Consider the following 72,089-nt stretch of genomic DNA (forward strand, 5'->3'; position numbering starts at 1 on the left):
AAACTTAAATCATCTAGAAATCTTGCATAGAAAAAGGGTCATAGCACATGTTTGTATTATCACATCATCAGGAGGTTAAATCTACATGGCCTCTAGATGGATTGCCATGGGTTATTGTGCACCTCTTGTGGATCTCTTGACATGAGATCAATCACATCATATGTCTCAATATCACTCACCTCCGCATGAGTTGGACATGGGTGTTCTCCCAAACGAGCTTTCAAGGAAGATTTAGTACTATAGAAATCACTTGTTGAGAGCCATAAAGGATAGTGTCATTGAGAATTCTGGATATCTATGCATACATGTGTTCCATGCTATGAGGATTGCTTTGGATCTCTCTGGGTAAGAGACTAATGATATTATCTATCTTGATCACACTACCTCCACATGAGTCAAACATTGTTCCAAATGAGATTTCTAGGAAGATTTAGTTTTGTAGAGATCACTTCTTGAGAGACATAAAGGATAGTTTCATTGAGAATTCAAGATATCTATACATGCATGTGTTCCATGCCATGAGGATTGCATTAGTCCTAGCTAAAAGTTTCCTCTTACCACGTTTAGATAGGGACTTGAGAGATAGAGAAAGAATAGAGGACAATCAACAAGAAGCACACAAGTCTAGAAATTATGAATGGAAGGATGGATCAAAGGGGCACTATCTACTCATATGGATCAGAGGGGCACTATCTACTCATATGGATCAGAGGGGCATGACCTACTCAAATGCTAGGCATTCATTATTCAAGATACAACAAAGGTCTCATTTTCTTTAGGGGGTTCTTTTGAGGGAGGGCTTTGGTCCTCTTATGTGGGTGATGCACTACATAGATAAAAAATTTGGGTTTTTATCTATTAGAGTTATGCCATCATTGAGAGACCTTAATAAGGATTTAAAGAGGGTGTCATGATCAATAGGGTGTTTATGTACTAGAGTTATACCATCATCGAGAGAAATTACTAAGGCTTTAAAGAGGGTATCATGATCAATATGATACAACTAAGTCATCCATAACATAATTCTTTATATATCCCCTTTGAAAATTAAAATAAATTTTTGAGCATAGCTAACATAAATAGGATTTAGTGACCATAGATAAAGCATTTACTTTGCCAAACTTGAGATCTACTAGCACCTTGCACACGTGGACTTGCACATGCGGAGTTATTCGAGATCAGGCCATAGATTCTTTAGAGAGCTAGATGTCCTCATCCAAAGTACATTGTATATGTGTGCATAAATAAACAATCTTTCTAAGAAAAGCACTTGGGCACCTTCATGTTTGTCTTTTTAGAAACAAAAAATCCCCATTAGCTACGTGATCTTTAATTTGCATATTATACAATCACTCAAAGTAGATTTTATATGCATATTTAAATGGTCATGATCTTTCTAGGAAGATTTAGTTCTACAGAGATCACTCAATATCTAGGTCATCATTTTCCATGAATGGATGTTGGTTGATAATGTTTTACCCATCCTTTGTTTTGATTTGTTAATCCTAGCTATGGCCTATTCTTGTGCGAGCCTTTTCACCTTGTATCTTGTTCCTTCTTTTCCTCCCTCTTGTTGTTGAAATTTGTGAGGCCGTTAAGGGCAAGGTATGAGTAGAGGACCAGGATCAGGAGAATGCAGCCACATCACACTTGGACATTATCCCACATGAACACATTTGTAATAGGGGTACCCTCCTCATATAAAAAGGGGCATTTTGAATGAATACAAGCAACTCTCAAGGCTCTCTATAAGTACAAGTTTCCATCTTGTAACCTAACTGTTCTTGAGTCAATATTGATTAAGTCATTAGGATCATCATTATGTTATAAATTAGGCGCTACACCCACCATAGGATTACTGTGCTTTAATCATAATAATTAAGGTTAAGCACATCATGGCTATACATGCTTGAAGATTCTTGTTCAATCTTTTTTTATGGTATCAGAGACAATCCTCTCCTCGTGAGCTTCTCCACTAGCTTAGCTTTAGTCCTCTCTAATCTTTTTTTGAGTTTCTTAGTGGTGTTAATTAAACTCACTAGGCTAATCAACCCCAATGGAGTCCTCCAAATTCTAGTCATACTAATTATCATGTCTTTTCACTAAACACATCCATTAAGTGGTGATTAGTCAAAATTAGGTTCAACTGAGAGTAAAATTAAAATCTTTACTGTATATTAGCTTTATACAATCATCAATATTCATCATTTTTCATTTGGTTGGGTTTTGGGAAGCCTTTAGAGCAAATTTCACGGGATCATATAACTAATTGCAATATCATTCAAATTGCCACTCTTATAAGCAATTAGACATTGCCAAGAGTCAAACTCTGATAAGACCTTTACGATGGCATCATGCACTATCACGAATGTTAAGAAGTTCTCTGAGGAAGGATTTCACAACAATTAGGCCACACACAAATGAAGTATCTTTTCATGCATAAGAAGCTTTGGAACAGGCACTGTCATTAATTGGATTGCACTTGGGCACTAATCTTATTCATCACATTGATTCCAAAACCACGAAAAAACAAGCATGGGATGAGTTAAATTTAATATTTGGTTCCAAGGCCAAAATTTAGAAAATTCATTTAAAAATATAATTCTATGGCTTAAAGATGGAGCTTCAAGAGTCGTTAGCACAATTCATAAGCAAATTGAAAAGTATCTGACCCATTGGATGACATTGGATGACATTGAAAAGTACCTAACCCATTGGATGACATTGATGCAAAGATAGGTGAAAAGGATGCACTTGCCATACTTATAAAAGGCACGTTAGAGAAATATGGTGCACTAGTGACCATTTTAAATAATTTACCTGAACCAACATTTGAGGGTTGTATTTCATCACTACTTGAAGAAGAGAAGCGGCTAAAGAATGGAACACAAAGTACATCAAGGAAACAATCATTATACATCAACAAGGGCATAAAAGAATGCTACCATTGCGAAAGGAAAGGGCACTTCAAAAACGAATGTAGACTCAAAACACAAGCCCAAATGTGGACACTACAACGAACTTGGGCATAAGGAAGAAGAATGTAGAGACTGAAGAACCAGGAGGCCAACTACATGGAGGTTTCATCAAGAAAAAAAGAAAAGATCCCCAACAAGCATCTCTTCTAAACCAAAGCTACACTGACAAGCCTCACCACCTTAGTCCATGATTGTAAAAGGTCATCGATGAGAGTAGACCTAGTCCTTTGTATTGTGTTTCCTTATCACACATGACCACCTAAGAGTAGCAATTTATACACCCGAGCGGCTGATGACATCTTATATTACTAGCATGTTGCACTAAGGGGAAGTGATGGATCTTTTGTAATTCACATCCAATCACCTTGCAGTAGCTTATACATCATGGCACCAAGGGGGGGTGTTGAAATTTATGGAGCCATTGAGAGCAAGGTATGAGTAGAGGACTAGGATCAAGAGAATGTATCCACATCACACTTAGACATTATCCCACATGAGCACATTTGTAAGAGGTGTACCCTCCTCATATAAAAAGGGGCATTTTCAAGCAATGAATACAAGTAGCTCTCAAGCCTCTTTATGAGTATAATTTTCCATTTTGTAACCTATTTGTGCTTGAGAGCTTGATTAAGTCATTATGATCATCATTGTGTTGTTAACTAGGCTACATCCACCATAAGATTAGTGGTCTTTAATCATAATAATTAGGGTTAAGCACACCATAGCTATACATGGTTGAGGATTCATGTTCAATCTTTTGACACTTATTATATATTTGGCCTCTTCTTGGGCGAGAGCCTTTTCATCTTGTGTCTTGTTCCTTCTTTTCCTCCCTCTTTTTATGTGTTTGGGCAAGTATATCCTAAGTCAAGGGTCCATAATAATTTTTTGATTTGCTCATGTTGATATACCCATGGGTTTCAATACCATCCAGAGTCTCAATTCTGGTTGATCCTTGTAGAGTAACCTTGATGATCCGAAAGGGTCCCAACCCCCTGAGTTTTAACGTTTTTTTTGCTTATTATTCCTTGTTCCAAATAATAGTACTAGGTTGCCCTACTTAAGATCCTTATCCTTGACATTTTGGTCAAACCATTTCTTGCATTGAAGCTCTTCCATTGTTAACCCATGCATGGTTTTAGTTTGGAATCTTCCAACTTTTCTTGATCGATAAGTCTTTTAGCTATTACATTGTTAGTAATCCTCTCTGATTGTGATTCTCAAGATGTATTCCATGGGCATCACTGCATCAACCCCATAGGTTAACCGAAATGGAGTGTAACTTGTTGCTACCTTATATGATATTTTATAACCCATAGAGAAATTGTAATGTTGTGCTCCTAGTTTGTTTTACTTACTTGAAAGTTTTTTTGTTAGAATACTACATAAAATCTTGTTTGTGCCTAGCCATTGGCTTGTGGATAGTAGAGTGAGGATTTTTTGTGCACTATCATAACGCCTTTCATAAGGTGATCAATCAGCTCATTGACAAAGTGTGACCCTTAGTCACTAATGCTCCCCAAAGGGCATCCAAATCCAAAATTGACATACTCGGATTGAAATTTAGTATTAGGCTTAAGTTTGGGTGCCCAAGTGTGAATAAAAGCCAATTATATATAAGCAACTTTCTCATAAAAAATACAATTCCCCTTTGTAAAAATTGAGTCTTGCTTGTCTACTTGCTCTTATTCTGAGAAAGACTGAGAGAGAGAGAGAGAGAGAGAGAGAGAGAGTTGAGAGTAGAGTGCATGAGTACATGTGCCTCTTATTCATTGTGTGAGAGTGAGAGAGGTGAGTCCTTGTGAAGCATCTTCTTGGTGGTGACAACAAGGAGGGGACACGACGGGAGCTTGGAGCTAGCAACCACTAGTAGTGCTTGGAGGCTAAGAATCCCAAGCCGAAAGCAAGGTAAGTACCCCACAATGGTTGTTGTTGCATATTTTATAGATTCTTAGAATGGTAGAGTTCTTGTGAGGCTAAGAATAAGACATAATAGTCAAAGAGCTTGGAGAGCATGGCAAAGATAGAGTCTAGAGGACCTAGCTAGCCATCTACACCAATACATCGAGACCATGCTAGCCAAGAGTGCCAAGAAGCTAGATGTGGAGTGCCAAAAAGAAGAAAAAATGCAAATTGAAAGAGCTAAAGATTTAGATATTACAAATGCTAAGAAGAGGCAAAGAGAAGAGTCAACCAAACTGAAATCTGGAAAATTCTAGAAATCAGTTGGTCTTGGTTCAAGCCTCCCTCTCCTATAAATAGAACCTGAGTCTTTGTAAAAAAATAGGAGAATTATACTATGCCAAAATTATGCTGAAATAATGCTAATTTTTACTATAGTTACACATACTTTTAATTACTTCATATATGATACAAAGTATAATTCAATTTACTATGTAACATGTTTTTGATCAAATAATTATGCTTGATATAGTGTCCAAGAAAATAACAATCAATCATGCTTACTATGTACTTTAAGTAAACAAAAAATTAAGCACATAAAAATTCACATATAGATTCAGAACATTGGAAATGTAAAGTTGCCATTGAAAAATTAGAACATTAGAAATGCAAAGATACCATGAAAAATGTATATAAATTTAGAACATTGGAAATGCAAAGATGCCATGAAAAATTATAATAAAAAATGAATTCATACGAAAACGAAAGCAAAAAACTTGCGCAAAATTTTGATGAGATTGTACATAGATAGCAAAGATGTGAGTGGATATTTTTGGTAGAATGGATTCCCTAAATTTCTAGAATTAGAGATTTTTAATATTTTTTAGGGGATTTTAGGGAATTTAAGGCTGCAGGTCTGACAACCACCCACTATATTCCTTGACAAATTCAGTTATACCAACTTGGTTGAATGTAATTGAATGCTCTTTATGCTCAATTTAATGCAATTATTCTATTTTTAATGCATCTGCCACATTCAGGGCTAAAGATCTTGCCAGATTGGCCAGTGAGAAGGAAACAAGTGTGGCAGATGTGCCACGACCATGGCCTGTAAAGCGAACGACCGTACGCTTCTTAGAACTGCCAACATAATGCAATTTTTGCTTGGTTTTTCCTCAAATTCCTACTAATTTAGGTATCTTCCCACCCATTTTTTTGTGTTTTTTATTCAATAGAGAGCTAGAGCTAGTCTCAAGCTATTTATTGGTGCCTACAATGCTTAGTGAAAACTAACTAATTAAGATTAATTTGTGGATTAAACTAAAGCGAAAACTTGATAAAAAAGAAACAAAAAATCAAAGAGTTGCATGAATGTCAAGGGCAATGTTGAGCACTTACTTTCTTGTCCTGCGCTCGGTGAAGATGTCAATGCTCCAATGCTCGATCAACCTTCAATGCTCCATGGAATCACCATTTTTATTTAACAAAAAAAAAACAAGTACAGAATCAAGCAACCAACTGGTGGATTTGCACTCCAACCATGCCAAACAAGGACACTAGCAAATGAACAAAGTGGAGGACCCTAAGCTAAATGCATTCCCCTAGCAGCCAACAGCGCCAAAGTTGTTAAAGCTAACATACTACCTTGCACACAAGAGGGATAGAGAAAAGAAGAGAGACAACATGCAAAGGTCGAGTCTAGAGAGTTGCACGTAGCCAACTCTAATAAGGGTTAACTCCTCGATGTGAAGCCGCTAGGGGCTCACTCCACCTCTTCTTGTGTCACCCAAGAACAGATTCAATGGCTAGGTAGAGAGCAAGAAGGAAGAAGCTATGGAAATCTCAACCTTCACCTCATGCCACATGCATGCAAGAGGGACTTGGTAGAGAGCAAAGAGAGGGAAGAGAAGGAGAGAGGTTACAGCATCACCATCCCTACAAGCACCGACAATCAAGCATGCAAACAAGCATACATCCACAAGCATACATCCACAAGCTCAAATGAGAGAGAGAGAGAGAGAGAGAGAGAGAGAGAGAGAGAGAGAAGAGGCAAATCTCAAATGAGACTAATGGGATTCATCTAGAGCAACTTCATCTTTTCCAAAAAAAAAATTGAATCTCAAGTAGATGAAAGGGTGTTTTAGCCAGCCAATTATCGAGGATTAACCCAAATTTTTGTTTGTAAACCTTTGCTTACCCAAAGATTGAGTTATTCTATCACATGAATAACTTTAGTTTTTCACGTCTAACTTTTTTAGTTGTCCCTCAAGCTCAAGGTTACCCTTCTGATTAGCATTTTTTCCTTAGTTTGGCTAGTCGCATTATTACACGGTGTGATTTTTGGAACTTTTTTATCGACGTGAAAATCTCTAGTTTTTCACGAGACAGTGAAAACTCAAAAACATGAAGAAATTAAGTGAGATTTTGATTTTGATAACCAAATCATAATTTTTTTTACTCAAAGAGTACAGTTTGAGCATTCAAACTAAGGCTAAGGTAATTATTTTTTTTATTTTTTAATGAATTTCTTGAAAATAAAAAAAACTCATATACTAGTTTTTCACGTAAAAAGGGAGTATGATAAAAAAATTTAAAAAATGAACCAAAGGTGATTGGTATGCCTTCCTCCAACTTTTCTAATTACTCACACACCACTCCTTTCACCAAAAACAACATAAAATATGTACTTTTCCACTCACTCCACCACTCTACAGAAACCCTATCCACACATGACTTTTATCCAAACCTCAAGAAAACTGAAAATAAGGGTTGTTAACACGCAAGAAAGGAGAAGAGAACTCAAAGGAGTTAGAAGAAGTAAGGTTGTCTCTCCCCAACAAAGAGTGGTGCCAAAAATGTTATGGCTTATTCTCAGCCTCACAAGAAATATACCATTCTAGTAATCTGTGAAATAAGCAACAACCATCATGGGGTACTTACCTTGCTTCTGTCTCACTACTAGTGGTTGCTAGCTCCCATGTTCCCTTCTTGTTGTCACCACCAAGAGGATGCTTCACCTCCCTACAAGGACTCACCTCTCTCTCTCATACAATGAATAAGAGACACATGCACCAAGATTCATGCAATGTACTCTCAATTCTCTCTCTCTCTCTCTCTCTCTCTCTCTCTCTCTCTCTCTCTCTCTCTCTCTCTCTCTCTCTCTCTCTCTCTCTCTCTCTCTCTCTCTAGGATAAAAGTAAGTAGACAAGCAAGACTCAATTGACACAAAGGGGATTGTGTTTTTTTCATTATGAGAAAGTTTTTTACTGGTTGTTATTCACACTTGCGAGTGCCCAAACGTAAGCCTAATCTATTAAGATTGGCCATCTGCTACCTTTTCTAATAATATGTATAACTTTTAAAGTGTTGTTTACTCCACTTATTTGACTACTCTTGTTTGTATGAAGAGTGCCTTGTTAAGCTCAAAATGAAGTTAACATTGAAGCTACCACTAGCATCGTATCAGTGCTCTTTGAGCTCTCTGACCTCACCAGCCACCCTATCAATGTCGGTGCTCTCTAAGATCTCCTTCCTCTCTAATGTTTTCCATTGTTGGGGTGCTCTCTGAGATCTCCAACCTCACCATCATCTCACAAGCTCTTCGTCCTCTCTAGTTCCCACATCACCGTGAGTTCCCTTAGACTTATTTGACTGCCAAGATGAAGCAAACATATGCACTCACGATGTGCATGGCCCCCTTAGGCTAGGTTACTCATGGCTTGCACATCCCTCTCCATTTCCTAGGTTTAGCAAAGATCTCTCTTAAGCACTATCCCCCCCTCCCTTTAACAAAGTGAGTGTTGTTTACATAATAGTTATTTGACTACTCCTGTTTTGTAATGAGGATTGCCTTATTAGGCCCAAAATGGGGTTAACACCTATGTCACCGACAACCATCATCATTGGTGCTCTTTGAGCTCTTCGGCCTCACTAGCCACATCGTCAATGTTGGTGCTTTACAAGCTCTATGACCTCTCTGATTTACTGCCACCATTGGTGCTCTTCGAGATTTCTAACCTCACCGGCCGCCGCAAGCTCTCTACCCACCAGTGCCCTTAGACTTCTTTGACCATTAAGCTGATGTAAAAATGTTCACTCATGATGTGCATGGCCAACCTAGGCTAGGCTACTCATGGCTCGGACATCCCCCTCCCTTTCCTAAGGTGAGCGGAGATCTCTCTTGAGCACAATCTCCTCCTCCCTTAACAAGGTGTGAGGGGAGATCTTTGCTGTGCACAATCTCCCTTCCCCAATGGACTCTATATCAAACGATCTTTCTTGTTAGATATCATGACAAATGTGGATATTAAGGTAGTCCCCAATAGCAGTTCCCTAAGGCAATAGTTCTTGGCTACATTTCGGCTAGGGAACTACTATGCTCAATCAATTTTCTATGAAGCACCGTGAGTGAGTGGCCCAACTCATCACTCGAGCAAAGGTTTTGGTAGTTTGGCTACCTCGACTATTGCAACTACATGCTACCAACAATGGTTGCCCAAAGCCCTCCCCACACAAATAGGTACCCTTCTTCATGACTTTCAAGACTAGGCCACTCAACTAGAAAATTCTCGACTCATAGTAGGGTGCAATACCTTGTGGCCTCACGTTATCCCCAGTCTATCCTTAACCTCGGCTCTAGCACCTATGGTCCTACTAGCTCCTAGTAGCTTTTAGATTAGCCTCCTTGGGTGATGAGCTGGCTATGCTCAAGAAGGAGCTTGAAGATTATAAGAGGTCTCAATAAGAGAATGTCATGGTGGCCCCGTTAGGAAGGATATTGAAGAAATCAAGACCAAAGATATCAAAGCTAGCCCATGGTTACACGGTGTGCAACTCTCAAGGCCACCTCTTAGGTGATGAGTGTCCTTCTAAGAAGTATTTCTCGTTCTACTCAAAGGTGGCCATGAGGACAAGGAATGTTATTACCTTTTTGGCTAATACACTAATAACTCCACCAAGGTGCTACCCTTGTAAATCCCTTTATAGAAGACTACATGGTGTCTCCAACCTCTCTCGCTACCACATGACCACACATGCTCAAGACACTTACTCAGTGCTAGCGGCAAACCTTGTAATATCCCACTCATGCTCCCTCTACCACTTATGTAGCCTCGGGTGTAGCCACTTTTATGCCCAACCCCCTTATTATGAACCTCAAGTAGCACTTACATACACCCATGCTCCACAACAATCGAGGGTACCCTAGGGATGCACGATTCCATATAAAGGTTCCTCCTCGTCCATGGTAGAAGGGTGGGAATCAATATTATCATGGTTGAAGGTTGAGATCCCCCTTTCTCAATTATTTCATCTAAGCTCAAAAGCCATCGAGCATCTTCAAGTCTTGGCTCTAAGGTGGATCAATCCGAGAAGCCGATAGGATAAATGCTTTCCTAATACTAATGGGTGACCCCGAGAGCAAATCAGGGAAAAGGTTGTACTTGGATCATAGAAACCAACGCTTTTTTCCTCATTAAGAGGCACAGCCGTTGATTCTTTTCCATAGAACAATTTTTATCCAAGATTTACCTCATCTATTGTACTATACAAAAATTGAGTCTCGTTTTACGGATCCATCAGTCCAGCCTAACCCCATCCAGTCCCATGGGTTAGAGCCAACCGCCCAACCACTATAGTGATGGGATCCAATTAGCAATTTGGTTAGGTTTTGTGCCAGGTACCAGGGAAAAGAGTTCCCAGGCCCCCTAGCCGGATATTCATGCAAACATAAAACTAGTCACACCACTTACACACCCAATATGAACTTGCCTTTTTCACAGATTCAACAATCTTTAAAACAATCATTTAATGAAACCATAGTGTTACTGATCGTAATCCTCTAATTATCCAGTTGAATCCTTATTTCCAAACATTCTTTTATCGGTGTACCTATGGCATCATTGGCAACTAGAACGCTCACCACCTGTTCACTCAGGGGCCTTTTCAATAGTTCCTAGTTCATAGTACCCGACAATATAATCACATAAAAATATCCAGATGGAATCTCCGTTGAAGATCAGCAAGATCAACCACCAGGTCTATATAAAAGAGCCATGGACTCATCCGCGTTGAGGACTAGCAAGGTCAATCAACGAGATCCATGCCCGAATTCAGAAAACAACTCTTACTCCTTGTTCCAATATCTTCCTCGATGTACTATCTTACTATGTCACACGATGGGGCACCTATGCTAATGTCATGTTGCTCTTTGGCCTTTCCAATACCCCATAATCCTTCTAGAAACAGCGAATAGCCACAAAGATCTTCGAGGAGTGCTTAATGACTTCTTACGTATCTTCTTTAAGGAGTACTTAGTAACTTCTTATGTATCTTCTTAGATGACTTCTCCAACTTCCAAGAGGAAGAGGGGTACTCCAAGGGGCATTGCAATGGGAGAACACCTACCTCAGAATAATGACTTCTTACGTATCTTCTTTGACTTAATGACTTCTTACGTATCTTCTTTGACTTAATGACTTCTTGCATATCTTTTTGGATGACTTCTCCAAATTTAGTGGGAAGAGGGTTACTCCAAGGGTCATTGCATTTGGAGAACACCTACCTCAACTTGCACTAGTGTTAGGGAAGTGTAAGTGCTCAAGCCTCAAGCTTAAACCCTTTGTGCCATTTCCTAGTTGGCCACAATGCCTTATTAGGACATGTGGCCTTGGTAGTGATCTTAGTAGAAGGGATCTCTCTAGATCCAAAGAAGATCCTTATGTTTCTTTGAATCACTCTCCATTGACCAATCCCAAGGGGCTGCAAGAACTCTTAGGACATGAGGAGGTTTGTAAGGATGTATGCTCACATATTTTTCCCTCTCAATAGGCTAATGCATGTAGATGTGCCATATCATTGGGCTCTGGACTAGGAGAAGGCCGTTCCTTTCCTTAAGCACATGCTAGTACATACCCCTATATTGGTTACCTTTCCTTAAGCACATGCTGGTACATGCCCCTATATTGGTTACCCCTAACAAGGAGCTGATTTATCATGTGCACACTAATGTGGGGTGGTAGCTAGAGCCACTAGTGTTGGGGCCAAACCATATGTAGCTTTAAAGATGGACCAACCAATACTATATACAAGGAGATAGCTCAATATCAATAAGGTGGAGTGAAATAACTCCTCCAACAACTGAGTGAGAATGAGCAAGAAAGTTTGGCCATTGTCTACTCATTGCAGAAAGCTAGGTAGTACTTATAGGGCCACAAATTTTTGGTGGCTACAGATCCAAGCCTTGAAGTATCTCCTCAACAAGGCCCACGACTACAAACAAGTGTGTTGGTGGCTACTTCTCTTTCAATAATTTAACTTCTTCAAAACCTCTCTCTCTCTCTCTCTCTCTCTCTCTCTCTCTCTCTCTCTCTCTCTCTCTCTCTCTCTCTCTCTCTCTCTCTCTCTCTCTCTCTCTCTCTCTCTCTCTCTCGCTCGCTCTCTCTCGCGCGTGCGCACGCACGCGTCTTGTTCTTTGAAAATTTTTAAAAATTCTTTCAATTTTTCAAGGTATATCGTGTGATGGTGGTTTTCCTTTTTCCAAATACACTAAGATCATCCACAAAACAACCCTCATGAAGGTGGTCAGATCCTCAGTCAAGGTTTCCTGAACCATCGTTAGTACATTCTTCAACCCAAACGTTATCACATTTGAAGCAAATGCTTCCCATTCTGTCACAAAGTATGCTTTTTCCTTGTCCTTTGTGGCCTTCTGAACTTGATTTTACCCTAGTGAATCCATCTATGCATGATAAATCTCATGTCCTACCACCACCACCACTACATCCAAGCAAAGAATTTGTAAAATAAAAGGAATAGAAAGCACGTCAACGGCCGATTGTAGCTACATTGATTTTTTTGTAGTCACAAAACAACATGCAAACTTTGAGCTCCTCATTCTTGTTTGGGACAATGACTATTGGTGATAGCCATTCTTCTTTTGTATGAATCCAACTTTTAGCCATTTCTTCCTTGACATGCTTTGCATATATTGTGGATTCATCCTAAATCTTCTCTACTTGATAGGAATTGATCTTGTGCTGATAAATCTTGGGTCAATTCCTTTCGTGTTTCACTCTAACCATGCATGGTACATGATCTCACCTAGATTGATCTCTGTCTGCACATCTTCCTACACCATGTGTGGCTCATGATCATCACCTAGATTGGTCTCTGTCTACATGTCTTCCTACACTCTAACATTGTGCCTTTTCCACTTTTCTTCCTGTTGTTTAAATGTGAGAGTGTTCTTGTCCTGCTCCTCATGCCATCCTCCCTCCAGTGTCTTTTGTTTCTTCTTTGGTTATTTTTTACTTTCTTGACTATCTTGAGCACGCAACGTTTTTGGTTGTTTTACTATTAAGGCTTTTGGATCATACCTTAGGACGATCCATTCCACATCCACTTCAAATAATGAGAGCAAGTATGGGTTCTCCCTTAGAATATTCTCTTCCTCATCATCATCCCTTCTACTCCTTCTAGGTATGCAGAGGTCGGCTAGCTAGATTTGGCTACCACCCATTGACACTCTAACTTTCCTTTTTCCTTTCATGATGGTAAACCGGTTAGTTTCCCAATTATTCTTGATCTTTCTGCCACTCTTGAGCCACAACCTTCCTAATGGCATGGGGTAGGGTCCCAATATCTCTTTCATCTTCAAGATAATGAATACCACAGGAATATACATCATGCTATCTTAATTTCTTATCTCAATCTTTTCACTCGGTACAATGCCAACTAGCTGGACTCTCCTTTGGTCAGCCATCCTAACTTAGAATGGGGCCAGTTGCATTGGTGTAAGTCCTAACTTCCTTTCTAGGCTTTCCTTGTTAAGCTATTATGTTGATAGTATGTATCTCATAGTAAGTTGATACCAGACCCTCCATATAGGATTATTTAGTACATAGTTGGCCATGTAGTAGTCGTCCCAAGCTATCATACTCAACTTGGATGACGGTATCTTACATGTCTCTGAAGAGCAACATGTGTAGGAAGCAGGGACCAAAGTAAACAAAGGTGCAAGAAGAAGAAGAGCTCTACTTCAAGGTTAGCACACCCCTTTTTGAGCCAAAGATAGAAAGTGCTTCATTGTCCAATTATTTACACATACTTGCTACCTCAATCAACTCAAACAACTAGATCTCATAACGCAAGGAGAATACCCAACCAAGAGGCCAATGCTAGAGTTTGTGCACTAAGACCCAAGATCCATGGAAACATGTCAAAATCAGATTGGTAAGAGTTTGTGCACTAAGAAGACCCAAGATCCATGGAGACATGTCACAGAATCAGATTGGTAAGAGTTTGTGCACTAAGAATACCAAGATCCATGGAAACATGTCACAGAATTTGAGACTTGCCTCGATTGATGTAACATTGTTTGATCTTCTAGAAATCAAGGTCGTCACATTGATGGTATAGCTTCCACACATAGAACATTGTTTGAACTTCTAGAAATCAAGGTTGTCATACGGATGGTATAGCTTCCACACGTGGAAGCAAGAACATCTAGAAGCGACCTGAAAGCACAAACAACTCAACTTTTACGAAGATAAACTCGTGACGGTCTAACTTTTGGGTGAAAAAATAGACTAGAAGACAAAGTATCTTTGGCTAAAGGAGTATTATAATTATTATTTTTATGTGCCACAGTACCCTCTTACTTCCCAATTAGATAAAGTGGAATTGGAAAGAGTTCAAAGCACTTTAAAGAAAAAAAAACAAGATCCTCGTGTCAACTATAAATTCGTTTTCTTTGAGCCAACAACAAAGTTTGACACCACCTGAGCTAAGGTATTAAATAGAGTACATGATAGAGAAAATGATAGAGCAATGGAAGTATTTACCAGATGTAGACATAATAGCACATATAGATCCTTCAAGCTTCACGTGCTTTTTATGAACCACCAACCAAAAGAGAGCAAAGGGATGACTTCATCAACCTCAATTTCAACCTTAACATAGGGCCAAGGGAAGCAAGCATCCATGGCTAGATTCAAAGGATTTGTTACATGATGTCACCTCACTACCTCGTGACATTTTGTCGATACAAACTTTTGGACCCCATACTACTACTTTCTACCCCACGACACTCACATCAAAAAGCAAAAAGATGTTTTTGGAGACTTGTGGGAGGATAAAAAGCTCTAGAAAATCTGCTCCGATTAGTTTAGTTTCCAAGGACAAAACCTACACCACGAAGGGAGGCATGCTAACACATTTTGGAGCCCACTTTTATAATGCTCGCTCTAGTGTATTTTGTATTTTGGAGCTCACTTTTATAATCATCACTCTAGTATATTTTGTATTGGCACAACTTAAAAGGATTTTGTATTAGCACAAGTTAAACAAGTTTTTCGAAGAGTCTGTAGTAATGGTAAGTTTATTGAAACGTTTGTAAAGGTTATGATTATAAGCCAAGTAAAATTTTGGTACTTTTTAAGAAGTGTCCATCCTGCTGTGAACTCACAACCAAGTATATAAGTGATTTGTCATTGTGTGGGACTTTTACACATAATACAAAGAGAACACTTGTATAACTCATGTGGGGGAGAGAGAGAGAGAGAGAGAGAGAGAGAGAGAGAGAGAGAGAGAGAGAGAGAGAGAGAGAGAGAGAGAGAGAGAGTTCATGCATGTGTGTTGTGGCCTCTTCCATGCTTGCATTTACTTGTGAGAGTGATTGAGAGAGTTCCTCTTCTTGTGTGTACAAGCACTGTAGTGAAGAGCACCACAGTGAGTGACATGCTAATGAGTGGCATGTTGACAGAACAAATGAGGGAGTGGAGCAACCAAACGAAAGTTGCATCTTGGAGCATGGCTTGATGTGGGTAATCGGCAAGTTCCCCGAGCCAATTATAATTCTATTCTCGCTTGGGCTGGGGTAGGAAGTAACAAAGATAACCAAACTAGAAGAAGAGAGCTCAAAGAAGCAAAGACAGGAGCTAACAAGATTAAGAACTAACTAGTCAAGGTAGAGGTCAAGAAGAGATCACTAAGAAGAGAAGAGATTTCAACAAAACTCACAAGAAGGAGATATGGAACACGAAGTTTAGAGAGCTGCAAGCAGCCAAGATGAACTAGACAACTAAAAAGAAAAGCCTCATGACAACTCTTGAGAGAAGGCCAAAGCAAAAGAAGCAGAAGTAGTCAAAGTTGCCAACAAGCAGAAGTAGTCAAAGCAGAAGTAGTCATAGTTGCCAACAAGCTTTCAAAAGACTTTGACACCGCCATGAAGGCTACTGAAAGGGAAACAAATGCCCTAATTAAATTCAAACAAGACTATGAGTAGACCCTTTCCTAATTAAGTTCTACTTGCTCCACTCACGCTCCTCCACCCAAGGCCAAAATCCAAACAATCTTAAATCCCATGAGTGATGTGGTATCCGAGCTATCCAACACATTGTACAATGATATCTTGTGACTTTATAAGATTGAATATATCGGTATCTCAAGTAGTCATAGTTGCCAACAAGCTTTCAAAAGACTTTGACACCGCCATGAAGGCTACTGAAAGGGAAACAAATGCCCTAATTAAATTCAAACAAGACTATGAGTAGACCCTTTCCTAATTAAGTTCTACTTGCTCCACTCACGCTCCTCCACCCAAGGCCAAAATCCAAACAATCTTAAATCCCATGAGTGATGTGGTATCCGAGCTATCCTCCTCTGCAACACAATGTACAATGATATCTTGTGACTTTATAAGATTGAATATATCGGTATCTCAAGTAGTCATAGTTGCCAACAAGCTTTCAAAAGACTTTGACACCGCCATGAAGGCTACTGAAAGGGAAACAAATGCCCTAATTAAATTCAAACAAGACTATGAGTAGACCCTTTCCTAATTAAGTTCTACTTGCTCCACTCACGCTCCTCCACCCAAGGCCAAAATCCAAACAATCTTAAATCCCATGAGTGATGTGGTATCCGAGCTATCCTCCTCTGCAACACATTGTACAATGATATCTTGTGACTTTATAAGATTGAATATATCGGTATCTCAAGTAGAGTGGCTATCATCAAAAATCAATTGCATGGCCTATCCGAGGGATGAAGACCTAAAGGGAAACAATGGAGATTAATCTAGAAGAGGAAGCCAAGCCAAAGGGTGATGCAAGAGCTAACAAAACTAATCAATGATGTTTGTGCTTATGCATTATTGTTTGGGGATTGAAGTCTCAAATGGAATCTTCATTTAAGTGGGCTATAGATTGTGGACATATGTTCATTTTCTCTCCACTCAATAGACTTTTACATGATGCCAGTTTTTAAATTCAAACAAGACTATGAGTAGACCCTTTCCTAATTAAGTTCTACTTGCTCCACTCACGCTCCTCCACCCAAGGCCAAAATCCAAACAATCTTAAATCCCATGAGTGATGTGGTATCCGAGCTATCCTCCTCTGCAACACATTGTACAATGATATCTTGTGACTTTATAAGATTGAATATATCGGTATCTCAAGTAGAGTGGCTATCATCAAAAATCAATTGCATGGCCTATCCGAGGGATGAAGACCTAAAGGGAAACAATGGAGATTAATCTAGAAGAGGAAGCCAAGCCAAAGGGTGATGCAAGAGCTAACAAAACTAATCAATGATGTTTGTGCTTATGCATTATTGTTTGGGGATTGAAGTCTCAAATGGAATCTTCATTTAAGTGGGCTATAGATTGTGGACATATGTTCATTTTCTCTCCACTCAATAGACTTTTACATGATGCCAGTTTTTAACTTTGTGAGTTTTTGCAATCTACTTTACCTCATGTCGGTGCTTTATGTTCTTCTGTATGGAAGGTGCTTCTTTGGAATCCCTATCATGGTGCTTGTGAGCATTAGGGTTGTCATTTGAGCTTTGTATATAGGTATTGCAAGGAAGTTTGAGGTTTACTATGAGTGTGAGAAGCTTCCATAGAATTCCCTTGAGACATTTAGGTCTTCCATAGATTTTAATATTCTCTCTCTCTCTCTCTCTCTCTCTCTCTCTCTCTCTCTCTCTCTCTCTCTCTCTCTCTCTCTCTCTCTCTCTCTCATACACACACACACACACACACACACACTCACTCACTCACTCACTCATAAAGTGTGTTATGTGGGCTCAATTTTCCTAGACAATCTTTTTTTTTAATGTTTCTCACGTCCAATTATCCATGGATTACATGTACTTATTTCATTCTTATAGACCCTTTAGTCTTTTATAAATGTTTAATACTCTCTCTCTCTCTCTCTCTCTCTCTCTCACACACACACACACACACACACACACACACACACACATTCACACTCACGAAGTGATGGTTTTATCTAAATACCAAGATACTTGATACATATATTACATGGCTGATGGTTTTCATGGGTCAAATTACGGTGTCATCACACAACTTCGGATTGAAGCTAGGAGAGAGTTAGCACCTCTACGAGGCCATAAGAAGTTACGAATAATCGGAGCATGGAACATGCATGAGATTGAGTTTGAGAACCATGCTATTCTTTGATATCCATTATATTATTCTATTTGTTCATGGAATATGTGGACCAAATTTATGTGGCTCGATTCTTACAAAAATTCATGAGCAAACTCATAAGAGGGGGGAGAAGGTGTGAGAACAATGGCCAACCATTCCTCACAATGTTCCTCTAGAATGTTTGCTAAAGAGCCAGATAATGGGGAGGAGGCACAAGCATCCCCAACTAGATTTTTCCTTGAGAGTCCTCCACCCCAAGTCACACTTACTTGCAATTAAAGGTGTCCACAATCTTGTCTTAAGACATTTACGAGAGACACAACATTCATAAACCAAGGATCCAAGGAAGCGTATTCATCTTACCTTCTCATCCCTCCAAAGATGGTGTTCTCGATCACATTTAACCCTATTGCCTTGACAAAGAGAGAGCTTGTAGCCCTAGTACAAGCACAATTAACCAAAAGAGCCCGCTAGTGCTTCCTTGGGCATACTATTATGTTACGTTGATCTATCTTGTCTGTGGGTATGTTTTGTTCACCTTCTATTTCTATCTTGTTAAATCTCTCGAAGATGCTCTTTTTAGTTTGTTCACCTTTTATTTCTTTCTTGTTAAGCTCTCAAAGATGCTCTACACAAGGCCTATCCTAGACTGTAAAATTCACCTTCTTGACCATTTTAGCCTGTTTTACAGATGGTAATAAATTGTCTATATATCTTTTCCTCCCATTATTAACATCAATATATTTTTTCCTCCCATATTATATGGGTATGTGAGTATCTCTCACTCTATTGCTTTGTGAATGTGCGGGCTCACACGTGTTGTTTGCACTCTCCAATCACCACAACCATAGAAAAATCTCCTCATTTTTTTTCCAAGAAAAAGATCTTCAATTAGTTAAAGAAAAAACAACCGCAAAGGGCTAAGTACAACCACGATGGGCTAAATACAGCCTCACCTCATATAAGGGCAGGAGACAAATGATCAAAGGGAAAGAGATGCTTCTGCTCCGACTGGCTGCTCTATGAGGAGAAGGCTATCTCATAAGGGGGGGGGGGGGGGGGGGGGGGGACAACCATACAGATGGTCTTTAATGCTAAATGGGGTCACCGCCTCTATCTGTGAGGAAAGGGCCAGCTGGGCCTCCAAAGTCTCAAGAAGGCTTCCCGCCGCTTCCGCATGCGGTCAGAACCTCCTTGCAACTTCCCCCACTGACCGTGGAGGGTGTGAATGATGTCGAGCCATATGCTCCTGATGGTCTCAGTCAACGGAGTGTGGGTGCCCTCGATGGCCTTGCTACATCTAGCACGCTAGATGTGCCAAGCAGCTATGCTACTGTAAATTTCCCATCCCTGGCATGAGCTTGGTCGCTAGACACCTGCCGGTGGGGCTGTGACTAGCGGAGCGAGCTGTTGCTCGGAAGAGATATCAATGCCAACTTGGCAACTGAGGTATCAGACTGGAGTGCCCCTCGGGATCCACTGGAAAGCCTCAACTGTTCACCAAGTCGAGGTGGGTGTTGAGCCTACCCAAAAACCATACGACTTGTGCCAGTTGATCTGTGCTCTTGATGCATTGCAAAAAATCTCTATCACCTCTGAATCTTTGGAGATTCCCAACATCCCCAGCAAGGTAGGCTATTGTGTTGTCTGCAAACTCTGAATCCAGCAACACCTCTTGCGTGCGGAGAAGAAGGCGCAATCCCTGAAGTCCAATCTCCTGGGCGGCGGAGAGAAACCTACTCATGCCCTCGGCGATAAATAGAAAGAGATACGGTGCCAGAGGACAGCTCCCTGAAAGCACTGAGGTCCCCCTAAGCCCTGAATGTTTCATGAGACAATCCTCATATCAATCTCTATGTGAGGCAGAACTACCGGAATTGCCCTCCACTCGAAGAGTCTTGGGCGTGGGCTTAGCTGGGGAATAGTCAATCTGTCCTGGTGCGAAGTCGTGCCAAGTGGGCGTGGATCCTACCCTCCCATGTACTACCACTCAACCCAAGCGCGACAGTATGCATACTCTACGCTCCATCGATCACAATGGAGATATATGTAAGAAGGGGGGAGAGGTACTGCGAGAGAGGTATGCATGAACACAAAAAGCAACACCTCCAAGCTGGAGGTCACCATCTCCCCTCCCTGGTCTCTATGGGTTGATCCACCAAGCTCCATCCTGGTGGCCAGAGGCCATAAATGAGTAAGAATGTCAGTCATGCGAAGATCCTGCAGATGATGTGATAGGTCAACTGCCTGATCCTGAATGATCACAGCCACTGACTCTGGATCCCACTCTATCTTGGGGGTTGCCGCTTAATGGAAAAGAGAAGATCATCGCGTCATTCTCTGGCACACAGAGAGTCTAGAGAGACCCTTGAACCTGTTTGTCCCTTCCATCGGAAGACACCGGAAGAAACTATAATCCACAGGTTGCCCCAAGATCCTAAGAGACTCATGTGGGAGAGCCCTCACTGGTGAGGCCGCAATGGTCATCTCCACCGGCTCTGAGAAACGATGAATTAGGCAACGTTTTTAAAAAAAATCCAAGTGGAGACACAATAACAATTAAAAATACAAAATACAAATTTAATTTAAATTTTACTTTTTTAATTAAAAATTTTTATTAAAAAGAAGAAAAGAAAAGAGAGAAAAAAAAGGGAAGGCGAAGGGGGCAAAAGGCAGACAGAGGGAGCGAACAGGGGGGGCAGCAAAAGGGGAGGGCGGTAGACAGCGGATCGAAGAGCGGGAGAGGAGGCGGGCAGCGCAAAGATGAAAGGAGGGGACGTGGGCAGCGAAGCTAAGAAAGGGGGGGGGGGAGCGGGCAGCGAAGCAAAGGGGTGGGGGGGGAGAGGCGCGCAGTGGGTAGGGGAAAGAGGGCGTAGGCGACGCGAGCAAAAGGGGGGGATCTAACGGGAGCTTGCCGACTTAATCAACGAAAACTAGAGTAAAAATGAAAGACAAACGATGTCCACCTTTCAAAATATTTTGATGACTTCAACATAGCAGAGAAAGAAAGCATATATACTTCAAAATTTTAGTCTAATACAAGAGGATCACCTGATGAAAGGCCTGAAAAGAAAAGAAAAAGACAATTGTATTAAAGACTTGAAAAAAACCACAAGGGTCTGCAAGACCAAAGCAATACGTCGAGTACATCTACACAATCGGAAGCTTGTACAACCATTATTAAATCCACTCAAACGTACACTAAAAGAGAGGCAATTGTTGAATATCATGTCCCAAAAAAATTCAATGCTTTCGAGTTTTTTGTTTCACAAAAGTTTGGAGTACTACTTACATTTACACCATCTCTCCTATTCACATGTACATGTCTCCTATTCACACGTACACAATGTCTCCTTTTAGTTAAATCAGCTGCTGCACGTATTTTCATGCCTTCACAATGTAGAGTCAATCATTACCCAATCACTAGGATAAAGATTATTGAGTGTACATGCTTCGTGGTTGAAGATACGAAAGTTATCATGCCTAGCAACCATGGAAAAAATCATGAAAGCATTTATTTCCATAGCTCCAAAACCATCAATTACAGGAACAGGTTAAGGGGCTAGCTGTGCATGGATAACAGCACATGCACAAACCCCTGCCTATAAAAAGGGGAGATCTCACCCATCCATCCCTCATAGCCTTGGAATTCTCCTTCCAATCAACAGGGGTGAAGTCTGTAAAGACCCCAAGTGTTACAAACTTAGAATGCTTCAAAAGCAAAACGTCTTCTGTTGTTGAGACTGAAAATTATAATAATAAATGTGGGTTTGAGGGGCATGAGTTGTTCGATTTGTATGCTATAATGCACCATCTTGGAATGCCTAAACCTTCTAAATGGTGATATTCAAACTAAGTTTTACATAGGGCAGCTGACCAATATCAGCACAGAAGAATGCTACAAAATATAATGGCAACAAATGGTGTTGGCATGGCAGCCCCATATCAGATAGGTTTGAAAGGGTGCAAAATCAATTTGCATTCTAAGATTGATTTCTTTAATAGCACTCCTTGTGTTTAGTCCTTACAAGATCTTTACTTTGACATAGGTTTTGAGTCAGCTCCCCTTCCGGGATGTCTCATGAAAATGCCGCCACTCGAGCCCATTCGGTGTACCAGCCTGCTACCAACAGCAACGATCAGCATTTCAAAAACAATGCCTTGGTAAAAGAGCTTTGCTTTTAGGACACTTGGAGCTTAGATGTAGTCTATGGGTATGCATAATACCTTGGCAATCAGAATGGCAGTTGCAAAGTAGCCCCTTCTTTCCCCTCCTGTAACACATTAAATGTGCACAACATTAATTAATTTTCTACATTACTAGCAACTTTCCGACTAAAATGCCACGGGAACCCTGATCCTCATCACAATACATTTGTGTCGGCTGAACACCTGTGGGACAGCTAGTAGTCACTCTCTCTCTAGACAACTCTTGGCATCCATCATTCATCCAACTGTTGATAAACACTGACTCACTTTACACGTTGATTCACTCAATCAAGACACCTCACAAGAAAACATTTCCATACATGCCAATACCCCCCTTACGTGATATTAGAAAGGTCTTCCATATCCACAACCTGCAAACAACCCTTTCAACTAAGGCCAAGCAATAGTCCTTAAAACTCTTCAAATCCTAACCCTTACAACTGCACTCCATAGCTCAGCCATAGAAATCCCCAATTCTTCCAGTGTCTAGATTCAGCCCCAAATAAATGTAGCTTTATAACAAAATATCATGGATGATGTCATCCTCTTAATCATCCCCACACCATTTATCCACATGTATAAAGGCAACCATTTATCCTCTTATCCACATGATCCAACAGAGGAGTTTAAGGCTCAAATTGTCAATGAGAAAGGGGCAAGAAAGGCACTCACACCTCACCTGAAGTGAACTAACATGTGAAGAGCCTGCTGATCAGGCAGCCATGCCAATCTTCTCATACAATCTATTCCACTGATGTGCTTGCTCTTTTCCCAGCAGTTGGGGCTTACAAATGCAAGGATGCCCCCGAATTCTTTACTAAAGTAAAGCTATGGTACAGTAGTTCTACATGCACCAAGACAAAGGTGGCAATAGTCAGCCAGTTTTTCTTCAGCACGGTGCCAAGCTAAATCTGAAGAATGAAGTGTCCATTTGTCACAGCTGAAACAAGTTTGTGGTAACGTCCTTCGGGCACCAGCCACCTTCAACCAAACTGTGTTGTAGGTCATTGAAACCTTGCTAGGTGAGCATTTGTTTGTCATTTTAGATGACATCTTTGTTCTTCCCCATCAGCAACGCAACATGAGAAGCAATTCTTGAGCTTTTGAAAGACAATCCATTGTTTATCAATGTGAAGAATTCTTCTTTGTCACAGCTCGTCGATTCAGGGGATCTTGTGACTTAGCAAGCCTTTTATGTTAGGTCCTCTGTGGGGATTTTCCACGCATACAAGACTCACATTTGACATGTTTGCTGAGCTTTATTGATGGCTCCCAAGACGAGGAGACAGAAGAGCTGCATGACTGTCCCAAATTCGAATACATTCACCAGGTTTGAAGAACCCCGTGCACATGGCTGTTCTGAAGATTCCAAGAAAATTTTAACAAGATCCCTTCCTTCAACCCCTAACTCTGTCCCATCGAATTAGCTTGGATTCTGACTGCGGTATGGCAGGCAATTGGGCGGGATGCTGTGACGAAACTTCGCAAAATGGGAGAATCGAGAGATTCTCATTTGATGGGCATTTGGGTGAGTATCAACATTCCAAAGTCTACCCTTATATAGGCACACTTTCTCTAAAAAATGAAAGCATTCAAAATTAGCAGAACAGCAAGTGGGAAAGAAGTTCTTTCATTTGTATGAAAAGGTCATGCAATGCCAATACTTGAGAGAGCCCATATGTGGCACCTTCCAAGAAGCACCTTCAAACTAGATCCTTAAGGAATGTGCCAGGTGGCAGCCGCACAATGGACATTAGTCAAAGCAAGGATTGCTAAGGCTGAAGAGGTGTACACTGTACACCAAGAAGCCCATAAGCACAAGGTTGATGCTGAGTACAACGAAAGATGTTGAGTACAAGGAAAGAGTTTGCATGGCATGAAGCATTGGGGGCCAATCGAAACGATTTTTGTTTGAATTATTTTGGAAATTCAGGGTTAGCTTGGTATGGCAAAAAAAAAAGCTTCACATTGCTGTATTTAATGCAAGAGTACCAGAGTGTAGACCTTTTGAGAAAAGCCGCAACCCTAGTTCTATACAGGAGCGATGGCATGACATTAATCAAACAACACCTTGAACGTTAAACCCAACACTTTTTTGCAGCTTCGGACTCTTTGTAATCATTTGGGCTGATTGGCAACAATAATGTGAAGCTCCGAGAGCTTTTATTTGGATAATGCATGACGTGTTCCAAGTGAGTTGCCTGAAGCCTAACAAGGAACCATTATTGAATTCTCTTCCGCACGAAGAAAGTGGTTTTATTTCCAATGTAGATCTAAATCACGCACAGACAGCCTTTAGGCCATAGTCACCAGAAACAAGAAACGGGAACGTAAACGTTCACGGAATGGAAATGGGGAAACAAGTTTTTAGGGGTGGAAACGGCCGTTTCTTGTGACAATATCACTTGGGAAACGAGAAACGGCCATGGAAACAGATGGGGTCCTGAAGCGGAGAAACACGTTTCTAGGGACTGAAACGGCTTTAGGCCACTCCAGGCAGCAGTCAAAGCAGATAATATGGGGAGAACTTTAAGGCTTAGCAGATTTGAAGCTCACGATGTATAGAGGCCATTGAAGGTATACAGTCTTTCCACTCCCAGTCTTATCAATTCTATAGGCTGATTTTGCTCATGCATTTGGTGCCCTTTGGGACAAGATCCAGGACTCCTCCAGATTTCAAAACTGCAGAATACAAATGCAATACCTTCATGCATATTTGGGAACAGAGCCCCTTTTTGACTGCTACTGTTTCTACGGTAGTTTGCAACCACAGCATCCCTGCTTGGTTTTGTCTGCAGTGTCTTTTGCGAGTATCCTTTCTGATATTACTTACAATACTTAATATAAGCATTCACTTTTTTGAGAGAGGTGGGGGGAGGGGAGGGAAGCATAGAACCGCATATGTCCGTGGTGGTATCTCTCCAAAGCTCCACAACAAAGGCACACATGACGCTGTCTGATTTGATGAGGATTTTCTTCACAACTATCCCACTTGGTTGGAAGATCATTCAGAGGGCATGTACTTGTTGCTAACAAGATCACCAGCATGGGCATCAGCCATGAGGTAGACTCTACTCGATCTCTTTAGTTTTTTACTAAACACCATTGCCATGTATCTTGTGTAGGTACACCATGTATGTTTACTTGCATTGTTTCATCTATGTACTGTAAGGAGTACTTCTGATGGGAAGCCTGTCATTTGTGGGCCACAATTTGTTAGGTAGGAGAGAGAGTGGTCACAGTATGGATAGACTTGGGCACTGTGACCAATCATGGCTGACCGACCAGCATGCTGCCCATGAAAGGACCTCACCACAGCACTGCAGGATTCCTCTTTCCCTTACCACTTCAGCATTGATTCTCAGCAGTGCTTCCATATTGTATGTTCTGACTGGCCTTTTTCCAGCAATAGAACATAAATTGAGTTGATACAACTTTGTGCATGTGTGGATGTCTGCTCTCTCATTAAGTCCGTCATGCAACACTCTATAAACCAAGTCAAGATTGCTCAAACAACAAATAATACCTGCGAATTGCTCCCAAGGTTGCCAAGTCACAAGATGAACTCCTTCAGCCAGTTTCTGTTCATGTATGTTGTCAAACCAGATGCGAGGTTCTGGGCCTTGCATTGACCCATGCTTTTGCCTTATTCCTTGGAGTGACTCTGCCAAACTTGATTCAAACCCCCAAGGAGAGACCATTCTTGCACCATCACTCTGTAAAACATTAAGGAACTTTGTAAAACTAGAGTACAAATACTGAATAAAGCAGAATATGCTGGTTTTATTGCACTCAAAATGGTATTGGTAATGTCAGTGCAGAGGGTGGCAAGGCGACCTTGTCATTGTGACTGTGTGGGTGACGGGTTGCTCTATTTTGTAAGGAACCCTTTAAGTGGAGTAGCTGTAGTGTGTTAAGCATGCCTGGGTGCCCCGACAGTCCCCAGTTTAGACACTAGGGTTGGCCATAGGCGGCCGGATGGTTGTGAGATTGCCATCAAATCTCCTTGCCAAAGTGCACAGGTGGGCAGACGCTATCAGTTTGTAATCTGGTTTGCAAACATCTCTTGCATTTAGTACTGTCTTGCAGAAGGTTACGTTATTTGTGTGAGAGCACAAGTCATATTTTCTTATAGACCTCACTTGAAATTAATCATACAAACATGGCCTTGGCAGGAATCAGTAAAGTAGGGTTCTATCTCTGCTCCCAAAAATGGCCATACGCAATGCCTTTGTATATCATCCTTCAATCTTGAGCATTGAAGTCATGAATGCCACCACTCTCCTACCCTGAGTCTTGAGAGTGCAGCAGAAGCATGGTTCTGGACGACGTCTTCGCCAATTTTATGCAAAGTTCAAAGATCGAGGGACCCATGACGCCACTTGACTAGATGAAGAATTCTTCCTCAAGTATCCACAGTTATTGGCAGACTATCTCGAAGCTATGAACCTACCACCAAGCTAAGCAGGAGGGAATGTCATGTGCACCCATGCACTGTGGTACACAGTGACAAACTGGCTCATCAACAGTGCAAGAATCATGTAGAGAAGTAGTACCTTTTAGGATATATTTGTCCTATACCGTGACCCCTTTGTGAGCCCAGTCCGGGACATGTCAGGCACGGGGTAAGTAGGTCAGTCTCCCCCTCTTAACCCACTGTGGAGAATTCAGCAAGTGTTCATCATTCAAATGCATGTAGATGTCAGCCATAGCAGTAGCTGCATTATAGGCACTCAGTTGCATTTCATGTAGAAGGGGGCCAGCCCCAAGGCAGCCTTAACATGGGCAATGCCTTGCAAGGGGTACTTAGTACCCCTAGCCACCTTTGAAGACAACGCGGCAGGACTCATGGCCTGTGCAGGCTGACGACCCGTGGACTTGGGGCTCCTGTAGGCCAAGTCTAGTAGCCAGCCAACTTGGCATTTAAGCTAGTCGTGGACATTTACTGCCAACCGACATGCTTTAAGGGCAGCCGACTGGGCACCCTGAAGCATATAAAAGGGCATGTTCAGATCAGTCCATAAATCCGAGATTACCATTAGAAGTCAAGCATGTGTGCCTAGGCTCTTGCCTGTGCATACCTACAGCCATACTTGTGCTCTCAGCCCCAAGGCAAAGAAGCTCAGTCTCTTCGAGAGTATTCAGCACACCTACCCTCAGTCTCGGGCTGGTGTATTCTCTTGAAGATCGCTACACAGTCGCCTAAAGCTTATGCACAGTTCTGCCTAGCATTTGGTCACTTTGTCCTTGCGTTTGTCAGTCAGTCAGTTTGTCCACTCAGTCTTGTGGACGCAGTTCAGCTTGTATACAATCCTCCAAAATAAGAAATAAAGCAAATACTTCTCCTTGCAAAGGGGGGGGGGTGTCGTGTGAGTTAGGGATAGACTAACGGGCGGGCACCCAAGTATGGACGGGCGGGCGCCCAAGTGTGGACGCCCGATGACCGGCCAAGAGCCTATAAAAGGGTGGCCGAGGTTAGTCACTAGTCATATAGAGTCTCGCGTGATTTGTGAGAGCTCTATGGTCTGGAGCCTGGATCTAGTGCAGACGTGCACCTGCTTTACGCAGTCGAGGCCGGCAGCAATCTCGAGGCCCACGTGCAAAATACATTGATTGGATATAGTTGTGCAAGTTTTGGTAAGATTTAGCATCTCATTTGGGCTATGCATTAAGAGGCTTTTGCTTAAAAATTATGGTTTTTATGATTAGCAAAAAAGGTGATAGCCTCTATTCTTGTTAATCAAGAGGAGTTTTAATGTCAGTTTTGCACTAAAATTCATTAAACTCATTTGATTTGAGTTCTTGAGTTTTTTTGGGATACAAAATTGAATCACAAGGACATGGATTTACTGACATGAAATCAATTGATTCACGTGGGCCTCGAGATTGCTGCCGGCCTCGACTGCGTAAAGCAGGTGCACGTCTGCACTAGATCCAGGCTCCAGACCATAGAGCTCTCACAAATCACGCGAGACTCTATATGACAAGTGACTAACCTCGGCCACCCTTTTATAGGCTCTTGGCCGGTCATCGGGCGTCCACACTTGGGCGCCCGCCCGTCCATACTTGGGTGCCTGCCCGTTAGTCTATCCCTAACTCAGCTCGCCAATCAGCCTTCCTAGCTCCAAGCTTCCCCATACCTCGAAGCTAGTCTTGTGTGCGTGTAGCACACGGTAGAGACACACTGTGCACATGACCGCGGGGGGGGGGGGGGGGGGGGGAGGGGGAGGGGGGAGGTTCAATGGGTAATTCGGGACCCCATCTGGTGTCGTCTCTACATCTATTTCAGATTCATATATGCTGTTTTAAAGGATTGCTAAACACTCACTAAACTTAGGTTTAAAGAAAGGCTTCGTTGTTTCACATGGTCCTAGCTTGGCACATGCTACATTGGTATTAGAGCTTGGGAGGTGATTCAACCAGGCAACCTAGGGTGAGGAGATCCTGTGGATGGTAAAGCTCAGTTTGGTAAAAACCACTCGCCCATCCACAGTGGCATCAAGCTCCGAAGACATCACTAAAGAAGAAGAACCATTCGAAGAAATGCTTCCGCAAAAAGAAGACGAAGACAACCAAAAGCTAAAGGAGCAAATAAGGCAACTCCAGATTCAACTAGAAAGAGTGCATATGGAAAAAAAACTGTCAGAATTGCAGGCAACCTTGGCCCAACAAGAGACACCTAAAGAACAAAGTTCCTCAATAGAACAATGGTGTCAATGGATGACTAAAAAGACAGAGCGAGACTGTGAAGCAACCCACTTTCCTCTTTTAAAAATCACAGAAACCCAAGACAAAATCCATCTGGCGGCTCCACCTCACAAGTGATGCAGTCACTTGGTGGCAACATTGGTCCCGTTTGCACACAGATCCCTACACTAGCTTACCAAACTATGATTGGAACACCTTTGTGTCCGATTTGAAGACCCGGTTTCTACCTCCGCAGTACATGATAAATCTAGAAGATGAGTTCTACAAACTCACCTAGAACAGTTTCCTTGTGCTCGCTTACTCCAACAAGGTGATCACATCAGCTCAACAATTGGAGATGTCTAAGGAGGAGAAGCTCAAGCAGTTCATTCGGGGATTGGATCCAAACATTCGGTTCCCCATTCGAAATTTTGAACCTCAGACATATGACATGGCTTTGTGTCGCATGCACTCTGCACTTTAGTGCATGGTGACAAGATGGCTCATCATCATCAGTGCAACATTGTACATTATTAGTACTCTTTTAGGATGATATTTGTCGTACGTCGTGACCCCATTGTAATCCTCAATCCAGGATAAGTCAGGCACGAGCTACGTAGGTCATTTCTTAGATAATCAGCCAGTCAGTCCAAGTCTCTTAACCCACTTGGAGAGATGCATTCATGCATGTAGAGTCAGTAGAAGCCTTAGGGTTTGCATTAGAAAGCACTCTGCATAATGCATAGCATTCATCCATTGCATATAGACCATTGCAGAAGCCTTCAGATAACATCTAGAATTTATCCAGTATTTTTTCCATCATTTATAGCATTTAATGGGCATTTTTACATTATTTATCCATTTATCCAGGACAAGATGAGTCAGCCAACTCTGTAGTCAGTCGACCAGCATCAAGTGTCCGTATAAATAGTTCAGCATATCGTTCATTCATTCATTCATATCATATTCAGCCGACCAGCACTCTGCTGAACTCGCCACTCGGAAGCACCAAAGGGAGCTCGATCAAGAACGTATGTTACTCAAGCACCAAAGGGAAAAGGAGGCCATGCATCTTAGATACCAGCACCTCTCTTCAGTTTCCCCAGCCTTAGGTGCCACCAGCCAGCAACCCGCGACATCGACCATCGTCATTCGAAGTCAACCAAATTTTAGTAAGTATGATGGTAAGTGTGATCATTTAGGAGTTCATCAGTTCATTCATCAATTTACTACTCATTTTCCATTAGCTAGGATTACAGATCCTCATGACAGAGTCCACATAGCGGCTCCCCACCTTACGGGTGAGGCAGTCACTTGGTGGCAGCATTGGTCTAGTCCTCATACAGACCAGACCACAGGTGTCACAGCTTTTAGCTGGGATACATTTGTTCATGACCTAAAGACCAGATTTCTCCCGCCCTAGTATATGACCGGCCTGGCAGACGAGTTTTATGGACTCAAACAGAACGGGTTACCAGTGCTTCAGTTTTCCTGAAAGGTTATACCTTTAGCACAACAGTTAGGGTTATCTACGCAGGCCAAGATGGATCAATTCATTCGTGGATTAGATCCCAACATCCGGTTCACAGTTCGCAACTTTAAACCCAGTACATATGACTGGACTTTGACCCTTGCTCAAAATAAAGAAATGAGGATGAACGGAGGCAAGCCCAAACAAACGCAGTTTAGTTCACCAAACCCCAACCGAGGAAGGGTAATTCGTCTTCTAAAGACACTAAGACAGACAACAATCCTAGCTCTAGTTCAGGGGGTAAGGAACCCAAGCCTAAAAAAGCCCCTGAGGAAAAGGCTAAAGTAGGCATTACTGAGGCTATCTTCCTTCAGAGGAGCAAAGACAGTATCAGAAAACCGATGTTTTTTCTGTCATACCATTGGGCATGGTAAGAATGATTGTCCAAAAAGGCAAGCGGAGCAAGCCTCCAAAGACCCTTCTGCCACATTTGTCACAATTGCCGATGTTTTTTCTGTCATACCATTGGGCATGGTAAGAGGGATTGTCCAAAAAGACAAGCAAAGCAAGCCTCCAAAGAGCCTTCTGCCACAATTGCCGCAACCACCAATGCGGTTCAGATCTTACCTTCTATGCATCTCATGCTATCCATGGTACTTGATGCTAAGCAAGAGGGTGAGCGACAACCACACAGAAAAGCCTAATCTGAGCTTATGGCTCTGCCAAGGGCCGCCAGTTCATAATCCTTTTTGACATGGACAATTCTGGGAACGGGTTTACACCTGGTCTCCGCACTCACATATCTCAACAGTTTTCTTTTCAGGTTTAAAAGACCTCATTCCAACGAGATTTCATTGTCGCTCCTCTTTTGGGATGTGACATGATCTTAGGAATCCAGTGGTTTCGTCAGTTAAAGGTTTCCCTGAGCCTGTCATGATCCGGGAGGGATAGAAGCATTCTTGGCATTCCTATGATTTCTCATCTCCAGGCCCGACGAGCTATCCGCAAGGGAACGGAAGAAGCATTGGTTTATGCTCAGACAGCTTCTATCTCATCGATAACCGCTGTCTCATCTTCCTCTTCAGTCTCTCAGTTAGCAGATCTCCTTTCTCATTCAGACATTTTTAAGGATGATCTCCCACCCAATATCCCACCCTCTCGTCCTGTGGATCATCATATCAATTTGGTCCCTAGGACAGAACCTCCTAGCAAGTTTCCCTCTTAACTTTCCAAGACTTTCAAGGGCAAGCTAGAACAGCAGTCAGTACTCAAACATTTGAAACCTATTCCTTATGGACGCATTTTCACAGTCGCCCACAGACTACCAAGTACTTAAGTGGCTCCCAACGATGCCAAGTGCCCAGTCGAGTGATCAGCACACTAGACAAGGTCAGCTCCTCCACCAGGTTGGAGGAATGATCAAGTACATCCTTAGTCAGCATAACCCAGTAGCAAATATTCTTAGTAGAAAGACCAGCATCCAGACCATTCAGGAGTCTACCATTCTCAACATCTCTGCAAAAGACTTAGATAGCATAGAAGATCAGTATGTTGATTCCGCAGAGTTTGGTACTTAACCCAGTTTGACCCTCAATTTTGAGTCTGGCCATTATTCAATTCACAGACAGGCAAGTAAGTTTAGACGAGATATCCACTTCAAGAAAGGGGATTGGGTCTATCTGCGCATCATGAAACAGAGATTGAAACAAGTGGGCAAAACGTTGTCGCAAGCTTTCTTTCCGTAGTTTTGGACCTTTCCCGATAGTTAAAAAGATAAGTGATGTCTCCGTGAAGTTGAAGTTGCCTAACAGTTGGACAATGCATGATATTTTCCATGTTTCTTGGCTAAAACCATATGTTGGACTAGAAGTGTTTGATGTTTCAAATGAACAGCAGCCAGAGGTGGTAGACAAAGCAGAAGTCATCAAGCCTGAGCAGATCCTTCTTCATCGTTGGAAGCATGGTTCCGGTCGACGGATACGTCAATTCTATACGAAGTTTCGAGATCGAGGTACCCACGAAGCCGTTTGGCTAGATGAGGAGTTCTTTCAAGAGTACCCCCAGTTGTTGGCGAACTACTTGGAAGCCATGACCTTGCCGCCAAGCTAAGCAGGAGGGAATGTCACATGCACTCTGCACTGTACTGCATGGTGACAAGATGGCTCATCATCATCAGTGCAACATTGTATATTATTAGTACCCTTTTAGGATGATATTTGTCGTACGTCGTGACCCCATTGTAATCCTCAGTCCAGGATAAGTTAGGCACGAGCTACGTAGGTCATTCCTCATCCTTTGACAGTCAGTCAATCAGTCCAAGTCCCTTAACCCACTTGAAGAGATGCATTCATGCCTTAGGGTTTGCATTAGAAAGCACTCTCCATAACGCATAGCATTCATCCATTGCAGAAGCCTTCAAATAACATCTAGAATTTATCCCGTATTTTCCCATCATTTATAGCATTTAATGGGCATTTTTACATTATTTGCCCATTTATCCAGGACAAGATGCAGTCAGCCAGCTCTGTAGCCAGCCGACCAGCGGGTTGTAGACTGGGTACCTTTTTGTACCATATGAATATACTGAATTTCCAGCTATCTCTCTCTCTCTACTCTCCCTTTTGTCTGCGTTTTTGCGTCAGCATGTTCTAAGTGGTGTTTAGGGCTGAAAGAAGACTTCAGAGCTTCCGCATGTTACACCAGAAGACCCCAACGCTTGGAGCCTTCAGCCCAAGCGATTCGAGAATTCAACACATCAGCCATCAGCGTTTCATCCATCAGCATATAGGAGCATCAACGCTAGAGCATTTAGCCTGCATTCAACAAAACGCAACATCTACAGCATTCAGCCCTTCAGAGCACCTTGCGTTTTCAGCATTCATACAGTTTTCAGCATCCTTGTTTGCATCGTTTTGCTACAGCCACTTGGTGAAGGTAAAACTCAACATCAGCATTCATACATAGCCTAGAACAGTCCCAATCAGCCCCTTCTCTCAGCCTCAGATTTGCAGCCTTCCTACATCCATTGGGAAGAGTGCATAGGCTCGAGATTGGTCATCATTGGTTCTTCTACAGCCTAGAACAGTCCCAATCAGCCCCTTCTCTCAACCTCAGATTTGCAGCCTTCCTACATCCATTGGGAAGAGTGCATAGGCTCGAGATTGGTCATCATTGGTTCTTCTACAGCCATGTACAGTTGGCCTTGAAGTGGTTAAAAACTATGCCAAGTGCCCAGTGGAGCGATAGACAGCACCGGTGGAGTCAGTTGTTCCAACAATTTGGCGGAATGATTAAGTATGTACAAGGTAAGAACAACCCCGTAGGCACATGCTCTGAGTCGTTAAGGTAGTATTCAGACAATACAAGAATCCACTATGTTAGAGATACAAGGAAAAGATTTAGACACTATGAAGACACAGTATATAGATTGTCCAGAATTTGGAGCTCCTTACAATATGGCCCTTTATTCAAAACCGAGTCATTACACCATTTAGGACAGTTGGCTCTTTTACAAGGGTCAACTTTGTGTTCTCAGTGAGAAAAGACCGACACTCCTCCATGATGTCCATGATTCACTCGTTGGTGGTCATCGCGGTATCAACAATACCTTAGAGAAGTTGGAAAGATCATTTTATTGGCCGAAGATGCACAAGTGTGTACAACTATGTTTCTCAGTGTTCCATATGTCAAAAAGTGAAAGTACCTCATACCAAACAGCCAGGGTTGCTTCAACCATTGCCCGTTCCTGAGGATCCATTTCACGACATTTCAATGGATTTTATTTCCCGAATCCACTGGATCTCGGAATACTCAGTGTATGACGATAGTTGACAGATTCAGTAAATTTTGTATGCTTATACCATGCAAACAGACGACTACAACAAAAGATATAGCCCAGCTCTTTCTCCGACATTGATATCGAGTTTGTGGTTTGTCACGGACCATTACTTCAGATCGAGATCCAAAGTTCACATCTCACTTTCGACGAGCTCTGTTCGACAACTTTGGTACCAAATTGCAATTGTCCAGTGCATTCCATCCGGCCAAATCGAGATTTAAAATCAGTTGGCTTTCGAAGTGCTTAAAGCATACTGCCATGATCAGCGGTCAAAGTGGAAGCTTCATCTCCCGTTGGTAGAGGCGATTCTCAATGACCAGTGTTGGCGGAACTCCGTACGAGGCAGCCTTTGGTCGAAGATTTTCATCCTTTCTCACGAAGATGATCTCTCCTTCCTTGGAAACCAGCAAGACGATTGAAACTTTTTCAGCCATCATTGAGTCCATCAAAGAGCGTCTTACCAAAGCTCATGAGGCTTACACCAGACAGGCAAACAAGTCACGCAGAGACGTCAATTTCAAAGAAGGTTAATGGGTATATTTAAGGATTATGAAGCAAAGATTCAAGCAAGTGAACAAGCGCTGTCCAAAGTTGTCATTCAGAAGTTTTGGTCCTTTTCCCATCATAAAGAAGATAAGGATAAGCGACGTCGCCATGCAACTTAGATTGCCAGACAATTGGACAATGCACAATGTCTTCCACATCTCTTGGTTAAAGGCTTATGTTGGACCTTCATTGCAGAATGTTCCAAAAGAGTTGCAGCCAGAAATGGTTGATGAAGCTAAGGTGACAGGGCCTGAGCAAATCCTTCTACATCGTTAGAAGCATGGTTCTGGACGACGTCTCCGCCAATTTTATGCAAAGTTCAAAGATCGAGGGACCCATGAAGCCGTTTGGCTAGATGAAGAATTCTTCGTCGAGTATCCACAATTATTGGTGGACTATCTCGAAGCTCTGAACGTGCCACCAAGCTAAGCAGGAGGGAATGCCACGTGCACCCATGCACTGCGGTACACGATGACAAACTGGCTCATCAACAGTGCAAGAATCATGTACAGAAGTAGTACCTTTTAGGATATATTTGTCGTACGCCATGATCCCTTTGTTAGCCCAATCCAAGACATGTCAAGCACGAGCTATGTAGGTCAATCTCCCAGCCTTAAGAGTGTCAAGTCAACCCTCTTAGCCCACTGTAGATGCATGTAGATGTCATGCCATAGCAACAGATGCATTATAGGCACTCAGTTGCATTCCATGTAGAAGACCGCCAGCCCCAAGGCAACTTTAACATGGGCAATGCCTTGCAAGGGGTACTTAGTACCCCTAGCCACCTTTGAAGACAAGGCGGCAAGCCTCATGGCCTGTGCAGGATATCGGCCAAGTCCTTGTGGACTTTGGCACCAGAGAGAGAGAGAGAGAGAGAGAACCATGCCATTGTCAGCCAACTGTAAGATTTGCTGCTGTACAGCCAGTCCCTTGTGAGGGTCCTACTGTACGACCAGTTTCTGCAGGCGACCAGCCGAGGGAAGGTGGGAGAGAACCAGCTGCAGTCGGCCAGCTTGTAGGTGGCCAGTGGAAGGGCAGGTGCAACACACAGCTGTCAACTAGCGTCAAAGGCAAGAGAAGAGGGAGTATGGCCAGTGCAGAACACACACACACACACACACACACACACACACACACACACACACAGAGAGTTAAACAACAGCAGCTTGCCTGTATACCTGTGCGAATCCCCAAAAACAGCCCCTCTTCATGCTTTTTACGATTCAGCCCATCCTCTTTTTAGATGGAGTCGGCCAGCTTCATTTAGTCCATGCTTGTCCCCTTTTCTCCAAAAGTGGCCTTGGCTGCTTAAAATATCCCCGTTTTGCTTTCATTAGCCAGTGTCTCTATAAATAAGAGAATTTGGCCATTTTTAGTGTCCAAGCTATTAAAAATACCTCATCAAAGTGGGCACCTAGCTTTTTTTTGACCTTGAGGGCCCACACGTTCCCACGCATCCATGCAGGGTGCCCAGACCCCATAGGGTTTTTTAATGATTCTCAAGGTCCATGAAAGCTCCTAATAAGTGCCTAGGCCTCAACGCTTTTATCCTTGAGCTTAAACCTTCTTTTGTGGAAAATCCTCGTTCTCACCTTGGTTGTGGGCTTGCTCCAAAACATTGATCAAAGCTGGTGAAAGGACCAATGGCGCCAAAAGAACTTGAGGGTTACCTATTACTTCGATCAGATGAGCTGCTTTGGTCTTTGCCTTTGGACAACTCGTCCTCATATGGCCCTTATGACCGCAAGAGAAACACCTATCCTCCCTCATGTTTGTTTGGTTTGCTCTACAAGCAGTATGGGGAAAGTTGACGGGTTATCCAAGAGATGAGGTGGTTGCTCCAATAGAGTCCTCTCCACTTTCCCACATCTCCACCCATGTCTGGCCTCCAGCCTGACCCCACGCTAGTGCACCTGTCTTTGACATAACAGAATTTGACAGGAATATTGAAGATTCCGGCCTTGCTTGGTGGAACTAGAAGCTCTCATGCCTAGGCTTCTTATGTGATGAGCCATCAAACTCCTGCATGATCAATCCACTGGCCTTGTCTCTAAGAGGGCCACCAGTCATTAAACACCAGTCATTAAACACAACATTTTCCTCCAGATATTTGGACCTTACCACAAAGAGACCCTGATAGAAATGTATGTATGCTTGACATGATACAGTTTCAAAAAAAGTACACCATTTTCCTTTTTTGCTCGCCCATCTGTCCCATAGTCATTGGCCACGATGACAACTTCAACCTCTTAATCAATCATTGGCCATGATGACAACTTCAATCTTTTTTCTACTGTTAATCCATGAACCCTACACAGGTACACTCCAGAATCACATCGGCTTGGACAACATTTTTTTTCTACGCATAATCCATGCTTGCACATGCATTCACATACATGCACTCATGCCTGTGTGCACGTATGCAGGTAGGAGTGTACAGGTGTGCATGTTTGCATGAAGGTGCAGCGCCCGCCAGGTTTGGACCTTTTGATTGCAGCCAGTCAAAACCCAATGATCTTTACAAACTACAGTATGTACTAGATGCAGCTTCAAACAGCAAATGTGAATCAAGTGCATGCCATGGCAATGAATGACTCCCATTTAGCAGAGAACTGGATTCAGGAGACAGTTCGTAGTTTCTCTTGAACTTGCATCATTATACACAGTTACTTGAGCAACCAGACAATGTACTGAAAACTCAGCATCAACACTGCCCAGATAATATCAAACCCTGCCAAGAAGTTAATGATGATGAAGTTGCAATCGACATTAACATCTGTATTTCTAAAAACAAGATTCTTACTCTAACCTTCTACAGCTTCTTGTTGTAGATGTTTATAGGCAAAGGGAAACAACGTGTGAAACATTAAAAAACCACAATTCAGTATGAAATCGCATTGAAGGCCTTGCACTCACAATGACTCCAGCAAGTCGTTGAAAAGATTCTTCTGTGTTTGGTACCTGCCCATGAAGCCACTTCATCATGAACAAGTTGAACTCAACAACTTCCCTCTGGACCCTACCGGGAGGTGGTAAAGAGCCTTTCTCTGATGAAGAGAAAGATGGCACATAGTTGTTGTTGATTCTATCATTTGGAGACAAATGTGGACCAAAGCCAAAATGCTCCAAAGCTTCAATAATGCCTCCTGCACATCTCTGACTTGCATGAAACACTTTGGTGCCCGAACCATGAGACTGGTGCCACTTAACAAGCTCTTCTTGCGCATTTGAGACCTGAATTCTCACCATTTCCAAAAGAAAGTGTGAATAAAATTGAAATATCTTCCTACTGACATGCTATGAACTACGTGCATCAAACCAAGACGTACAGTTCTCAAATTCTTACAATGACACCATGAACTCCATCCACAATGAAAAGGTCTATGTCATTGCCCGAGTCTCCACAAACAAGAACATTTCCATATGAGTCACCTTCTTGGCTCAGCTTCTTCAGAAGATATGCAAGAGCTTCACCTTTTCCGGCTTTATAAGGCAGCACATCAAGATCTATGCTACTACTGTACAGCAGTTTAACTTTGAGCTGCATCATTGAAGCCACAGATAGAAACAAACATAAGCAATTAAAACAGAAACCACTTTCATAGCAACAATTCAAGCCCTTGCTTCTTTGCAAGACCGCAACATACCACTTGTAAGTTGTACAAATCGTGCAAAATCCTTTAAAATCACGAGAAATTAAGTAAGATGTCATTACCCCTCGCTCTAGTAGCCTTGCTGAAAGCTCCTTTTGTATGTCTTCTGCCTTTTCCTTGTCCAACTTAAAGCTCACCTTATGGGGTCCCTGGTCTGGCTCTTCCTGGTTGGCATAACGTCTGGATCAATTGATTGCTGAGGAGTGCAGAGAATCCAACACTTGAACCTTTATTTCACGCGTACAATGATTTTTTGAAGCAAAAGAAGGAATATTATGGCTTGATGGTTTTAAGATGTATCATGTGTGAAGCAAGGCATACTTGAAAGCGGAGGCTGGGGATCTTCACGGCTTCCTCCACAATAATGTCTCGGTTCCAACCATCATCTAACTCTTTCTCCCACTCTCTATCAACCTCCAAGGATGGCCCTAATCGGATTTGTGTGCCCACTGATAGAATCAGTACTCCAGGAGTCAAAAGAGGGACATCTTTCTGAAGTTCTGAGTACCTCTGTATCGACCGCCCAGATGAGTAAACCAAATGGGAGTTGTGAGCATATTCAGCTGCCCACAGACAGTTGAAGTTGATCAATGCGGTATGTGATGGGTCCTTGTGGTCAACCTGCAAAATATTCAGCCTTATAATCACACGTAATCTCAAGCACATCAAATCACAACAAGCTTGACGTCTTTCTTCAATGTAAACTCTTCGATGTCATCATATGTATATTCATCAAAAGTGTGCGTGTGTGTGTGTGTTGTTGTTGCTACACATACAAATTTAGGGTTTATAGGTCTCGTGAAACAAAGCACGAATCAATGACCATCTGCTTGACAAACATGAAAAATTAGAGACAAAATGCCATGAAACACATTGAAACTGTGTGTGTGTGTGTGTGTGTGTGTGTGTGTGTGTGTGTGCGCGCGTGTGTGTCGCTACACTTTAAAAAATAGGGTTTACAGGTTTCCTAATACAAGGCACGAACCAATGAACACCTGCTTGACAAACATGAAAAATGTAGAGACAAATGCCACGAAATGCATTGAAAATTGTAAAGGTACCATGGTGAGGTCCAGATCGGAGACCAGCATGAGGTGATTATTAGCAGTAGCCTGTTCTTCCTCTGATTCCGGCTGATGTGACGATTCACGGCACTGCATGTTTCTTCTCACAAAAACAGAATACATCTTTCTAGGGCTTGTATGCTGAGAAAACCCTAGAAAACTAACGGTATCGCGACGCAGAGAAGATCTACAAAGCCTTTTACCCTTGTTTGATGGGAAGAATCTGCTGCAGGATGCATGGAGTGCAGAAAACGGCCATGTAGAAGACGATGAAAAAAAGGGCAAGAACTGCACGAGCGGCATATTCTGCTTTTCTTTCTGAAAAGGAAAAAAAAAAGTGTGTTTCCTTTTTTTGTGTGGGGGCGTTTCTTTTCTTTTCTTTTTTCCAAACTCATAATTGCAGAAAAACAAACCACAAAACTACTTGGGATTAGTCATAATTGCAGAAAAGCAAACTACAAAACTACTTGGTGGGGCCGGCTCTCCAAGGGAGACTACATGGGGGGAGGAGGAGGAAAAGGGCACACGCCAAGGAAAGCAACTGGACGTTGTTACACCTACTCCGAGTCGCTTGTGAGGCGCTCTTTACATCCTCGTACAGTGTGGATGATGTCTAGCCAAATGGAGCAAATCACCAACTGGCGTTGCAGCTACCTGCTTGCAAGAGTTTTAGGGTTTCATCATCTAGAAAAGTTGAATGGAAATGAAGGACGTCTCTGCTACATCTTTAGGATTTCCATCTACTCAGAAAAAACCAATGATTCGAAAGTGCAAGGTAGGTTTCCTTCTTTTTCTCTATCCTCTCTCTACATGATTCCTAGTACCAATTTGCATAAGCCTTTACTATATCATAACTACATGATCTATGTCATAACACGTTCTTAACAAATTACTCGCTAAGAACCATGCATAAATACGTGTTTTTTATGATGAAAACTCTAAAACCATGTATAAACAAGTATTTTTCATGATGAAAACTCTATAGATATTGAGAAAGGATGGGAGAAAGCCAGACTTATACTAAGTAAGAAAAGATCTATATGAGACTTTTATTAAGTGAGAAAAGATCTATACAACATCACGAACGAAATTCGGAAGAAACGTCAACCCAAAGTGTGCAACCAATATGCGATACGAGGGTGATGCCATGAAAGTCCAAAAAGAGTAGCTAATTGTGCACTGGCCATTTTGTATATTTCAAAGCCATATTAGCATTACAATGGTTGTGAAACTCTTACAGGGGCTTCTAGATAAGGTAATACTCAAAACCTTTTCCCCTTTCACTCTACATAAGGCCTACATTTCCCCTTTATCAGCTTCAGATGCAAGAACTTTCTGGCCCTCCGTCAAAAGATGTAAGGCATTCTCAAAAACCTTTTTTGAGTTGCCCCTTGCACTCTACATAATGCCTACTTTTCCCTCTTTCTCAACTTTGGATGCAAGAACTTTCTGACCCACTGTTGAAAGATGCAAGGCATTCTTGATAAGCTTGAAATTCAAGTATATGTTGACTTGAGTCTGATCTTTGATGTGGCAATCCATCCCGTCATAGTGGCATGGTTATATATTAACACATACTCCACTCATAGCTTGAGATTGGCTCCCATGGCATGGTTCAAACCATGTTGACTCAAGTTTAACCTTTAATGGTAATCTAGCTCGTCATTGTGGGCAGGGTTGTATGTTGACATATACTCCACACATAGCTTGAGATTGGCTCCCACGGCATGGCTCAAATCATGTTGACTTGAGTTTGACCTTCAATGGTAATCCAGCCTCCTGTATATTGACATATACCCCATGCATAGCTCGAGATTGGCTCCCATGGCATGGTTCATATCATGTTGACTTAAGTTTGACCTTCAATGATAATCTTGCTCGTCATTGTGGGCAGGGTTATATGTTGACATATACTCCACACATAGCTTGAGGTCAACTCCCCATGGCCTGGTTTGGATCACATTGCGGAGGCCAATCTTGGTTAAGGCCAACTCCACCTTTGGCTTTTTTTAAATCCTAAAGCACTCTAAAGTGTGGTGAGCTACTATGAAGGTTTGGATCCCCATTGCATGGTTTGGATCACGTTGCAGAGGCTAATCTTGGTCAAGGCCGCCTCCTCCACCTTCAACTTTTTGCAAATCATGAAGCACTCTAGAGTGTGATGAGCTATTGTGAATGTTCGACCTTTCGATGCAGTAACCATTATTTTTATATGCATGCCCTTGAGCTTAGCAAAAGGAGATATCATTGCCCAAGAAGGACTCCCAAAACGTTGCTTCTTGTCTTCTTCTACCTTTTTGAAGCATGTAGTGTGCCAATTGTCTCTTCATCACATATACATGCCCTTGAGCTTAGCTAACAAGAGATCATTGCCCAAGAAGGACTCCCAAATCTTTACTTCTTGTCTTCTTCTGCCTCTTTGAAGCATGTAGTGTGTTGATTGTCTTTTCATCACTACTACCCTACAACTTGTCATACTCTGAGCAAAGGATTCGATCATGAGGGCTATGTTTACTAGGGTATGAAGGTTGTGGAATAATATGTTTTTAGACCAAGAAAGAGACAAGAGATCTTTATAGAAGATGAATTTGGGTGAAAAAATAGATTTTAATGCCAGCTTGCAGGTAAGGCATGGTGCATGTGTTTCAACACGTTACCCTAATAGACTGTAGATTTGGGTTGAGAAAAGAACCTATTAATTGACTTTGCCACCTGTGATTAGGTAGAATGATTGTTGATGGCAAGAGGGTTGCGGAGAGCTTGATACAAGTAAAACTCATAAAAAGTTGAGAATTTTGTAAGAACTTCCTCCACTTTGCAAAATAGATGCATCAAAAAAGGTGGTTTCCCATCGTTTTGTTTCTCCCTCTATACTTGTACATGGTCCATCGCATTGGGACATGTACCATTAGCACTGCCTTTTATACTTGTATAACTTGGTAGGACTATTTGGATTAGGCCATTGTAACTATACAATGTACAATTGGAATTGTATGTTGTTTAAGTCAAGAGCTTACCTTAGCCTTGCTAATGTATGTGTCGTTTGGTCTTTCCTTAGAGGTGCAAACTGCAACTTCCCTATGTGGGTGTGCTAGCTCGTACATCGCATCCTTGCTCTATTGTCATACCAAAATGTTTCTTTGCCAAAGGAGTGAAAGGAGAGCTCTATATGCCTAGATGGAGGCAGCAAGAGATGGTCCTTTGTGATGGTTCACTCTCACAAAAAAAGGCAAGGAAAGGATAAGCCAATCAAACCTATTTAAATAAGCATCCATGTAAGAATCCAATAGCATGCAAGAAGAGGGAAGAAGGGGAGCTCACAAGAAAACTATTGCAAGGGAATGATTGTGTCTTGGTATTATCAAAAGTGATTTATATACAAATGACTAGTTTTCACACTAGGCTATCAAAACTTAAGAATGGTCTGGCCTCTATTACTAGTCTTAAGTTCGTAGACTTTCCAATCCCCCATGGAGTGATTCGCATGGATAGATAGTGGTCCAGATCTTCATGGCACAACATGAGAGTATGTATGGATCTCACAACGTGATGCTAAGAGATAAGGCTTCTTCGTGTGGCAAAAACATCAGCCAGGGCGAGGTTGTGTTGGTGTGATGAATTGGAGTCAAAGCAAAGGATACAGGCATGGAAGCTCGTTGATGTATGAATTGGAGTCAAAGCAAAGGATATAAGCATGGAAGCTCATTGGATGTACCTGCTGCAAGGTCGATGGTTCTCCAGGCGATGGGTTGTACCATCAGCTAGGCTTACAGGGCCGCCATGGTCCCCCCATCCAAAGACCCGAAGGCATCGACAAGGTTAGTACATGTGTGTTGTGAGATGTGAGAAGTGACAAAAATATGATGCCCATAGTGAAATATGCAAGTGATGTGCATCGGCAAAGGACAAAAGGTACGATCGCGTGTGTGCACTTCTCTAACACGAAGACTTTCTTTGACTCTCTTTACTGCTTTTGACATTTACTCAACAATCCTTTTCTTGGGGAGTCAAGATCATTAGATAGTTAAAGGCATGGCAATGGACTCTACTCATGGTGGCTATGCTCACAGCATCAATGGAGTTAGGTGGCCTTTGTGGCTCAAGGGATTGGCATTGTTGAGCACTTGGGATAGAGGTAGTGTAGATCAATTAGGTGGTGTGGTAAAAAATGAGGCCACGGAAGGTGCATGCTAATTTGAGGAAGGTCTTAGAAATAGTTCATACCGTGGGCAAGTTTACGCTCACCATGTGTTACGAAAATCAATCTTGAGTTATTGTTTGGGAATTATGTTATTTATTTTATATCAGGGATGGCTGTGTGTGCCATGCTAGTGGGTACGTGCGTGTGATTTGATATTATTGTTGCCTATTTCTCATGGTAGCATTTGAATTGATTGATATGTTCAATTGATTTTTTTGCTAATGTGGATTATATCTATGAGTACAGGTAGTGAGATGTGTGAGGGTGTTGATTGAGGTGTCACACTCTACGAGGGTATCGATTGAGGTGTCATACAGATCGTGGACTGAGCGGTAGTGTGAAGACGAAATTATGTGCTAATCATGATATTTTCATATTAATATTTAATTTATCATTTGTAGCCTATCATGTGGCAAGAGTTTATGTGCGTATGTGCACAAGGTTATTTTATGTGCATATGTGAACAGGGTTATTTTATGTGCATGCGTGCACAAGATTATTAACGTGCATGTGTGCACAAGTAGTTGTGTGTATAGGTCCATTTGTATTTATTATTGGGCAAAGGTTTTGTCATGTGTAAACCTTAGAAACTTTGGACAAGGTCGTTTATATGTAAAGCAAAAGCCCAAAAGTGGAAAAGGTGCTATTATTGACTCCAAGGGCTAAAAATATAAATATGACATAAATATCGTGTGCAAGATAGGGAGCCATAGACATCGGGGGGAGATTGTATCCAATGCTTTTATTCATGTTTTGATAAGTATTTTCTTCTTTTTATGCTATGCTATGGTGTGTTAATTCAATGTGTACAACCTTGTTTATTTGAATTGCAAGCTACATAAATACTTGGAGAAAAGATTCATGTTTCAGTGGTATCAAAGCAAGGCCAAGTATAAGAGATTTTGATATTATTTGGATAAAAGATTATCAAAGCAAGGCTAAGTACAAGAGATTTTGATATTCTTTGGAAAAAGAAAATCAAAATTTTTTGGAATTATTTACCAAGGCGAGGTAAGCCTCTTCTCGTGTATAAGTTTTGTCAAGTTAAATTTATAAAAACATGTAAAATACTTTTGAATCTGTAAAGCCTGCAAGTTTTTTCAACCGTGCATAGTACAAATAATTTTCAAAAGCTTTGTGGACAAAGGAAAAACATCTTTGTATCCTTTGGTTAAAGAAGCAAAGCTTTGTCCAAGAGTTAAAATCTCAAAGCAAAGCTTTAATCTATTTAAAAGCTTCTAAAACCACCATCACCTTCTTCCAAAAACCATGCCTATCCCACCAAAAGTGGTTTTTACCTACAGATATGCTTCCTCAAATCAGCCTCCACAGACAACTTTGCCATTGTGCAAAGGTTCTAGCCCCTCACCTTCAAAATGTTGGCGAACTTGCATTTTTGTCTCCCCTGTGTGGGGTGCATCTTTGTTTCTGAAACGGGATCCTTTAATCTTCTTGAAGAGAATAATCAAAAACTCATAAATTATATCAAATATCAAAACAACTACTTGAATTAAATTGAAAATTAAAGCACATAACAAAACATAAGACAAGAGAAAGAAAAACATCACCATCAACACCATGCTGGGTGCAATCTTCCCCCCCTTGTGCGTGGCCTTCCCCCACACAAGTATTTCTTTATTAGCTTTCTTTCCACCAAAATTAGGCCATAGCCCCAAAATATACAAAATATGCTTTTTAGAGAGCACGGCACTCTTCTTTTACAAAAATAGAGTGTCAAATATTGGGACTAGGGTAAAGCCATAGGCTTTAATAAACTCCACATTATAAATGTATCTTTCCTAAAGTTCAAAATGGAAAAATCATTTGCTAAGGTTACAAGCTACGCTTGTAAAAATAAATGTGATGCACATAAGAAACATTCTCCGCGACATTATTTATCAATCCTCGTAATCTTCTTTACTTGAAAATATAAGCCCAATTAATAATTAAATTAATCCCACAAATATTAAACAGGCACAAACCATAACCAACTCATGACTACCAGGTGTAAGTACTTCCAGGGATCACCCTGCCAATACAAACATAACTGAAATAATCATAGACGGCCCCAAGCATACGTCATATACCGCACGTATTAATATTTATAGTGGTGTCACCTACGATATTAACCTAGCCGGCATGACGCAAGAGTAACCTAGGCGTCCCCAAATTACTCAAGAGGGAAAAATAATATTCTTAAAGAGGACTTAAAATATATTCTCATAACATCCCTCTTGCTTGAGTTTGCAATTGTCCTCAATTGCAGGTTTGCTGGGTTTGAAAAGAATGAAGGATCTCAGGATAAGCTCGGAAAAATTTCTCGGGCATCCATTTTGCATCTTCTTGAGGAGGATGGTTTTTGAATGTCAAAAGATATTTAATTAACATGGATCATAACAGTCCCCCTTGTTGGGAATCAACTGTCCTCAGTTGCGCAATTAATGAGTGGATGGTTTCATTTTACAAGTGGAGGACAAGATCATCACATCAAACAATTTCTGAAAATAAAACCAAACAAGTGAACGTATGTGAAATGTATCTAAGTGTCCCATACCACAGAGGTACCTTCCACATACAAACACTCGCTGGTGAAAGATAGAAGACATAGATACGTCTGGTGTAGCTAGTCTGGTGTAGCTAATTTCCTCTGAAACTTCCATTCTGACATAACTTTTCTCTATCCTCAAAATTAGTCTACAAGTCTTATTCCAAAAATGAATTAGGTCGAAATGGAAATTCTTATCAACTTAAGATTGAAAAATAATCACTTACATTACTGTCAATAACTTGATGAATTTCGGGGATTTGTTCTTGATTTTAATCTTGTAATTGTCTAACTAATTTCTCGGGATTTGTTTTTTATCTTAATCTTGATGAATTCTCGAGATTTGTTTTTGATCTTAATCTTGTAATTGTCTAACTAAATTCAAAAATTATAATCTTTGAATAGGTTGATAATTCTTGAATTTGTGAATCTTACTTGTAAACAATGAAATCTAAAGGGGATCTTGATCTTAAGCTTAATCTTAAACTTGAAATCAGAACTTGAAGAAAGATAGATATCTTGCGCTCTAGTTGATAGCAAGAACTTGATATACTAGTAATGAATCTTGGCTTAGATTAAAAATACTTGAATGGGCGAAAATTGAGAGATTAGTCTTTAATTAATCATAATTGCAATTCTTGAATAAATCTTGTTCTTAAGGGGTTTAAATCTTGTGGTTGAATATATCTTTGACTTAGAGCAATTCTTGGTCTAGAAAGAATTTTATACTTGGATAGATCTTAAACTAGAACACTTGAAAATTTAAACAAAACTTTACTTGAATTGGTATAAACTTCCTAATTGTGATTGGTATACAACTTAAGCTTGGTTTCTAGTCATTTGAGAGCTATTTCTTTACTTTTCTCATCATCACTAAATTCGATGGTGAAGCAATTGATAACTTGAATCAAAGACTGGAGAAACATGATTGGTTCTTGAATCTTCAAATTGGTCTTAATCTTCTATGAAATGTCTAGCAATCATTTTTACTTGAATTTGGGCAACTAGATCTTGAAGATAACTTTTGCTAATCTTGTCTCGATCTTTCTAGTTAGGTCATGGTGTCTAAAATTCTTTTCAGGAGCTAAAGTTTGCTAACTAGGTCTAAAAGGAAAGAATATTTAGAAAATAGATACAAAAGCAAACTAGAAATTGTATACAATAAATAATTATTTTTTTTAACACATACCTCCACCTTTGGTTAGTGTGTCGAGTGTGTTAACCTCTTTGGTGTCAAGCGTGTCCTTTTGTGCAATTTGGTTCTTCTTTTTAGTTGGGCAAGATTTAGCATAATGTCCCATCTTCTTACACCTGAAACACTTGACAATAGGCAGCTTGGATACGATGTCATTGGTCGGGCTATGCATGTCAGATGCTTCCATAGTTTTAACTTTCTTCTTAATATATTTGTTCATTCCTAGACAGATGTCGTTCAATCTTTCTTTGAAAGTTGTCCCGATGCTCTCGTTCTTGATTCAAAAGAATATAGAGAGAATCAAGCTGTTCCTGAATAGTACGACGGTGCTGTGGATATTCACCCATTTCCTGACAATTAAAAGGAATAGGAAAAAATTAAAACAAGAGAAAAGATAGGGTTTTTTTATCTCATATGGAACGTCGAGCTAGATGTGAGTCGTGCCAAGTTAGCTCAATACACAAATGCATAATTTTTCAAGAAATAATCCATGTACTCTTTAAAATTAGAAAATTAGTCGTAGGTTAAAGCAACATTTTAATGATATCTTCACTAACAAGCTGTTTATATTATTCGTACTTCATGAGGATTTAGAAAACAACATTATTCACAAGAATTTGACAACTCTCAAAATTTCTCTTGAGGTAAGTTCTAAAAATCTGTAGAAGAAATCCAAACTAACTATATGCACATGAGATTTTTTTCCCATAAAATATGATAGGAATAGTCAAAAAATATTTTCTTTATAAAACACTTTATTGATCTCATTTGTTAAGCTTTAAGCTTATTTGAAAACTTATTTGAAAGCTTTAAAAGCTTAGTCAAAAGCCTAAAAATTATATATATATATATATTTAAAAATTTGTGGAGCTTTTATGCTGATTAATAAGCTTAATAAAGCTTCTTCTTTTTTAAGTCAATCCAAGCTTTTATTATTAAAAGCTTGTAATGCCTTTATCTGAGCGCAGCTCCCAACAACGGGTAAAAGTAATTTCCACCAGCTGAGAAGAAGTCGCCCACAACTGCATCTAATATAAAAATAGAAATAAACAATTTAAGCTTATAAAGCTTTTAGCTAATATAAGCTTTGTAATAATCAAAGCTTTTAAGGCTCAATAAGCGCAAATAAGTGTAGATAATTAAATCAGGGTCTGAAAATTATTTCACCCCCCTGAATTTGCAGCCATCGGCGTCGCCGGCCGAATGGAGACATTAGCGTGCTGCCGCCCGGGTATGAAGGAGGAAGAGAGAGAATAAAAAAATCAATTGGAAATTTATATATATATATATATTAAATTCTATGAAGCTGTCCTTTAGGATGCGCAGGGCACAGGCCGTCGGCCGGATGGAGAGAGGTCAGAAGGAGAGAGAAGCGCGGGGTCTAAAAATTCCTCCCCCCTCTGAATTCGCAGCGCTCGCCGCCGGGGTATGAAGGAGGGAGAGAGAAAAAAGATCAATTTCAGAAAATTTATTTTTTTTCTCTCAGAGAGCTTATTTCTCTATAAATTAGCTCTTGGTGAATTATACACCGTCCATTATAGATTGCTTCCTCCCTTAATGGTTTAGCAATTTGAAAGCTAAGCAGGATTGGCTATCAATTTTGAAACCCATCCATACAGACAGATTAGGAAGAGGATTAGTGAAGAGGAAGGTGGTTTTATGGTTTTGGGAAACCCAGTAATGGTTTTCCACCTAGTTTTACCCTTTGGACAATAGATTGATGGAGATTGATTACCCAATGGTTAAAAACAAGCTTTATTTCATCCATACATAAACAAAAATCCCTAAACGTGTTCTTCTTCAATTTAAATTCAAGAAAATTACCAAAATCACCTCGATTTTTGTCTCTTTCACCTCTTTTGACCGCCTTCAAGAAAATTAAATTACACCAAAGCTCTGATACCACTGAAACGGGATCCTTTAATCTTCTTGAAGAGAATAATCAAAAACTCATAAATTATATCAAATATCAAAACAACTACTTGAATTAAATTGAAAATTAAAGCACATAACAAAACATAAGACAAGAGAAAGAAAAACATCACCATCAACACCATGCTGGGTGCAATCTTCCCCCCCTTGTGCGTGGCCTTCCCCCACACAAGAGTATTTCTTTATTAGCTTCCTTTCCACCAAAATTAGGCCATAGCCCCAAAATATACAAAATGTGCTTTTTAGAGAGCACGGCACTCTTCTTTTACAAAAATAGAGTGTCAAATATTGGGACTAGGGTAAAGCCATAGGCTTTAATAAATTCCACATTATAAATGTATCTTTCCTAAAGTTCAAAATAGAAAAATCATTTGCTAAGGTTACAAGCTACGCTTGTAAAAATAAATGTGATGCACATAAGAAACATTCTCCTCGACATTATTTATCAATCCTCGTAATCTTCTTTACTTGAAAATATAAGCCTAATTAATAATTAAATTAATCCCACAAATATTAAACAGGCACAAACCATAACCAACTCATGACTACCAGGCGTAAGTACTTCCAGGGATCACCCTGCCAATACAAACCTAACTGAAATAATCATAGACGGCCCCAAGTATACGTCATATACCGCACGTATTAATATTTATAGTGGTGTCACCCACCACGATATTAACCTAGCCGGCATGACGCAAGAGTAACCTAGGCATCCCCAAATTACTCAAGAGGGAAAAATAATATTCTTAAAGAGGACTTAAAATATATTCTCATAACAGTTTCAATCATTTTCTTCAATTAAAAAATAAATAAATTTTTTGGTTTTCGTTGTTCTCTCGTTGTCACATCGACATCTTCAGTTTTTTCCCTATTTGTTTGGTTGCATTAAAAATCGCTAGCCTCGTTTATTTATTTATTTTTTATTCTCTCTTTCTTTTTGGTTTGATGCGCTATGTTTGCTACCTGACCCCTCTTTCCCTCTCTTCGCTGAATTGGTTGTTGCCGGTTTGCGCTACTTGCAAGCCACCCCTCTCTCTCTCTCTCTCTCTCTCTCTCTCTCTCTCTCTCTCTCTCTCTCTCTCTCTCTCTCTCTCTCTCTCTCTCTTTGTTGATTCGTGCCATTGCTAGCTATTTTTCCCTCTCTCTCTTCTTTGGTTGCCATCGTTTTCCTGTTTGCTGACCAACTAGCTTTTATTCAATTCAACTAGTGGCTTGATCTATCCCTGACGGGCAAGAGTATTCTTGTATGTATAAAAACGAAGGGCTCGTCCTTGTCGACCGCAAATTAGTACAGTAAAGAGAGGTGTTGCTCTAGAGTCCCAAGGTCACGGGTTCAAGCCCTTGTTATGCAAGCGATGGCACGCATGGGTGTGTGTGTTGTGTTGCACTTTCTAATTCCAGTCAATTTCAAAAAAAAAAGAAACGCTCATCCTCGAAGGATAAGTAGAGATAAGCCTTATATTCGAAGCCCACGATGGGCCCCATGGTCCTTAACTTGCCAACCTATATATAAACACACCATGCTTCCATATATATCCATGTAGAAGCTCCTAAAGCACTTACATTTCTTTGAATAAAGCACCAAACTTAGCGTAAATATACAGCTAGCATTCCAACCCAATATAATGTTGACAATCTCAACACACCTGAACAAAGCTTTAAAACAATCTTCGGGAAAATGGATTATCTCTCCTTGGAAGCCTATACTCCTCGCCTCCATCTGGCAAAATAAATTTAAGATAAAAACATTAGCTATTGCTACAAGATATAATTTTCGTGGAAAAAAATAAGGAAAATGACAAAACCTTACAAAACTCATTTGGTGGATCAATATTTGAGGCAAAAGGGGTTTGAATAGGCTTGTAGACAGCAAATCAAAAAATTATATATTGTCCAGTGCCTATGATTCAAAAATCTAACCTATCAGGCTTTTCATAGTCCACATACATTACACGTACATGAAGTTAATCCATGATCTTTCGCAATCTTAGACTGTAAATTCCAAGGATCCCAAAGCTCTCGTTGTAAGTGTCTCGACCATACAAACCTAGCAATAATCTGGGTTCTAAAAAATAAAGATATTCCTTGTCACAAAAAGAATGTATCAATAGAAATATCAATTTATTAAATAAAACGCAAAAGCTACATAAAAAGTAGGTTTTTATATATACTGTAAAACATCGGTGCTCTCTAACAGTTTGATAATTAGAGATGTTGCTTGTCCTTCCCATAATGGAGGGTCTACAATTGAGCCATGAATATTAAATAGATTATAGAAAATAATAATACCTATATTATTGCAATCTCAAAAAATATTACCTTCAATATCTTGTCCATCACTAATAAACAAATGAAAATGATCTCCTTGCCACCTCCATCCTAAGTAATATACCCCAGATACCAAATATAACACTCACTACACTAATCATTTACATAACACTTTAAGGTCTCTCTCTCTCTCTCTCTCTCTCTCTCTCTCTCTCTCTCTCTCTCTCTCTCTCAAGTATACAATGGGATACAATATTACGTCATTCTAGGAAGAAGCAACCGAATCTGCACTGAGGTATTCTCTTTCAAGACCGGGCCATGCACTCAAGGCTAGTTTATTAACCTCATCAACCTCTAGATTTTGTGGTGCAAGTATAGCACGGTCTTTAAAGAAGTATACATAATCCTCCACTCTCTAAAGATCTTTGTATACCCATTCTACCAAACTCAAAATGGAGTTCCCATAGATCAACATTTGTGGTGGTACCACTTTGCCTTTATTGTTTGGATGGCCTATAGAGCCATCTCTAATTTGTAATGTCCATTTGACAAATTCTTATTCTATACAATCATAAGCACTCTGTCTAACCCGTGTGTTTTGGGTGAGCTTTAAAACATTCACATATCTCCAAATATGTGACCGGCATAGCGTTACATCAACAATATCCTCACACGATCCCTTTGGCACAACCAGTAAGATTTTCTTAAAGTCACCCACCAAAGAGCATAACTTTCCCACCAAACATTGTATCACTTTGCATAATGTCTTTCAATGTCCTATCCAGCGCTTCATATGTGTACCGATGCATCATTGGAGCCTCATCCCAAATGATTAACCTTGCAAGCGTCAACACCTCAGCCAATGGGATGTTAGCTTTGATACCACATGTGCTAGAAGCATTAAGCACCAATGGGATTTTAAAACGTGAGTGCACTGTATGACCATTTGAAAGTAATAATGCAATTATTCCAGACGATGCACATGCTAATGCAACTTGATTCTCTCCATGTAATCGAGACATCAAGGCATTATAAAGATAGGTTTTGCCTGATCCACCCGGTCCATCAAGGAAAAAAACACCACCCTTGTTCAAAGAAACAGCCTCAAGGATAGTATCAAATGCTCTTAATTGACAACTATTTAGACTCTTTTCCATGGAAACGGATAAATCAGCCTGTTGAGAACAGAATCAAACATCATCTCTTCCATCAGCAAACCATTGTTGACAGTGGCAACACTTGATCTATTAGGAACAGGCAACCCTTAAAAATCATGTAGTCGCTTTCCATATTGTTTGTAAGAGGTCTTGCATTTGCAACAGAGCTTGATTCTTTGCTATAGAATGACAAACACCAACATCTGCACACCCTCTCTATTGCAAGGAATGGAAAAAATCATCTGAAAGCTCAGTGGAGAATTTATTCCAAAGGTGTCCAGGGCATACAGGCTCACAAAAAACCATTATAATGACAAATAATTGACACAGATGGAATCTTGTTTTCTAAAATGCAACTTCTTAGAGACACTTATACCACTCCTCATAGCGCTCTAACATTCCTCTGGCTTCACATGTAGCCTTAAAATAGAGATACAAATGTCCATTCACTATTTGTAAATCCTCAAAAGATTTATAGCCTTTGCACATGTAAGTAACATGCGTAAAGTAATATTTCTCACCTGCACTCAAACTAACATTATACATACGTTGGATTATATTTCCCCTTTTCCTTTTAGTCCATGATCGAAGAGCTGAATTTCTGTTACATTCCCGTAACGCCGCTACGGGCATTACCACAAGAGGGGACGGCCTCTGGCTCACCACCCAGCCATAGAGGAAGAATGAGGATTGCCCCTCATCCCCCGGGCTATATAGTGTGTGGCCTGCCGTCCACACTAGCCTGGCCACCCATGACTCCGCATGGGCGTCCTCTCCCACTGAACCCCGGATATAGCCATCCGGTCTGCCGTCGGTTCACAGGCGTTACAGCCTACGTGACATTACCCCCCCCTTAAGAAGAGTTTTCGTCCTCGAAAACAAACTGGGGAAACCTTTTGGAAATTGCACTACGGCGTTCCCAGGTTGCCACCTTCTCATCCCTATCTGTCCATTACCAAGTACCTCCTGGGACACTTTATGTCGGGTTTGTCTGTCACGATACTCAAGAATCCTTTCCGGTTCATGTGGTATCTTTGGTGGAGTGATCAATTCTACCAAAATATCTAGAGAAACTACGTTCTCTAACCCGCGAACCGATTCTTCAGTTTACTGACATGGAAGACAGGATGAACTTGAGAACTCTCCGGTAACTCAAGTTTGTAGGCTACGTCCCCAATATCTTAAGGACCTTGAAAGGACCGCAATATCTAGGAGAAAGTTTATCACACTTTCCCGTTTTCATGGTTGCTGACTGCGCAGGAACCTTTAAAAATACAGTCACCTTCTGCAAAGGTCACTTGTCTGCGTCCTTTATAGGCAAATGTTTTAGCGCGATCCTGTGCGCTACGAATGCTCTCACGTACAGCTTTGAGCATATCATTCATATCTTCAAGGAAATCCTTGACAGATTGAATCTTCTCCTTTTCTAGGCCTACAGCCATTGGAGATCTCAGCTGGAATCCATACATTAACATGAATGGTGTAAATCCAGTCTCGCTGAGTGTTTGGAGTTGTTATAGGCAAACTCCAATAAGGGCAAGTACTCTTCCCAATTAGATTGCTTCTTACTAACATAAGAACGCAACATATCCTCGAATATTTGGTTAACTTTTCAGTTTGACCATCAGACTCCGGATGATCTACCATACTTATACTCAGAGTAGTATCCAACTTTCGAGACTTCCCTCCAAAAATGACTGTTGAACTTTCTATCTCTATCCGACACTATATCTGCGGGCAGGCCATATAGCTTGTAGAGATGTTCAATAAAGAGTTTTGCCAACTCTGGCGTTTTAACAGTTTCCTTCGTGGCAATAAACTTTGCCATTTTAGTTAACCTGTCCACTACCACCCACACCGAGTCATTCCCTCGACTCGTCTTGGGTAAACCTGTAATGAAATCCATGGAAATGCTTTCCCATTTCCCTTGAGGAATTTCCAGCAGATGGAGTAGTTCTCCAACCTTAAGACGTTCATGTTTATTGACCTGGCACTTACTGCATTTCAGCACATAAGTTTGGACGTTCTTAAACAAACTAGGCCAATAAAACTGTCTTTTTTACTAGTGCATAGGTCTTCTGAATCTTAGGATGACCCACACTTGGACTATCAAAACTATACCCCGAAGACTCGGCTAGCCTCTCCGGACTAACTCTCGCCTCGCTACCCGCCGCACCTACGGCCAGTCTCTCCGGACTAGCATTACGTGCCGGCGAGGAAGGTGGGTGCGACTGTGACAAAGTGCGTACGCGTACAGCATGCCAGACCTCTGTAAAGACAGGATCATGCTCACACAAGCCATGATTTGGTATTTCAACCAAAACCTTAAGGCAAATTTCATGCCTTATTTTGCATCATGTCATTAGCACAGAAGCTAATGTACTGGAGAGCACTCTAGTAGCGCAAGTTCTTAGACTATACTACTAGATATTTGTAGACTACGCTACCATGTTGCATCACCAACTTGTTAAAACTTCTTTTTGGAAAGCTCTACGGCCAATCTAATCATGCATCACAAGGATTAGTTCCAAAGTTGAGAGATACTTTCTCTCTTAGAGTAACATCTTTACACAAGCATATGCTCTAGAATCTTGTTGAGTTTGTAACTACCATCAATCTACGGATGGTTAAACTCCACTCTAACTCAGAGTAAATATAACTTTTTGAAGATTTCCCTTCAAATATAACAATCAAACTTTTTATCTCTTATGCCATACTATATATGCGAGCAGACCATATAGTATGTGGAGATGTTTGATAAAGATTCTTGCACCACTACGGGTGTCTGGAATTACATCCATTCACTTACAACTCTTTGTTGCTATTACCAGACATATCCCTTCAAGTATTGTCTGGACTCACACAACTATTCGAGTTTATGTGATATTTGAGGATATCCCTCCTTTCCCTCAAGAAAGGTATTTTGTCCTCAAAAACTGTACTCTTAAGCGGACTACGCGCTAGTGTCATAGGTCCAAGAACAAGTCTAGACCGTGTTTAATATATTTTTATTCTTGAGTCCTTCCAAGAAACTTTTAAACATCTTGCAACGAAGATGTGGTATAGTGTCTACGCACATATGGTGGTACTATTGATAAAATGCTTTGCAACAGATCAGTGGTTTCACACTTGTAACAAAGTGCTTCATTGTTGCATATTATTACCCTTCATAAGCGGTTACACACTTATGAATCATTTGGGTGGGTTGTACCATCTATCAAGAAAATTTCAAACTACTAATAACCACATTATCAATCCACAGATAATGACTGAGCTTGCTGCGAAGCCATAGGTTGCTAAATAATTGATGGTAATTACACAAGCCCAATGTCTCATTACATCATACATTTAATATAAATGCAAACATCACAGTACTTCGTGATGATGAACTTAGGAATTTCATCCTATCCCTGTTTGGTGTTGGTATGAAGTATAACTATGAGAACATTATTTGCTGCCTCCTCATCATAGCGGCAAAGCTACCTACCCATCACAGGTGGCAATCTCTACCAAGCTATAACCAATGACTAGCAAATAAACGAGTACTCTTGTAAGAACTTCATAACCATATCTCACACCCAACTCATAATCACTACGGATTAAATGCCAGGGCTTACAAAATTGAATGTTATCTGATAGGTAGAGGGGATCATCAAACTACGGATGACCTCGACAACTCACTAGGACTAGTGATGTGTAACTTTTAAGTTACCTTACTCTCTTGCTAATTCCATACCATCGAACAAATCGGTCCCTCGATTTGAGCAACATCAACATATTTATGAGTACCTCGATACTCATGGATTGTGGTTCGGTAATTTAAAATGTTGATCTAGAGTATCTTTCACTCGAGGATCTTAATGTTATTAGCAGCTATGTATTAGTAGTGAGTAACTACGTACCCACTATCATCACACTAGTAGCTCCATACTAGTCTGTGAGTAACTCCGTACTCAATGGCGTACCTCCCCCGAGTGGGAGTACCATATACAACCATCTATAACAAGATGCTTAAGTCACTTGCTGCTAAAAAGTGACTACACAAATTGACCCCTCCATTGCACATTGCAGTACAATTTCTGGTATTACAACACGAAATTTTGGACGTCCTTATCATAGAGGTCAACTTAAAAACTAGTGCATAGGTCTTGTGGAGTCTCGGCCGACCTAACCACACCACTGGTGACTTTCTACAAAAAATGTGGCGCCGAAGTCACCACCTATGTACTTTAACTCCGTAAAGTACATGGTCTTCATCTATCATCTATGGAAAGTTGTAAAACATTCCTGCGATGGATATTTATCACCCTAAAATCATTGTGCACTATTTTAGTGTGAAGAGCTTTTTCCTGGGTACCATGGTTCACCCCAAGCTCATCTTTTGCTAAATTCTCCGATTTAACAAAAGATATGTCTGCCTCCGAACACTCCGGTTCAGCCCTAGACTTTGAGTTTACTTTTTAACACTCCGGTTAAGTCAAAACTCACCAGATACAGTAGGATGTACCACTAAGCTCTCCGGCTTAGCCTTCTATCCTAACTCAGGCCGAGTTTATGTACACTACATATGTCGGATCCGATACTAACAACAACCAGGCTCATCTGGAGTGAGATACTACTCACTATTGCCATGTAAAACCTTATTAAATCCTAGAAATGCTCCACTCATTTCCCAGGGGTCATACGACTTATAGGGTTTACACGCACATGAACTTTGTAAGCAAAATAGCCTGTCATGCAATATTACAATTGCTTATGTAGGAAAGTAATATATTTTCCAAATTCATATGGTAGCAACTAAAATGTGCTCACAATCGCATGTTGAACATAGGCAAGACTACGCTTGCAAAATGCTATAGGGCGTCCCCCATGCATGAAACTGTCCAACCAAACTAGTCTTACTGCTAACCTCTAGATTTAGATCACTCCGGAACTAAATCACTCTGTTAGCACTAGCACACCATCATGGTCTTGCTACCTAGAGCTTCTCCGAACTCTGTAACTGGGTTTTATCCCAACTCATGGCTATATTTGTAATTTTCAAAGTTCAAATTTTATCTTGCACACTTTATCACTACGGACAAGTGTACATACAGACCTACCAGTGTTACATTCCCGTAACGCCGCTACGGGCATTACCACAAGAGGGGACGGCCTCTGGCTCACCACCCAGCCATAGAGGAAGAATGAGGATTGCCCCTCATCCCCCAGGCTATACTAGTGTGTGGCCTGCCGTCCACACTAGCCTGGCCACCCATGACTCCGCATGGGCGTCCTCTCCCACTGAACCCCGGATATAGCCATCCGGTCTGCCATCGGTCAATCACAGGCGTTACAGCCTACGTGACAATTTCACAACCACCTGCAAGGATTATATTTCCCCTTTTCCTTTTAGTCCATGATCGAAGAGCTGAATTTCACAACCACCTGCAAGGAAAATCAACATATAGCAAGCTACTTGCATCCGTATACAATTGATTAGCTCTGAACCATTCAGTCAAAGATGTTCTTTGGTTTTTGTCACCTAATCACATCATGCAAATCATCTTGATCATTGAATATCACATTATTATGCATCGGGAGATGGACATGCAACCTTTGTATATCATGATTTTCATCATGCAAATCATATTGGTATACGAGCCAGCATGCCTCTGACGTAGACACGTACCGTGCATCCAAATAACCCCGTGTGTGTCTTGCAATTCTATAGTAGCTCTATCATGTCCTTTGTATACATACTTATACAAATACTTTATGACTGTAATGATAGAGCATACTTCTATATTAATACGGGCTTTGTACCTCATAGTAGATAGAAAAGAGTTATATGGAACAACCCATCGACTATCCACCCTATGATCTGATCATATTTCCCCTGCACTCAGACTAACATTATACATACGTCCTCCCCTTTTCCTTTTAGTCCATGATTGAAGAGCTAAATTCCACACCCACCTACATCAACATATAGCAAGTTACTTGCATCCGTATACAATTGATTAGCTCTAAACCATTCGGTCAAAGATGTTCTTCGGTTTCTGTCACAACTAAATCACATCACGCAAATAATCGTGATCATTGAATCTCACATTTTTGTGCATCGGGAGATGGACATGAAACCTTTGTATATCAGGCTTTTCATCATGCAAATCATATTGGTATATGCGCCAGCATGCCTCTGACGCAGACACGTAGTGTGCATCCAAATATTGACTAACCTCATTAATAACCCCGTGTGTGTCTAGTAGCTATATCATGTCCTTTGTATACATACTTATACAAATACTTTACGGTTGTAATGGTAGAGCATACTTCTATGTTAATATGGGCTTTGTACCTCATAGATAGAAAAGGGTTATATGGAACAACCCATCGACTATCCACCCTATGATCCGATCATATTTCCCTGCACTCAGACTAACATTATACATACGTCCGATCATATTTTCCATTTTCCTTTTAGTCCATGATCAAAGAGCTGAATTCTGCCACACCCACTTGCAAGGAAAATCAACATATAGCAAGGTACTTGCATCTGTATACAATTGATGAGCTGTGAACCATTCGATCAAAGATGTTCTTTGGTTTCTGTCACAACTAATCACATCACATAAATCATCCTGATCAATGAATATCACATTATTGTGCATTGGAAGATGGACATGCACCCTTTATATATTAGGCTTTTCATCATGCAAATCATATTGGTATATGTGCTAGCATGCCTTTGACGTAGACACATATCGTGCATCCAAATATTGACTAACCTCATCAATAACCCCGTGTGTGTCTTTCAACTCTATAGTAGCTCTATCATGTCCTTAGGTTAAACTTAGTCAAATTCAATAAGTTAAGAAACATTTAGCATCCTCAGACTCTTATACTATAAATTTAGCATCAAGAATAGTACTATCCAATTTAACATAAACAATTGCAAATCATCAAGAATAAACATCCCAATACCATTTGACAAGAATTGTTTGAAAAATAAAATAAAGATAGATACATCCTATTTAAATGATCCTATTAAACGTCTAAGATTCAAGATATATATCAATTTCATAGACCTAGACAAATTCTTAATTATCAAAGATCAATAGAGACTGCACTTAGTTTCTTAAGAAATATCTTCAAGAATTATAAACACTCAAAGAGAAATTATAATTTTTGAATTCAAGTACTGACATCTATCTTAAGGTATCTAAACAATTCCAATTTGAGTTAGGCCATTTCAACCTCTACAACAAGCTTTGAAGAATATCATATTACTCACTTTCATTTAACGAGTCTTGCACACTTTAGCAGCACACATACTCTAAAACGTTTTCATAGCATAGATATTGATTTATGATCTTCTAAATAAGAATTTAAATTAAAACTTATTTTGAGATAAATAAAATTTATGTCAGAGTTTAAGTTTTAGAGGGAACTGGCCACTCTGTCTTAAACTTCTATTCTCAAGGAGTGACATGTGGAGTTAATTTGGTGGTATGGGACATCAGATTAATTTCATGTAGATATAGCAGACACATTTATTTATTTTATATTATATCATGTTATGTGTGTGTGGAATGTGCCTTTGTGGTATGGGACACTTTGACTTATTTCGTATATATCCATTTGATTGGATTGTTGCATATCTACATTAAGTGTTCCAATCATAAAGCCATCCTCTGATGGATTTATGCAACTGAGGACAATTGTAACCTAGGTAAAAGGAATGTTATGAAAATCACTCTTGAGTTATTGGGAATTCTATGATTTATTTTATATTAGGGATGCCCATGTGTGTCGACCAACGGGTACATGTGATTTAATATTACGGTTTGCCTATTTTTATGACAATGGGGGATTGATTGATGTGTTTAACTAATATGGATTATGTCTATAAGTATAGGTGGTGAGATGTGTGGGGGTATTAATTGAGGTGTCACATTATACGAGGATACCGATTGAGGTGTCGTACCATGCCAGTGGTGGGTACATGTGATTTGATATTATGGTTACCTATTTCTCATGATAGTGTTGGAATTGATCGATGTGTTTACTTTATTGTTTAACTAACGTGGATTATGTTTATAAGTATAGGTAATGAGATGTGTGAGGGTGCCGATTGAGGTGTCATACGGATGGTGGATTGAGCGGTTGTGTGAAGACGAAGACCATGTACTAATCATGATATTTTTGTATTAGCATTTAACTGGTCATTTGTAGCCTATCATCATGTGGCTAGAGTTTATGTGCATATGTGCACAAGGTTATTTTATGTGCATATGTGCACAAGATCGTTTAGTGTGCATGTTTGCACAAGTAGTAGTGTGTATAGGCACATTTGCTTTTTTTATTGGCCAAAGGTTTTGTCATGTGTAAACCTTAGAAACTTTAGACCAAGGTTATTTATATCTAAAGCAAAATCCCAAAAGTGAAAAAGGTGCTATTATTGGCTCCAAGGGCTAAAAATATGAATATGACATAAATACCACGTGTGGGAGAGGGAGCCACATATGTCGAGGGGAGATTACACCCAATACTTTTGTTCATGTATTGATAAGTATTTTCTTCTTTATATGCTATGCTATGGTGTGTTAATTCAATGTGTACACCCTTATTTATTTGAATTGCAAGCTACATAAATACTTGGAGAAAAGATTCCTATTTCACCATGGTCCCCCTATCTAAAGATGTATGTGGACAGCTCTCGCTGATGAGACTCAATTCCCATATGTCTATTATATTATAGGCGGTATGCATGAACATTGGGAAAACCGTGTAAAAGGTTCTTTCGGTGAAAAACCCAACACTTTGCATCCTTTTACACTTTTCGTTTTGTTTTCTTTGACTCTTATACATTGTTTTAGATAGGGAATTGGTTGTTGATGTGTAATGAGGCTAGCCGATAAGGCAGGTGTGAATGAGATTAGGTTGTCCATGAGAATGAAAGAATTTATGACACCTAGTCTAACAGATACATTGGTAAAATTGCGAAATATGGGTAGTATACTAAACATGATCGAATAGATCTAAGTGCTTCTTGAGCCTCTTTTAGGAAAGTTGGTGGTGGCTAATCTGACTTGAAGCATGGCGATGTCAGTGGGAAGAAAGGATAAAAAGCTTCTGAGGCTTGGGGTGAAATTTTAAATTACTGGACAATGTCGACCTTGGGCATGCAGTGTTGGTTTGACCTTTTGGGGATCTCTACCACCTCACTGGATTAGCACAAATATAGATGATTTTATGCCTTGGAGGGAGATGTAGAGGTGTATTAATTACTTCATTGGTAACATGGTTTTGCTCACCCAACCTACTAGAAGAAGGTGCTTCCCCATCTTACCCGTGCGAAGAACAGACACTTTACCTTTATAACACGATGCTAGAATATATAAAGAGCCTTACTATGCGCTTAATGTCAAAAAGGGAAAGTCTATAGACTCCCTATACATAGTTGCTTGAAACTAGTAATGGAGGCCGGACCATTCTTAAGTTTGGCCAACCTAGTGTGAAAACTAGTCAATTGTGTATAAGTCATTTTTGATAATAAGCAATACACAATCATTCCCTAGTCAGGTGTATATAAGTCATTTTTGGCAATAAGCAATACACAAGCATTCCCTAGTCAGGTGTATATAAGTCATTTTTGGGGCAATAAGCAATACACAATCATTCCCTAGTCAGGTGTATATAAGTCATTTTTGGGGCAATAAGCAATACACAATCATTCCCAATGACTATGCGCTGAAGATAAAGGGTATTGTGGAATCCCTTGCATCTATTGGTGTGTCAGTAGATGATGATGACAAGGTGGAAGTCTGTCTACGTGGTCTCGGGCCACAATACAAGGCGTTCAAGACGTCTATTCAGACTCGGGAAAACATTCCCAACTTTACAGATTTGGTGTCTATGCTGATTATCGAAGAGAAGAACTTGGGTGAAGACCAACAGTCTTCACAAAGCAAAAACAGTTCAGAGCAACAGGCCTTCTACACGAGTTCAGGAAGAGGACGAGGTAGAGGAGGCCGTGTGGACGCAATCAAGGAGGTGGCCGAACAGGTAATCAGAATTATGGCCAGCAGCAGCAGCAACAACAACAGTCCCAGAATCAACAACAACAACAACACGCAGGTGGAAGAGGCAAATTCAGAGGCAAGGGGAGTCAAAGAGGCCGTGGAAATTGGCAAAGGCAATATAATGATGCACGTGAATGTTATTATTGTGGTAAGCCTGGACATGTGCAGTCAGAATGTTATAAGAAACAGGCTGACATGCAAAATGGGAAAGTGCAGCAAAACAACTATGCATCCTCAAGCAGAAATAATGAGGATAATGAAAGGTTGTTTGTTATGCAGCATGTCGTGAATGCCATGTCTGAAAATGTTGATGCAGCATAAAAAGATAATGTATGGTATGTGGATTCAGGCGCTTCGAACCACGTGACGAGTCATGGGGAGTGGTTCAAGGAGATGAAAAACCCGAAAAGACCAGGTTTTGTGGAAATAGGGGATGACACTGCTCATCCAATTGCCCACATTGGAGATGTGCCATTATCTATGCAGGATGGCAAAGTGAAGTACCTTGCAGATGTACTTCATGTACCGAACATAACAAAGAATCTGGTTTCAGTTGGCCAGATGATTGAGCAGGGGTTGTAGGTTCGGTTTAACCCTGATGGGTGTTATGTTGAAGATTTCAAAGACAAGTGCAGGTTGGTTGCAAAAGGCAACAGAGTGGGCAGCATGTTTACGTTGGATGTAGACATGCCTGAAATGAGTGCTGCGATGTTTGCAAATGGTTCAAGAGTTGTTGCAGACATAGACATATGGCATAAAAGAATTGGACATGTAAATGTGCAGAGATTGAAGTCTATGCAGACAAAAGGAATTGTGACAGGGCTGCCAAAATTTAAAGTGGAAGGTATGCAGAAAATATGTGAAGCATGCCAATTTGGGAAGCAAACAAAGCATGTGTTTCCACGTAACAGATATGTGAGCAGAAATGCACTAGATGTTGTGCATTCAGATGTATGGGGTCCTACGAAGACCGTGTCTATGGGAGGCTGCAGGTACTATGTCACTTTCATTGATGACCACACAAGGAAAGTGTGGGTATATTTCATGAAGGAGAAGAGTGAGGTGTTCACTCACTTTCAGAATTTCAGAGTTTTGGTTGAAAAGCAAATAGGGAAATATGTTAAGTGCCTAAGGTCAGATGGAGGGGGAGAATACTTCTCCAATGAGTTCTCTGAATTTTTGAAGAAGAATGGTATTCGGAGACAGTTCACATGCAGATACACTCTGCAGCAAAATGGAGTTGCTGAGCGGAAAAACAGGCACATTGCTGAGATTGCGCGAGCATTGATGGAAGAGAAGAATATGCCGCATTGCTATTGGGCTGAGGCTGTTTCTACAGCAGTATACATCATGAACAGGACTCCAACTGCAGCCATACATGATGTAACTCCAGAGGAGAGGTTTACTGGCAAAAAACCAGATTTGTCTCATCTGAAAGTCTTTGGATGCATTGCATATGTGCATGTGCCAGATGAGCTGAGAACTAAGCTGGATCCGAAAGCTGAAAAATGTGTGTTTATTGGATATTCCCTTGAGCAAAAGGGATACAGGTGTTATAACCCTGCTACACGTGAGCTGAGGGTAAGCAGGGATGTTGTCTTTGATGAGATGAGCAGCTGGTATGCTGCTAAAAAAGAAGCTGTTGGGGCTGATTTGAGTGGAAGTGTGGTTGCACAGAATGCAGGTCAGCAATCACAGTCTTTGAGTGGACCAGGAGAGTCCTCAACTAGTGGGTCTATTGATAGACCATGGAGTGGCAGGCTGCGTCATAATACCAGTCCTGCAAATGTGATTACTACATCACGTAAAGGAAAAGAGAAAATTGTTGAGCCCCTTGGTATGCCTGACATTTCTGCAGGGCATTCTCATGTTGATGGAGAGTCTAGTGGCTCAGATATGAGCCTTGATGAGGAGCTTGGGATCCCAACTATGAGAACACCTGGTGTAAAGAAGGCTATGGAAGCCATGAATGAGAAGCTGCGAAGATCTGGGAGAGTGAGAAATCCTGTGCAGAGATTTACCTATGATGGTTATGTGGCACATCACTATGCATATATGGCAAAGGTTGTGCAGGTTGTTGAGCCCACATGCATTGATGAGGCTATTGGAAATGTGTGTTGGGAGAAAGCTATGGATGAGGAGATGAATGCACTATATGGAAATGAAACTTGGGATTTAGTGCAATTGCCTGAAGGCAAGAAAGCCATTGGCTGCAAGTGGGTGTACAAAGTTAAACATAACAGTGATGGAAGCATAAACAGGTACAAGGCTAGATTGGTAGCCAAAGGATATGCGCAGACATATGGGATTGATTATGAGGAAACTTTCAGCCCAGTTGCCAAGATGGCAACGGTGAGAGTTGTGATAGCAGTGGCTGCATCAAAGCAATGGTCTTTACATCAGATGGATGTAAAGAATGCATTCTTGCATGGGGATTTGCAAGAAGAGGTGTATATGTTGCAGCCACCTGGTTATGAGGATGTGGGTCACCCCGAGCATGTTTGCAGGTTGAAGAAAGCCTTGTATGGCTTAAAGCAAGCACCAAGAGCATGGTCTGACAAGATTTCTGAATATCTTGTCACTATTGGCTTTCATGTAGCCAATGCAGATTTCTCATTGTATGTGAGACATGGTGATAGAGGGGTTGTGCTTGTTGTCATCTATGTAGATGACTTGATCATTACGGGGGACCATGATGCAGAGATCTTTGATGTAAAGATCTTGCTTAGACAGAAGTTCGAGATGAAGGATCTAGGGGAGCTCAGATATTTCTTGGGCATTGAGGTGATTAGGTCACCACATGGTATTGGATTACTGCAGAGACAGTATGGCTTGGACATGTTGTCCAAGTATGGTATGACAGGCTGTAAGCCTATTTCTGTGCCATTGGATCAGAATGGCAAGTTGAGTGCAGATTCAGGAGAGATCTTGGAGGATCCTACTATGTACAGGAGCATAGTAGGAAGTTTGATCTACATGACGATCACCAGACCAGATTTGAGCTATGCTGTTGGGTTGGTGAGTCAGTTTATGCAGGTTCCACGGAAACCGCATTTGGATGCAGTGAGACGCATACTGAGGTATGTGAAGTCTACTTTGCATTGTGGACTATTCTATGAGACTGGGACAGAGATATGTGTACATGGGTACACAGATGCTGATTGGGCTGGTAGTATCTCAGACAGAAGATCTACCAGTGGATTCATGTTTTCTTTGGGGAGTGCTGCTGTGACTTGGAGCAGCAAGAAGCAGCCTACGGTTGCTCTATCGAGTACAGAGGCCGAGTACAGAGGAGCTGCTATGGTGGCAGCATGTGAGGTAGCTTGGTTGAGAAAGCTACTTGCAGATTTGGGTCTATCAGTGGATAGACAAGTTGTCATTTTTTGTGACAACATTAGCAGTATACAGTTGGCCAGGAACCCAGTCTTTCATGCTCGTACGAAGCACATAGAGGTCCACTACCACTTCGTCAGAGAGAAGGTCTTGGCAGGAGACCTTGACCTTGTTTATGTCAGCACAGAGGATCAGGTAGCTGACATCTTCACCAAAGCATTGGGTACAGAGAAGCTCCGCAGATTCAGGGCTTCGCTTGGTGTACATGAGATGGAGTTGAGCTCGAGGGGGAGTGTTGAGATATCAAGCTCTAGTGAGGCGGTGGACACTGATGACCCGCCTGGGGGATAGGCCCCACACTTACACCACTGGCATGGTTGGTGAGATGCCAAGTTCCATAAGGGTATGGACATGACCTTCTCACCTGTGCTTAGCACTGCCGTTCTTTCTTCCCATTGGATATTGCATTTACTGGCATAGATCCAGGATCATCCTAGAATCATCTCTTCTTCCATGGAACCTGAAGGCATGACAAACACCTTTCCGATCTGAAAAATTCTAGAATCAATTTGCTTGGTTAGAGGCTAACTTTTTCCTATAAATGAAGCCTCTCCCTTTGTAAATGGTTGATAGTGTTTTATGCACTGTTACTCTACTCCTCCCTAGAACCAAAAACAGTGAATTTATTGATAATTCATTAGTTTTTGACCATTTCCTCTTCAAAAGAATTGGTGGCCACTCTTGTTGCAAACAAGAGTAGATCCCTCAAACCATCAAGCCAAAGGAAAGCTCACAAAAATTCATGTAAGCTAGAAATCCTACTTTTTCTTTATTCTATTTAATGGTTTTCTAATTTTTGTTTTCTTTAAAATGAAAAATGATGCTATGCCTTGTTGGAAAGGCTTTCCCCCTCTCTTCATTCTTGAATTCAGCCTTTCTTTATCCTAGATGTGTAATCAAATTGTTAGAATTAAACTTTTCATATTGTTTCTCTTTAAAAAGTGGAATTTGATTAGTTTAGAATGCTTTAAACCCTTTGGGATAATTTCTAAGTAACTTGAGAATGAAAAAAATTGAAAAATGGTCAGCCATACAAAGGAGGTTATGGCAAAATTTTCTTAAATTTTGTGAAATAAGTTTTATTATTCAAAAAGAGTAATCCCCACCGCTTGTGTATTCTAAAAGTGTTATTTTTATTCAATGCATAGAAAAATGCATATTAGAAATATTTTTATAATAAAAGTGTTATTTTCATTAGAATTAATTTCTATACATAGAAAGATGCATATTGGGAATATTTTGATTATAAAAGTGTTACTTTCATCAAAATTGATTTTTATGTATAAATAGATGCATAAAAGATTTTTTTAAATTATAAAAGTGTTACTTTCATCAAAATTCATTTTTATGCATAAATAGATGCATAAAAGAATTTTTTTATTATAAAAGTGTTACTTTCATCAAAATTGATTTTTATGCATAAATAGATGTATAAAAGAAAATTTTTATTATAAAAGTGTTACTTTCATTAAAATTGAACTTATGCATAAATAGATGCATAAAAGAAATTTTTTATTATAAAAGTGTTACTTTCATCAAAATTGATTTTCATGCATAAATAGATGCATAAAAGAATTTTTTTATTATAGAAGTGTTGCTCTCATTAAAATTAAATTTATGCATAAATAGATGCATAAAAGAATTTTTTTTTAAAAAGTGTTACTTTCATCAAATTTTGATTTTATGCATAGAAAGATGCATAAAGAAATCTATTTTTATTTCAAAAGAGTTATTCTCATCAATTTTGATTTTATGCATAAAAAGATGCATAAAGAAATTTATTTTTATTTTAAAGATTGACGTGAATGGATGTATGGATGATGTGGATTGATGTGTGGATAATGTGGATTGATGTGGATGGATGTATGGATGAATGTGGATTGATGTGTGGGTAATGTGGATTGATGTGGATGGATTAGTGGATAATGTGGATTGATGTGGATGATGTGGATGGATGTATGGATGATGTGGATTGATGTGTGGGTAATGTGGATTGACGTATGGATTGATGAGGATGGATGTATGGAAGATGTGGATGGATGTGTGGATAATGTGGATTGATGTGGATGGATGAGTGAATAATGTGGATTGATGTGGATGGATGTATGGATGATATCAATTGATGTGTGAGTAATGTGGATTGACGTGAATGGATGTATGGATGATGTGGATTGATGTGTGGATAATGTGGATTGATGTGGATAGATGTATGGATGATGTGGATTGATGTGGATGGATGTATGGAAGATGTGGATGGATGTGTGGATAATGTGAATTGATGTGAATGGATGTATGGATGATGTGGATTGGTGTAGATGATGTGGATGGATGTATGGATGATGTGGATTGATGTGTGGATGATGCGATTGGATGTGATTTGATGCGATTAGATGTGTGGATAATGCGATTGGATGTGATTTGATGTGATGTGATGTGATAGGGATCGATGAAGAAAAAAAAATTGTGGGAAGATGAGAAAAGATGGGGACTAATGTGAAAGGATGTGGAGTGATGAGAAAAAATGGAAATATTGTTGGAACTGTATTTGTATGTGAAATCTGTTTTTAAATAACTGTTTTATGTCAAGAATGCTGGGGAAGCATTTTGACTGTCTTGTGAATGAGGTCGTGGAGACCTATCTGTTAAAGTTGCAACTGTTGTGACGGAGAGTCAACGGAGGACGTCTCGCGTAGCAAGGTCAGCTGAGGTCTTGACCAGCCTCGGTTTGATTTAAATGGTGAGCTTTCGGTAGTACAGTGGATGAGGGACCAAGGAAGCGGCCTATGAGTGAAGCGCTAGGTGACCTACGAGAGGGTGCTGACCATACGGTGCTTGGGCTCTGGGTCACCGAAGATACCCACACGTACGTCGGGGAAGATATAGGAACAAGGAGTAAGAGTTGTTTTCTGAATTCGGGCATGAATCTAGTTGGTTGACCTTGTTGGTCCTCAACAGATGAGTCCATGGCTCTTTTATATGGATCCGTTGGTTGATCTTGCTAATCTTCAACGGAGATTCCATTTTGATATGTGAATATATTGCCGGTTACTATGAGCTAGGAACTATCGAAAAGACCCATGAGTGAACAGGTGGTGAGCATTCTGGTTGCTAATGATGCCATAGGTACACCGATGATTTGGAAATAAGGATTCAACCGAAGATTTTGAGGATTGTGATCAGTGACACAATGGTTTCATTAAATGATTGTTTTAAAGATAGCTAATGCTGAGAAAAAGGCAATTTCATATTGGGTGTGTAAGTGGTGTGACTAGGTACCAGGGACAAAACCTAACCAAATTCTTAATTGGATCCCATCACTACAGTGGTTGGGCGGTTGGCTAACCCACGAGACTGGATGGGGTTAGGCTGGACTGATGGATCCTTAAATTGAGACTCAATTCTGTTATGGTACGATAGATGAAGTAAATCCCGGACAAAAATTGTTCTATGGAAAAGAATCAACGGCTGTGCCTCTTAATGAGGAAAAAAGCGTTGGTCTCTATGATCCAAGTACAATCTTTTCCCTGATTTGATTTGAGACTTACGGGTTCGATCAGATCAGTTCAGTTAGTTAAGGCTTTTGACTAGTTAGAGAAAAGTTATCCTGGAGGAATCGCCCGTGCTTTCCGGGCAAGGCAAGTTTTTCCGGGATCAGTTTTGGAAGAACCGATGGATTAGTCTCTTGTCTGGATATCCATGGGCAAGGCCCCGAGTGTGAGACCTTGCCCTGCACAAGAAGTGCTACTTCCACTGCTAGAACCCCTGAATTCGTTGTGCGGTGGGGAGAATAGGGACCTCATAGCAGCTGGTATCAGAGCGAATTGGCTAATGATGATCAACCGAGAAGCCAAAAATGTCAAAAATTTATGAAGAAGCAGTAAAAGGTTGTAATTGTGTGAAAAAATTCATACGAATTGATATTCAAACTGAAATTCGTAAATTGGTAATTGGGTCTTCAGATGATGGAAGTACCATAATTGTATGGAATTCTTGACTTGCTTGAGGCCTAGACATGATGGTATTTACCTTATAGTTCCAAGGACCGTGACTACCCGAGGGTATAGCTGCAGCTCTTTATTGGCAGTATATATGAGTAAATCTAAGACTTGAAATTATAAGCATTAATACTATCCAGATGATGAATTTGAATGTGGTTGATATGATTTTAAATTCTCGTTGAGAGAACTGATGAGTTGATTTGGATTTTGATTGAAAAATGAAGATTCCTGAATCTTGGTTGAAATGTAATAAACTTAGCAAAACCACATTGAGGATGAATGGGACGAGTCCCTGTGATGATGTTCGTAGCTGGAATGACGTTAAATGACTTTAGCAAATCACTATGAGATTAGTGGATTGTGCTGGAAGATTGTTACTATTAACATTTGACCCAGTGAATCAAGTTAAGGGATGTCAAATTAAAAAATATGTATAACTGAAAATTTCCATGAAGGACTGTTCAGATAGAAAATTCGGTCTAATGGACCATTATTGTGATAAGGATGTATAACTGAAAATTTCCATGAAGGACTATTCAGATAGAAAATTCGGTCTAATGGACCATTATTGTGATAAGGATTTGAATGATACGATTTGAGTAAATTATTATCTGATGATGAGTTTTATATAAGGGATCTTTATCCCAGGATTCTGTTGGGTTCACCAGACTATAAGGAACCCCAGAATCATTTAGATCTTAAGGAAAAGAGTTCTCCTCTAATTTTGCAAGATGAGGACATCTCGCGTTCTTTTAAGTGGGGTAGGATGTAAGATTCCTCCCTCCGGCTTTTGAGGTGTGCAGGTGTAAAAACCTCCCCTTCTGATCTTATAATTATTCCCCTCTCTGAAATAAAAGAAAGATCCTGTTTTACCCTGTTTTGGCCTAGAGAGAGAAAATGTCTAGAGAGAGGTAATTTAAAATTGAGATATTTTTGGATATAAAAATCCTCCTAGTGTCTAAAATGGTTTCCCCTGAAACAAATATTCAAAAAGAAATTTCCAATGTAAAATTGGAATAAATTGAAATCAGGTAAAAAGGAAATTAGCCTAAGGGTCCAAATTTTCTGAAATTTTTGTAAGGTTCCTATGGACCAATTAGATTAATGCAAATGTAGGGAAGAGATAAATTGAAGAATAAAAGGAAATCCCCCCAAAAATGAGTAAATACTCACATAAGATGAAGAGTTGACTAAGGACAAGGTTATTAGTTAAAAAAAAAGAGATATTTAGAAGATATGATGCATTTTGATACCTCAGTGTGGGGTAATTCCCCTCATGAAGGAGGCACCTATTTCACATGTGTGGTTGAGTTTTAAACTCACAAATAATGAGATATTTTCATATCTCCTCTCTCCTGCTTCAACTAGATCCAAAAAGTAAGCTAAACTGACCTAAAAATGGTCAAAAATTGACCAAACTGATCTGAAAAATTCTAGAATCAGTTTTCTTGGTTAGAGGCTCACTTTTTCCTATAAATGAAGCCTCCCCCCTTTGTAAATGGCTAATAGTGTTTTATGCACTATCA

At 40.5% G+C, this 72,089-nt stretch overlaps 1 protein-coding gene across 5 annotated transcripts; it reads right to left on the minus strand.

Moving 5' to 3' along the window:
* Positions 1-21,564: 21,564 nt before the first annotated feature.
* Positions 21,565-40,146, minus strand: LOC147625291 (sucrose-phosphatase 1-like). Of its 5 annotated transcripts, XM_086818616.1 has the most exons (9): positions 39,805-40,146; positions 39,065-39,364; positions 38,806-38,907; positions 38,437-38,631; positions 38,007-38,324; positions 26,075-26,264; positions 22,567-22,613; positions 22,368-22,459; positions 21,565-22,016 (listed from the first exon to the last, which is right to left on the minus strand). In XM_086818616.1, the coding sequence occupies exons 1-8, from the start codon at positions 40,108-40,110 to the stop codon at positions 22,397-22,399; spliced, it is 1,521 nt and encodes a 506-aa protein (XP_086674742.1). In that variant the 5' UTR covers positions 40,111-40,146; the 3' UTR covers positions 21,565-22,016; positions 22,368-22,396. The 5 variants fall into 5 exon arrangements, 4 of the variants coding, with proteins under 4 accessions (XP_086674742.1, XP_086674741.1, XP_086674745.1 ...); XR_015268953.1 differs by lacking the exon at positions 26,075-26,264; XM_086818615.1 differs by having other exon boundaries at positions 21,565-22,459.
* Between the last annotated feature and the right edge of the window lie 31,943 nt (positions 40,147-72,089).

Source organism: Cibotium barometz, chromosome 24 (genome assembly GCF_041138505.1).
Source record: "Cibotium barometz isolate CiBa-2024 chromosome 24, ASM4113850v1, whole genome shotgun sequence".
NCBI classification, from domain to species: Eukaryota; Viridiplantae; Streptophyta; class Polypodiopsida; order Cyatheales; family Cibotiaceae; genus Cibotium; species Cibotium barometz.

Bases quoted from the DNA above. Each gene is read 5' to 3' on its own strand.
- LOC147625291 (XM_086818616.1), bottom strand. From the start codon at position 40,110: ATGCCGCTCGTGCAGTTCTTGCCCTTTTTTTCATCGTCTTCTACATGG. The intron at 38,908-39,064 runs GTATGCCTTGCT...TATGCCAACCAG, and splicing joins TCCCCAGCCTCCGCTTTCAA to GAAGAGCCAGACCAGGGACC. The intron at 22,460-22,566 runs GTATTATGCATA...TGTTGGTAGCAG, and splicing joins CTGCCATTCTGATTGCCAAG to GCTGGTACACCGAATGGGCT.